The sequence below is a fragment of the Cannabis sativa genome, chromosome 8 (assembly GCF_029168945.1).
Source record: "Cannabis sativa cultivar Pink pepper isolate KNU-18-1 chromosome 8, ASM2916894v1, whole genome shotgun sequence".
Lineage (NCBI taxonomy): Eukaryota > Viridiplantae > Streptophyta > Magnoliopsida > Rosales > Cannabaceae > Cannabis > Cannabis sativa.
The window spans coordinates 20792897-20864985 of NC_083608.1; the positions used below are offsets into that span (position 1 = coordinate 20792897).

Sequence of the window (72089 nt, forward strand, 5' to 3'; positions counted from 1 at the left end):
TTGATATATATTGATTATAAATAAAAGTTAATTATTAATAATTAAAAATGTGATGAAAAAAATGAAAGGTTTATTAATAAAAAAATTATTAAATAAATGTGAAAATTTCATAAAATAAAGGATGAGAAATATTTAAAAATAAAGGTTTATTATTATTATTATTAAAAATATTATTATTAAAAGCGTTATATTTTTATTAACATTATATAAAAAATAACAAATAAAAAAAATAGGTAGCAAAAATTGAGAAATTAAAAAACGGGTAAGAAAATTCATACAACTTACCATCTCTCCATAGATTGTTTTGATTTGATTGTTATTATATAATATAAAGTGAAAAAAATTAGTTATATTTTAGTTACAAATTTTATATGTATAAACCACTAAAATTATCCTAACACATATATTAACGTCAAATAAAAGGTAAGAGTCTAAAGAATTAAAAGTCAAATTCAATAAACTATAAAACCTTTAAGTTATTACAATGGTTACAAAAAAAAATAATAATTAACTTATGGAAGAGTAAGAGTTTATTAATTAATTATCAAAATGATTTTCACAATAATTATATCAAAAGAAGAACTTAAAGCTCATTAAAGAAGAAAAATATAATAAAAACTAATTAAATAATATGAAATATTGAGAGAGCTAAGATTAGGAAAAAAAATCATATAGATTGCCACCTCAACTCCTTAATGCTTTCCTTTATATATATATATTGATAATTGAGCACGTAGTACGCACGTATATATATCGGACTATATAACTAATAACTTACCAACCAAAAAAATATGTCTCCCTTTTTTCTCGCAAACTTAAGCTAATACCCACCAATTTAAGTATACACACACGGCACAACCATCGATTTCCCTTTATTTGTTCACTTAATTCGCTTATTACAACCATTTTTTTTTTTCTTTTCTTTTAGTTTTTATCTTATTACAACGAATTTTTTATTGTTATTAAAAAAAGAAAATGAAGTTTTTATTGTTAGACCTAAATAAGTAAATATAGTTCTTTTTAGTATATTAATATTATAATCATAATAAATTTTTTCTTTAGAATAAAATCAAGTGACACATCAATTTGTGCGTCATTTACAATTTTCAATTGACAAGTCAAAAACAGACTTGTCTCGTTTAACAGACTAGCTAGCAAAGCGAGATTAGAATATTATAAATAGTCATTTTCCAAAAACGTGTCCAACATTTTCTACAAACCAAAATAATAATAATAATAATAATAATAATAATAAATATTATTTTGGAGTTTTTTTACTTTTACACCTCAAAAGAGGTTTTTTTTTTTTTTTTTAATTTTTACATAATTTTATATATAAATCTCTATTACAATTAGCAGAGCAATCTAAATCCCAACTAAAGAAACTAACCACTTTAGAACCTAAACAGTAAATTTGAAAAAAAAAAATTAAAAATAATATATGAAATAATTCTCCTATTATTTATAATTTATGTTTTACAAAAAACTATTAGTTATTAAATAATAAATTAAATTTATATTTTTCAAAATAATACAAAATAATAATGACTTTAATTTTCATCAATTATTCTTTTTTAATATAAATATCCTAAAACTAATTTTTAAAATCAATACATACAAAATATGTAATTAATTTAATCATAACTAATTTTTAATTATTTAAATTATTATTAAATTTTACTTTAACAAAAATTTAACATTACAATTAACATTCATAACTTGTTATGCCTATATAAATGACATAAATCACAAGACAAAAATCTCACAACCTCTTGGCTTATAGCAATTGATAAATTATCATATCTCAATCATGGCTCAAGCTCTCCAAACCACCATTATCATATCCGTAATAGCCTTGTCCCTGTTAAACCTCACCGTTAATGGTAGTAAGTACAAAAACCCTTTTCTCAAACACCTAGGGCTACTTAACAAGAAGGAACAGCTGACACATCTCCACTTTTACTTCCACGACATCGTCAGCGGTCCAAACCCTACAGCCCTCCAAGTGGCGTCGGCAAAAACATCGAACACGTCATCGACAGGCTTCGGCGTCGTGGTGGTCATCGACGATCCCTTGACCGAGGGCCCAGAGCCCAACTCCAAGGCAGTGGGAAGAGCACAGGGAATCTACGCCTCGGCCTCCCAATCCGATGTGGGATTACTTATGGTTTTGAATTATGTTTTCACGGAAGGTAAGTTTAACGGCAGCACACTCAGCATCTTGGGACGTAACGCCGTGTTCTCCGCCGTTAGAGAGATGCCCATCGTTGGTGGAACCGGGCTTTTCCGGTTTGCTAGAGGCTATGCTCAGGCCAAGACACATACATTTAATCTTACTTCTGGTGATGCTGTTGTTGAGTATAATGTATATGTTTTGCATTACTAGGTAATTAAGGTATATATAGCTAGGCCCCAGTTAATGTATTCGGTTCATCTTTTATTTTCTTTATTTTAATTATTGTAATATTAGAATATAAATTTATAATTTATGCCTTTATATATTAATAATAAGATTAATAATGATTTTTCATTGGTTTGTATATCCTTGTTCGATTTAGTTATGTTGTTATAATCTTTTAATTTGTGGGTACGGTACGGCGGCATAATATGATTTTGGAGCTTAATTTGAGATGATGATATTGACACAATAATAGTATATTAGAGAAGAATTTTCATTTGATAGGATTTAAAAAACAAAAATGACAAATGACAGGATTTAATTGTTTAACTTAATTAATTTCTTTTCATATATATGTATGTATATTTTGTTTAGAATTTCAAGGACATTTGTCTTTTTATATTGTGCAAGACCATCAACTTATTATTATAATTATTATTTTTCTTCTTCTTTTTTTTGTTTTTTCCTTCTATATAGATTTTTGCTCTGAGATATTTTGTTGCGTATGTGGTTCAAATTTGTCACTTATCATGAGCATTATTATCATATTCAGTAATTTATTATTTCATCATCATCTTTCCTTTCTTTTGCTACAAAATAATAATAATAATTTACTGAATATGGGAAGACTTCAATTAGAATCCTGGCTATTAATATTGGAACCAACCAATCAAAACTGGATTTGAATTAAATTTAACCATTATTTTTTTTTGGTTGTTTCGTTATCATGGGGCTAAAAGAAAAATCAATTAGTCATCACCTGAAATCAGCCGAAAGAGGTGCTATTGAGATTTGAGGAAAGATCCTCAAGAGTACACATATCATCAACTACATTAGCAAATTAATTTCTTATTTTCTTTATGCTTTTTCTTTTAGGCACGCAATTCCAAAATTGCAATTTAAGGTTTGCCCCCTCATGAACTTTTTTTTTTTTTCTTTCTAAACTGATTCGGATTGTAGAATCATTATATTTTGATTTATTTTATTTTATTTTCCTTTTATTCTGAACGGATTGTAATTTTATTTACTATCAAGGATTCATTACCCTTTATTTCTTGCTCTTATTGTTGCTTTATATAGTAGGCAACCAAATAAAATAATAATGATATATTTACATGCATAAGAAGATTTATTAATTTACTGTAACGTTAGAGGAAAATTTCAAATAAGTACGGATTGTTATATTTTTTAAATGAATACTACTGGAATTATAATTGCAAGTTTCTAAATTTAAGATACTTATCTTTTTTATAAGTTTTTTTAAATATAGCTAAGGATTGAATTACTCATAAATTTATATTGTAAATATCCATAAACAGCTAGCGTAAGAATCTCCTCAAAATAGAATAGTTTATGGTCTAATTGAATAATATATTTTGTGAAATCATAAACTTTTAAAGTAAACTAACAACATGAGACAAAATTGTCCCAAAAATTTAGACAATAAAATTATTACGTCTTCAAACAACACACCAAAAGAGTTAAGGCTTCAAATTGTAATACTAAAAATTACCTAAAAGGTCTCAAAACAAAAACAAGAAAATAAATTGTATTAGAATATGTACAAAAAAAAAAATACTAATGATAAATAAAATACTACATGTAAAACTTATACTAATGATAAATCTTAAAAATAATTAGCCAAAGGTGTTACCTTTTAGCTAGTAGCAACGACAATCACCCAACTAGCCCATAAAATAAAATATTTTCCTAAATAATCATTAAAGATTATACCATTTCTAAAAACTTATAAAGTTATTTTCTAAATTTTCTAATGTCTCTGAATTTGAAAAATACAAATCTAACTTAAAAACCCAATCTAAATTAAATTAAAAATTTGAAAACTTTAATAATTTTTATTTTAATTATGAACATATATTTTTGAAAATAGAAAATCTCCTACAACATATACTACAAACTACCTTAAAAATTAGGACAAGCTATAATTAGTGGCACAAAAGCCATTGAAGGCGTCAAAATCTTCAAACCATGGTGCATATAAATCCTCACTATGTATAACACTTCTCATCATGCATTTAATAGCCAAAAAAACAATATGTATATATTATTATAAAAAATATTATAATAAATATAAATGTAATGAATTTTAATTAATATATTTTTTTAATTTGATTAAGAAAATGCTGTGTTAAAATTTCATATGATACATAATAGTTAAAAATAATTAATAACAAATAAATCATTTTTATCGAAACTTAAACTCAAGACTAAAAACTAAATCATATAGCAAACTAAAAATAGGCCCAACTTAATGATAGGAAAAAGATAAATTATAAATGACCCCAAATTAGAGCACTATGTAAATAAATGTTCTCATTTCAAAACTTGTAGATAAATTACTATTTTACACTATGTATTATTTATATTGTCTTTTGCCACATAAAAAATTCAATAATTTTTTTTTCATATTTTTTTTAGAATTAGAAGCAAATTAATTAAAGATTATGGTATATCTATATTAGCTAGTTTTCTTTATTTATTTTTTTTATTTTAAAGTTATGTCAATTTTTTTTAAAAAAAAATTATGAGTTGTTGTGTATTGACCTCAAAAATTAGCCAACTAACAGCAGAGTCGTATTATCACTGATGCTTGCCACATGTTATAATTAGAACTAGAAAGTAAAAGAACTCAAGGATTTTTATAGAGGTTCGACCCCCTTAGCTAGCGTGTAATGACCTACTCCCCTTTTAGTTGTATTAATACCTAGAGATAATACTATTCATATCACTATATGTGGGAGCTGATATAGCTCTTTTAAGGTTACAATGTATGAATTAGTAGGCAGGTCTCTAATGAGAGAGAGATAGAGCCTTAGAGGCGTGTGAGGGAAAGGAAGAGAAAGCCCTTTGGGCGTGTATAAAAGAGAGAGAGAGAGAGAGAGAGAGAGAGAGAGAGAGAGAGAGAGAGAGAGAGAGAGAGAGAGAGAGAGAGAGAGAGAGAGAGAGAGAGGATTATGGTTTCAGACTTAGAGTTTTATGGCCTAAATGAGATTTAACATTTTAGGATTGAGTTAAGGCTCTTTATATAAGAGAGCTTAAATCCTAATTAGCAGATAAAATAAGAGATATTTACATATTAAATTAATAAAATACAAATGACTAAATTGCCCTTTAAAAATTAAGTTGCTAATATTTTCGTAGCATCTTTTTGGGCTGTCAAGGCCCAACTAGCAGCCTGGCTTTGTTGTCCACGGATGAAGGCTGGACATTAATATCCTACAAGGGAAAAGCTGGCCGACCATGCACCTGTAGGATGCAGGCTGGCCAGCCATACAAGGTTTTCAGGTTGAGGTCCGGCCGACCATGCTCCTGCTAGGGTCTGGCCGGCCATGTGCCTGCTAGGATCTTGTAGGTCATGTTCCTGCAGCTTTAACATGTGGAGGCCAGCTTTTAGATATGAAGGCCAACCTTTGTGCACCTTTTCCTTCCAGAGGTCATGCTCCCCTTGTCGAATGGAAGCTCCCTTGGTCTGAAAGTCACCTATTGGTCGGCCAGCTTATGCTCAGACCCTGGCTGACCATACAAGCTCATCCTTACCAGCCTATAGACTCCCCTTGGGCGCCCAGACATGTTGGTATAGCTACTTGACGGCTTGCTTAACTCCTTTCGCTTGTTGCTTGACGGTTTTTGTTAGAAATATTTTACCAGGATCTAAATTTACTACCAAGTATATTTTATTAACATCCTAAAATGAATTCTAAAACAATGAAATAAACACATATAAAGTTTAGGAAACCTTATATTGGGTGCAGCGGAATATAATGACTCATTCCATTAAGATCTCTAGCCCTAGATTCCTTTCTGTAGCAGAGCATAATCAAGATCTAAACCTGGATCTTTTTCTCTCCTTCCTTTGATGCTAATTCTCCTTCTTGTTGTTTGGATTCTTCTACAGTCTTACACACTATGATTGAGATACCACTTGATGTGTGTGGGCACTACTCATTCACTCAAGGATTTTGAAATTGAAGAGAGGAAAAGAGAGAGAGGGTGGCGCATGGCTTTTTCTGAAAGGAACAATATGCAAAGTCATGAGTTTCCTGAAGCCAACACTTTCTATTTATAGAATGCCATCTAGGTTTAGGTTAGCATTGTATGGTATTAAAATAATGGAAAAATAAAATGGTAAAAGCTTGCATAGTGCCCACCCCATATAAGGAAATTGGGTCTCACTTTGCAACTTTCTCATTTTGTTATTTTTCATTCCCATTTTCTCAAAAATGCCAATTTTCCAATTTAACCATTTAAATGCCAATTCTAATTATTTAATAACTTAAAAATAATTATTAAATAATATTGTCATTATATATATTTATTAATTAGACATATAAAGTCTCTTAATTAATAAATAAACCTAGAATCTCTTTTTTTTACAATTTCGCCCTTGCTTAATGAAAATTCATAAAGTGGACACAGTCTAACTTTAGAATTATAATTGATTAGTCAAAATCAATTAACTGAGTCTTACAAGCAGTATGGTCTCAACTTAGAACTTTGAATTGCACTCTCAGTCATATAGAATGCTCTATATGTTCCACAATATAGATACGTCATTAGTTATCCATTGTTATAATCCTAATTTGATCAATGACCCTCTAATAGATGATCTACATTGAATAGGCACTAAATTACTGTTACACCTTCAATGTATTTTATCCTGAAAACACTTAGCTTCGTATAAATGATATTTCAGCAAAGTGAAATGAGATCTCCACCATTTATCTGTGTTTAGCCAAGCTCGAAGGATATCATCATTTCACTTCTAAATTCCTATAGAAGTTATAGACTCCATATTTATGTTAGCGTTCCCACTCAACTATACTATCATATTCCCAAAATGTACGTATCACCCTGACCCAAAAGTAAGCTTAACTTGTTGGAAATATTTTACCAGGATCTAGATTTACTACCATGTATGTTTCATTAACATCCTAATATGAATTCTAAAACAATGAAATAAACACATATAAAGTTTAGGAAACCTTACATTGGGTGCAGCGGAATATAATGACTCCTTCCGTTCAGATCTCTATCCCTTGATTCCTTTCTGTAGCAGAGCATCACCAAGATCTGAACCTGGATCTCTTTCTCTCCTTCCTTTGATGCTGATTCTCCTTCATGTTGTTTGGAATCTCCTACAATCTTACACACTATGATTGAGATACCACTTGATGTGTGTGGGCACTACTCTATCACTAATGGCTGAAATTATTTAGTGTGAAGAAAGGCTTAGTGTTTCGAATTGAAGAAGAAAGAAGAAGGAAAATGTCTCATCTAGGTTTTTAGCTTTAGAGGCATTAGTTGGATAATGAGACCATAACCTTCCTTTTATACTATTCTTCAATAGGGTTAGGGTTGAATTAAATGGATTAAAAAAGAATAAAATATTGAGCTAAAATACCTCTTTGCCGTATACAATAAGTGGACCAATCTCTATTTATAATTTTGCCACTTTATTTCAACTAGACTTAGTGTGAAGAAAGGCTGAAATTATTTAGTGTGAAGAAAGGCTGAAATTATTTAGTGTGAAGAAAGGCTTAGTGTTTCGAATTGAAGAAGAAAGAAGAAGGAAAAGGTCTCATCTAGGTTTTTAGCTTTAGAGGCATTAGTTGGATAATGAGAGCATAACCTTCTTTTTATACTATTCTTCAATAGGGTTAGGGTTGAATTAAATGGATTAAAAAAGAATAAAATATTGGGCTAAAATACCTCTTGGCCGTATACAATAAGTGGACCAATCTCTATTTACAATTTTGCCACTTTATTTCAACCAATTATTCTTCTTTTCAATAATACCATATTTTTTAATTCAACCTTATAAATGCCAAACTATTTATTTAATAATTAAAATAACTATCAAATAAAATTGTCATTTATAACATTTATTAATTAGACTCCATAAAGTCTCTTAATTAACAAATAAACCCCAAAACACTATTTCTTCACAATCAAGCCATAACATAGTGAAGATTCATAAACTAGACATACTCTAATTTTAGAATTATAATTGATTAATCAAAATCAATTAACTGAGTCTTACAAGCAGTATGGTCTCAACTAGTATGGGGACCATGGGCCTATATTTCCGAGCTTCCAATAAGTCGAACTGAATTTACCAAATAAATTCCCTAACTTATTAATTCCTTGTTGAATCCACACTTAGAACTTGGAATTGCACTCTCAGTCATATAGAACGCTCTATATGTTCCACGATATAGATACGTCATTAGTTATCCATTGTTATAATCTTAATTTTATCAATGACCCTCTAATAGATGATCTACATTGAATAAGCACTAAGTTACCGATACACCTTCAATGTATTTTATTCTTAAAACACTTAGCTCCGTAAAAATGATATTTCAGTGAAGTGAAATGAGATCTCCACCATTTATCTCTGTTTAGCCAAGCTCGAAGGATACCATCGTTTCACTTCTAAATTCCTAGAGAAGTTATAGACTTCATATTTATGTTAGCGCTCCCACTCAATTATACTATCATGTTCCCAAAATGTACGTATCACCCTGACCCACAAGTAGGCTTAACTAACAAATCAAAGAACATGTATAATACTCTTGAGATCGAACCTAAACATATCAGGATTAAGATCATTTGATCTAGGATCAACGGGTGATATTGAATTGAATAGATATTACGGTAAATTTTAACAAATCTAATCAAAGTTCAATATCGGTCCCTTCCAATGTATACTCCATACATCCGATACTGGTAAACTTTGTCAATGCCCTGGAAAGGACATAACACTTATCCAAGGTGTAAGAATACCTATCGCTGATTATCATGTCAGTGTAAATCCAGTGAACAGACAAATTAGGGAATAAACTTTCGAACATATAATTAAGATTATATTCCACTGTGCTGACAACACTATAATCATTAACAAATTCATATGTTCTGGACTTAAATAGAATTCATACATTATATATATAATCATGAAATAAATCATGTGAACCATGCAACATAAAATGTTCTTTATGATCTTTATTAATAAGTAAATCTGATTATATTGAAATGAGTTTTATTTAGGGCATAAAACCCAACATAACTAACAAATCAAAGAACATGTATAATACTCTTGAGATCGAACCTAACCATATCAGGATTAAGATCATTTGATCTAGGATCAACGTGTGAAATTGAATTGAATAGATATTACGGTAAATTTTAATATATCTAATCAAAGTTCAAATCGGTCCCTTCTGATGTATACTCCATACATCCGATACTGGTAAACTTTGCCAATGTCCTGGAAAGGACATAACACTTATCCAAGGTGTAAGAATACCTATCGCTGATTATACCATGCCATTCTAAATCCAGCGTTCTGACAAATCAGGGAATAAACTTTCGAACATATAATTAAGATTATATTCCACTGCACTGACAACACTATAATCTTTAACAAATTAATATGTTCTGGACTTAAATAGAATTCATACATTATATATATAATCATAAAATAAATCATGTGAACCATGCAACATAAAATGTTATTTCTGATCTTTATTAATAAGTAAATCTGATTATATTGAAATGGGTTTTATTTAGGGCACAAAACCCAACAAACTCTCACTTGCACTAATATAAAACAAAATGTGCATTTCCAATAATCTCAACACCTTGATATACAAATCAAGTGTAGTAGTAAACTCCTCGTAATAGGATCTGACAAGTTGAATTAACCACAACCTTCTCTCCACCATTACTCTTCCTTAATCACAAAATCCTTTATAATGTGAAATTCCTCTCTCTATATGTCTACTCTCTTGGGATACTGGATTCTATACTTTTGGCAACTACTTTTGGTTAATCAAGAAATAACATTAGTAGTTAAGACAAGTTGGAACAGTGCCACAAATGTATAGAACTTTCCTTAGAGTGAATAAATACCTTTCCTGCAACTTTAACATTCAGTCTCTCTCTGGTAGACTAAGAGACTTCAGATAGGTTTTTACACTTCGCCAAAATCACTACTCCACCCCCAGAGTAATCACCATCTTATCAGCAGACTTTCTAGCACAAAGGCAAGTCTCGAAGTCTGATGTGGTGTAGTCTAAGAGTTTTAAACACACCCTTATCGACTAACATATAGTTCCTCTTCTTAATCTTAAGATTTACTTGAGTGTTTTCCAATGTTCCTCTCCTGGATTAATCTGATACCTACTCATTACTCCCACTCAACAGCAGGTGTCTAGTCTAAGGCATAGTAAAGCCTTTCTGAGACCTCTCACTGTTGATTTAAGAAATTCTTTCATGGCTTTATCTTTTCTGGAATAGTTGAGACTTTTCCTTAGATAAATAAAATCTGTGTTTAGAAGTTGGGAAGCTTCTATAGATTGCCATTAAAAAAGAAAATGCTTCAGCATCTTACTAAAGTAAGTTGCTTGCATTAGAGTAAGTAATTACCAGGTATACCATAAGCCATAGGTTTAGATAAACTCAAACCTATAATACTAGGAATAGGAAGTTTTGTTAAGTCCATTGAATAGACTTATTAACGAAAATTTCCTTTTATGTCCTTGTAATAGAAAACTTTAGGTTACTCCATGTGAATGGATCTAACCATAGTTCTATTGGCTTTTCTTCTTAGTTTCTTATCTTGACAATCCATTACTTGTTTAAACTCACAATGGATTTTAATCACTAGTGTCTTCCAAATCATAAGAAGGTGAGTTCCTAGAAACTCTCCCAATACGACAAGGTACCGTGAACTATGTCTAAGAAAACTAAATGGTATTAACCTCTTCGGTTGTGTCGAGACAACAGAGGCAGTGGGATCATATTGTATCAAATAAGATGATAGAACACTTATGGAATCAAAAAAAATATCTCCTTTATTTGTTACTTTGTTTTTCAGACTTAGTCATTTTCTTAGAAAAGTAGTATTTGTTTAAGCAAACACTTTCTTATTTATTGACTATGGGTTGTTCCACCCCTAATCACTTAGAATAGCTAACAAACATGCAAACCATGGTTAACAGTTCTAGCTTTTCTTAAGATTTCGATTAGGTCATCCATGAATCTAGTAATGATTTACATTAAGTATACAACCATTGCATCATTCTAAAATTGTATTACCATAGAAGGACTTAGGCAATGATTAGTAACTAATTATCAATATGCAACTCGAATTTCTGGGGAGGTAAGTTTGGATATAATTCAAAAATCAACTTAATGATATTTGAACTGTATATCTACTAACTATTTCTCCACCCCTATCAGTTCGCAAGATCTTTAACCACTTACCTTAATGGTTTTTCACCATTTTTAGAAATTCATGAAATTTTTCAAACATTTCAAATTTCTTGTATAAGGTAAAATCTAGAGTGATCGTTTTAAGAATACAACGAAAACTCATATCCACCCCTGAATGTACATCCATCTGCGAATGAGATGAACTTAATTTCAGTGGATATAGGCATATTAACTCTTTGCAGATAATGGTCTTGTCCAAATCACTATGAACAAGATACAAATGTCATAGATTTATAAAATATGGTTGTGTCTTTTGATGACTTGATTTAGTTACATCAAAGAGTTCTTAGAATAGTGCAAGTGGATCCTGGTCACAGAATACTAAACTCACATTCCATGTTAACATACAGTTTGAATCCATTGATAGAAGATGGTTAACACTTGTGAAAGTGTAACTGTATAATGAGTAATTCTTTCTTGGACCACCACTACTAATTTTAACTCTAAGTCTTATTTGCCCATACAAGTAGGAGATTTCTAAGATTGAGGATTTATATCATTTTGGGATAGAATTTCAGGAATATAATCATATGCTTCATTTAATTTCTTAAGAGAAAATATAGAATGACATGAAATGATTTATAGACCATTCATCCAATGATATGTTATTGAACTAATTCGAAATGAATAAGCTAAGAGGAATTAGGATAATTTCGTATTTAAATAAGAATCCAACGATGCTCCGATTAGCGAGAGTCAAAGTAATCTTATTTATACAATCTTCTTATTTCATATTGTAAATACTAGTCTAAGGTGTCATCAATTGATGAACAGCTAGATGTTGCATTTACAATATTTATCATTCAAGATCTAACACTATTATGTTTGTCTAATGGTGACAATCCATTAGGGATTTATCCCATTAGAAAAACAAACCAAGTTAGACCAACAATGAAGATTCGAAATTAAACTACAATTTAATAACAGAAAATAACATGGTTCAATATAAATTCATACACAATTCATAAATTATTAATCACATAGCAAGTAGGAATGACAAGTGAAAATACTAAAACATACAATCCTAAATAATTTCCAAGGTCTTCAACAAACTCATATCAGTGTCCCGTTTAGGCGAGAGTCAGTGATACCATCCATTGAATAGAGTTGTCAGCTCATCTAAAATGATAAACATTCTAGCAACCTTTTATTCGATCAAGATTGGAATCCAGCGTTGTCCCGTTTAGGCGAGAGTCAAGGCTATTCTATCTTATGAGCTTCCACCATTGTTTCATACTTTTGTAAGTTAAATACAGTCCCCACCATTAGGGTGATCAATACTATATAAAACACATACAAATAATATTATCTTTCGAGATTCTATGGCGTTAAATTACTAATGAACGTTCCTCCATTAGGGAGGATTACTCACTAAAACAAGAACTATGTAGAACCAACAATGGAGATCGAATTTCCTAATAATAAAGCTCATTATTTAAAGTGTATTTTCTTGTAATATTTATTTTAAATATATATTTATTTAATTAAAATTTCCAATTTAGAATGAAAAATTCTAAATATAAATTTTAATTTAATATTTATAAATTATACTTAGATGGATATAAAAATAACATGAATTATTTCCATCTTAGTAGTAATTTCAAATAAATATTTAGAAATATATTCAATTTAAGTTGTTTCAAAATTAATTTTCTATAAATATATATTGCATTTGGAAAATTGAAGTATATAAAAATACTCTTTTCGAAAATGCTTGTTAAAATGAAATAAAAATAAATCCTGAAAAAAAAATTATTCTAATTTTATATTGGCCCAAAATTAATTAATAAAATTAATTTACAACAAAAATGTAAATTTCCTATTTAATTAAATATTTAAGAAAAATTTCAAATATTTAAGTATCATGATGAATAATCAACTTAAATATTAATTTTCTATTTAATTAAATATCACTAGAAAAATACTTCAAGCAAAACAGATAATATCTATCTAGACTTTCATTGACTAATTAATTATTTTTCTAATTATAATATATTTTAGTTCATTTATTTTAATTAATCATTAAATGAAAAAAATCATTGATTTAAGTTGGTCCAAAATTAAAATAAATAATTTTCAACTTTAATCTATTTTTCAAATAAAATTCAAAATTTTTGCATTTAAGAAATGCAATTTCAAAATTGTGAGAAAAAGATTAATAAAATAAAATAAAATATATTTTGAAAATTATTCAAATTTAAGTTATTCTGAAATAAGATTCCAAACTTAAAATAATTTTCAATTTTTTAATTAAATAACATGAAAATAATAATATATAAGTATCATGATGAAAATCAACTTAGATATTTAAATTTTCAATTTAATTAAATGTATTAAATTCAAGGAATAAATAATTAAGTATAGAGGAGACTTAATTATTAATTCTAGTTTAATACTAGGAAAAATATTCTTAACTTAGATTGTACCAAAATTAATTATTAAACTATTAATTTCACAATCAATGACATTTTCCTATTTAATATTAGAAATAATAACTAGTATAGAAATAACTATCTAGAATATATATCATTAACTAAGTGTTTTTCTAAAATTAACTTTAAAATATTAAAATAAAAAATAAATTTCATATATTTTAAAAGTTAATTATGTTGCTAATTCAATTTTAATTAGGTTAGACTAATATAATTAACCTAATACAATTATTTAAATAAGACAAATGGGCCTTCACAATTGGGGTAGTTCATGTGAGGGGGAGTTGGGTTTAGTATGTCGTACCCACTTCTATTGGCCCCCAACTCTCACACAAGGCCCAAAAGAGAGGAATTTAACCTTTAAATAAACAATTGTTATTCATTGAATAAGCCCAAATCTAATTGGGCCTAAATAAAATTACTTATGTCAAATTTTATTTTAGCAACCTAGTCCATTTACTTAGTAAAATTTAAATGGGCTTCTTATATGCATCTAAGCCCAATAGCAAACATATAGGCTCACACAGGTCAAATGATTTGGATGGGCCCTATCATGTTACTAGGTTTACACAGATGAAAGAAGTACAAAATTTACCTGTTACAAATTATTCATAAGATCTATTGACAATTGGACTATGATTAAAATCAGATCATTGGATCTGTCAACAAGTTAATCATAGCAATTTAGATCAAATAAATAATAGGTTTGTTAAAAAAAAAAATTTGAATAAACAATATAAATAAATAAACAAACATTGTCTATGTAACAGATGTGAAATAAGATATTAATATAATTAAATTATTATTCTTAAACTAACCAACTAAATTTTTTAAGAATTTAGGGTTATTAATAACAATCTTTAAAAATCTCAAAAAAAAAAGAAACTAATTTTAAAATATCTAAGTTTATTTGAATTAATTTTATCAAATTAAATTAAATATCAAATAAGATCAATGATTTGAAAGAAAGAATCTTCAATATCACTTTCAGATCTTATAAGTTAATAAAAATAAAAATAATTAAATAAACCAATTTTAAAATATGTTTGGTTAGATAGTTATTATTTTAGGAATAAAATAATAAATAATAATTACTATAATTATATGTCAAAATATCTCAAATTAAGCATTATTCAAATATCTACAAAAATATCTAAGTTATTTAAATATTTAAAATGTAATTCATAAATTTCCAATAAGAAAAAAAATGATATATATAGAAAAATATCATTTTTAAACTTATAATTTATAAATAATTAAATATTTAACAAAATAACAAACTTTTGAATTTGAAAATATTATGGTAAATGTATCTATAAAAATATTTATGTTAATTTCAAAATTATTTAATTTGTCATATAAGATAATTTTAATATAATATTTTAAATAAAAAGACAAAGTTATCTTTTAATTTAAAATATGTTAAATATCAAAATATCTAATCTTATAATTAAATAATATATAAATATTAAAGAAGTTAACAAATTTTAAATCTTACCATAATTGGAAATATTTAAAAATGGAAATATTTCAAATTGGAAAAATTTAAAAATTAGAAAAATCGAATTTTGGGAAACAATCACATAAAAAATCGGATTTTTAGGGAAAAACCCAAAAAAATCGCAATTTGGGGCTGGCTGCCCAGGAGGCTGCACGTGCAGCCCAGGAAGGCTGCACGCAGCCTCGGGCGCGTGCGGAGCAAGGAGATTGCAGGGGGGATGAGCGGGTGAGCTTGGCGCTGGCAGGGTGCACACGAGCGTGTCACGCGCGCGGATAGGGGGCTTGTCCGAGGGTCTAGTGTGCATGAGCACCACCCTCGACACCATTGAACCCCGATTTTTCCAAAATTCATAACTCTTTCAATTTTTATCGGAATTAAGTTCTGTAAAAACCAAAATTGCTTAATTTTTCACAAGGAATCCAAATAAAATATTTTCAAAAATAGAAAAAAAATATTTTTAATGGAAAAATTTCGTACAACACATACATTCATCACATAAGCACATAAACCAACATGAAACCATCCAAATCAACACAAAACATCGTTTTAATTCATATTTCATGAAAGTAAATCATTACCATGGCTCTGGTGCCAGTTGTTAGAAATATTTTACCAGGATCTAGATTTACTACCAAGTATGTTTTATTAACATCCCAATATGAATTCTAAAACAATGAAATAAACACATATAAAGTTTAGGAAACCTTACATTGGGTGCAGTGGAATATAATGACTCCTTCCATTTAGATCTCTAGCCCTTGATTCCTTTCTGTAGCAGAGCACAATCAAGATCTGAACCTGGATCTTTTTCTCTCCTTCCTTTGATGCTAATTCTCCTTCTTGTTGTTTGGATTCTTCTACAGTCTTACACACTATGATTGAGATACCACTTGATGTGTGTGGGCACTACTCATTCACTCAAGGATTTCGAAATTGAAGAGAGGAAAAGAGAGAGAGGGTGGCGCATGGCTTTTTCTGAAAGGAACAATATGCAAAGTCATGAGTTTCCTGAAGCCAACACTTTCTATTTATAGAATGCCATCTAGGTTTAGGTTAGCATTGTATGGCATTAAAATAATAGAAAAATAAAATGGTAAAAGCTTGCATAGTGGCCGGCCCATATAAGGAAATTGGGCCTCACTTTGCAACTTTCCCATTTTGTTATTTTTCATTCCCATTTTCTCAAAAATGCCAATTTTCCAATTTAACCATTTAAATGCCAATTCTAATTATTTAATAACTTAAAAATAATTATTAAATAATATTGTCATTTAATATATTTATTAATTAGACATAAAAAATCTCTTAATTAATAAATAAACCTAGAATCTCTTTTCTTTACAATTTCGCCATTGCTCAGTGAAAATTCATAGAGTAGACATAGTCTAACTTTAGAATTATAATTGATTAATCAAAATCAATTAACTGAGTCTTACAAGCAGTATGGTCTCAACTAGTATGGGGACCATGGGCCTATATTTCCGAGCTTCTAATAAGTCGAACCGAATTTACCAAGTACATTCCCTAACTTATTAATTTCTTATTGAATCCACACTTAGAACTTGGAATTGTACTCTCAGTCATATAGAACGCTCTATATGTTCCACGATATAGATACGTCATTAGTTATCCATTGTTATAATCCTAATTTGATCAACGACCCTCTAATAGATGATCTACATTGAATAGGCACTAAATTACCGTTACACCTTCAATGTATTTTATCCTTAAAACACTTAGCTCCGTATAAATGATATTTCAACGAAGTGAAATGAGATCTCCATTTATCTCTATTTATCAAAGCTCGAAGGATATCATCGTTTCACTTCTAAATTCCTATAGAAGTTATAGACTCCATATTTATGTTAGCGCTCCCACTCAATTATACTATCATGTTCCCAAAATGTATGTATCACCCTGACCCAAAAGTAGGCTTAACTAACAAATCAAAAAACATGTATAATACTCTTGAGATCGAACCTAACCATATCAGGATTAAGATCATTTGATTTAGAATCAACAGGTGATATTGAATTGAATAGATATTACGGTAAATTTTAATATATCTAATCAAAGTTCAATATCGGTCCCTTTCGATGTATACTCCATACATTCGATACTGGTAAACTTTGCCAATGTCCTGGAAAGGACATAACACTTATCCAAGGTGTAAGAATACCTATCGCTGATTATAACATGCCAGTCTAAATCCAATGTTCTGAAAAATCAGGCAATAAACTTTCGAACATATAATTAAGATTATATTCCATTGTGCTGACAACACTATAATCTTTGACAAATTCATATGTTCTGGACTTAAATAGAATTCATACATTATATATATAATCATGAAATAAATCATGTGAACCATGCAACATAAAATGTTATTTCTGATCTTTATTAATAAGTAAATTTGATTATATTGAAATAGGTTTTATTTAGGGCACAAAACCCAACAGTTTTGCCATACCTTGTAAGGAGGCCTTGTTATGCTATTGGCAAGACTGTATTCCATATGTACTCTGTCTTGGCTTACGTGGACATGCCATGTCAGGTGAAAAAAATTTGGGATAACATTTTCCCCCCAAGTCCTTGTTTGAACATCTGGTCAGATAAGGACTTTCTAGCTATCGTCTTCTTTGTAGTAGTCTCTGTCGAGAAGCCTTGTCTAGCCAAGTGTTGGCTTTCTGCATGGCATACTTTTAGATCTTTGATCTTCTCTCTCTATATACGTCTCATCTTTTCTTCTTTTATATCTCTTATTTGTACCTGCCATTGATAAGTTTTGAGCTTTTTAATAAGCTTTTAGAAACTTTTTGATTCTCATGTTAGATTGTAATCTTTTTGGTATTTTGATTCACATGACCGTTTTAGAATGTATAATGTGTGACTTCTTGATCGAAAAGATTCAATTTTGGCTTTTATTGTGATTCTTGACTCTTTGAGTCATAAAAAACATGAGGCACATATTTGAGTTTTGTAAAAAAAAAACATACATTTAGATTCGAAACTAACCTTGGTCGGCCTTGGAGGTCTTGCTTGAGACCTACATGGTCCTATGACTTAATCATGGAAGTTGCCCAGTTTTAAGGTTTCACCCTATAAAGCTAGTCGGTTCATGCCTGGGTTTGGCGACCTTGGCTGGTTCTTGGGTGAGTCATGTGACCCTGGCCGACTCTCTCAAGGCTTAGGGACCCTGTCTGGCTTGGGCCTATGTTCCAAGCGAGTGGCCAGCTTTCTGTCCTCTTTTGACTTCGATAAGAATCCTCTCATGGCCCTGTAGGAATATACAACCTTAGTCACATACGTGATTTCCTTCGAAACAATATATGAAACTTAATGGTGAGTCTATTATAGTCGAATATTTAACTTAAGACTCAATATTTGTTCAAGTTGTTACACTTGAGACCTGTACTTCGCTGATACCCAGCCTTGTACAATGACATTGTCTGGCAAGTACCCTTGGATACGGGTTGCCTAGAGATTGTGATTTTTCTGTTTTCTGAAGGGATGTGTGTTAACCAATAAATTCTGTTATTGGTTATATGCGGAAGTTAGTTATCTGTCAGGGATTAGCTAGTTGGTTTTCTGTTATTTTCTGTTACTAATTCCTTTGTACTTCAGCATCTATAAATAAAGGAAAGGCTCCTTTAGTGAGTCAAGATTACATTGTCAATTTTCTCTGCTTCATTGTTTTGCTTTTGCTCTGTTCCTGGTGTTTACCACTTCTGGTTTTTACTATTCTACATGGTATCATATTATTGCCAATGGAGTCGTCTATACACACCTCCACCTTCGATCCTGCTGGTCTAAATGGCCGAAATTCTGCTGCGTCTCAAGGTTCTTACCCTACGGGTTGGAATCCATTTTCTAGTTCTCTTACCTCCTCCCTCACCCTCAAGCTCGATCGTCAAAACTTTCTAGCTTGGAAATCACAGGTGGTTCCTACTGTGATTGGTCATGAACTTGATGACATCTTGTTCAGCAATGTTTCCCCTCCATCGAATCTTGTTACTGGTGCTCCGAATCCAGCTTTTGCTTAATAGAAAAAGAGGGATCAATTACTACTTTCTTGGCTTCGTTCTTCTATGATAAAGGGGGTTCTTGCTTCTGTTGTAAATCACAATACATCGTTTGCTGTTTGGCGTGCGTTAGAGCAAAAGTTCCAATCTCAATCCGGTTAGATTTGTATATTTTTGTTTGTAAGCCTCGGTTTAATGTAACCAACACTAGTAGAAAAATAATTTCTAACTGACGTCCCTATTCAATACGGTCAGTTCCTAGCCGACATATATGATGTGAGAGTATGTATATATATATATCAATGGAATAAACGTTGATTTTCTAAACATATGCAGTTGGTTTAAATGTCGTGTTAGAACTGACCCTAATTTCCTTTACCATAGTAGTGCCCTCATCAATGGATTAGAAGTAGTAGTATGTTGGTAAGGAGAAGTTTATTGTTGGTGAAGGTAATAAGCTCTCCATTTCTTATCTTGGTAATGGAAGCCTACTTAATGAAACTTGACATCCCTTGTTATTGAATGAAATGTTGCTTGTTCATAAGATTACTAAGAATTTACTTATTGTTTTTAAACTTAACAGAATAACAATGTGCTAATAGCATTTTACTCTGACTATTGTGCTGTAAAGGAGAAGGATACAAGGAAAGTTCTTCTTCAAGGGATGTTTAAGAAAGGGCTCTATAAACTCAAAGCTCCACACACCAAGTTGGCCTTTCATTCTCACAATCAAACAAAGTCAGATAGATCTCCATTTGGTGTTACTGTGAAGTCCAAATCTCATGTAAATCAATCCAAAATTGATAGTTTTTCTATTTCAAAAGTTATGTTTGCCATACGAGATTAGGCCATTCAAATTTTCTTAATCGTGTTTTCATGTTAAATTGTTAAATAATGAAGCAAATTATCTACGTGATACTTACCAATATGGTAAATCATACCCATTGCCCTTAAATCTTCTACAAACAAAGCAGAACATATTTTAGATCTTGTGTATAGTGTCTTATGTATTGAAATTATTTTATTAAGATCTTATTTTATGGATTTTTTTTAAATAAAGTAAATAAATATGGAAAAAATGGTATAAGGCAACTAGTTATCCTAAACTCATATTTTCATACTTTTTAACATTTTCTTTTATTAGTTTTTCCCTAAAATAATTTTTTTGAAAAAGAAAATCATATTTTTGCAAACTTTACCCAAAAAAACATAAAAATGAAAATCAAAAGAAAAAGGTGTTATACGAAGCCCGGTCTAATTAGTCTATGTTGGGCTTTCAAATATTAGAAATGGGCCATGATGGTACGGTCCGAATTTTGAACCGGAACTAATGGGCCGGGCCGGACAGCTTATATTTACTGAAAACCCAATTGGCCTCGTCGTGGTCGTGTGATAGGGAATCAGACACAGTACACCAGTTGGCGACTGCGAGCGGGAGGAAGAATGGGGACGAGAGAGGTCTACGAGGAGAAGCTCAGAAGAGGAAATCTCCATCACGATCCCACCATTAATCCAGGTCTTGGTGCTCCTCGTTGCCCCCGATGTCTATCCACGCTGGTTCCTAGCCCTGTGAGAATCAAATTAATAGTTTTCTTTCTAATGCACTTGAATTCATCGATGAATTGCTATTTCAATGTGGAGGGTTTTGTTTATTGAATTTTCTGAATTTCGTTTGGGTATTGTTGTTATTGACCTGTTCAGGATAAAGGTGAGTGGGCCATTACTTCTGTTCTACACGATGCCACTGCTGTGGTGAGTCTCAATTTTTGTTTTTTCTAATTTATTTTTCAATTACTTGTTTGATTATAATTCGTTAGAGTAGGAACTTTCAATTTTTTCAAGGTAACATTTAATGGAGATTGTCTTTTTTTAGCGTGTTGAATTACAAGCTAGAACATGTACTTCGTTGGTCTTTAGTTCTTAGTCGTTACTGTGTTCATTAGTTCTAGGTGCTACTCTTAGGTAAGATGTTATTGATTTAAGATAGTTGTAAAATATTTCCGAAAATAGGACTAAAAATAATTGCAAATATGTAGAAAACAATTCCCAATTAAAAAGCTAGGTCACCTTGCAATCCACATAAAGTTCTTTAAATCCAGAATGAGTTTCATTCTGTGACAGGCTGCCAATATGTAGACAGTAACACTAATAAAGTCTAAAGATGGACCAACTTCAGTGATGTTGTTATTGGCTGTCAAACCTAAATAATTGCTGTAAATTGGGTCTCTTTGTGGAGTGAATCCCCATGTAAAAAGCTATGTTGACTGTATCAAGCGAGCACTAAATAGTTTATTGTATATTATTTGAAATAGGCTGGTTCAGGCATTGGCGGTATGCTTGGTGCAATCCATGGAATTAACACAGGTATTCTTAGTGTTCTTTAGTCTTCAAAAAGTATGTGTTTATTAGTAGAATTGCTAACTTGTCATGATTGCAGGGATTCCATACCTGCAGAATCGTGTGAAGGGACCAAAGTGGCTTCCTTTCTTAGTTGGGGTACCTTCAAGCTTTATCTCTTTGTCAATTTTTTATTTGAATTTGCGCTGCAATTTTTTTCCCTATAGTGTCTACTGTCTAGTCTATTATCTGGTTTTATTTAATTTTCTTGTTTGATGTTTAGCTACCTCCACTGCTAATGTTCTCGGGTGCAAGTGCTGCATTTGGAGGTATGCCCTTCTCTCTCTCTCTCTCTCTGCTGATTCACTGCTTTATATGGGTCTACACTAATATCAATAGTATATCATGTTGCTAGGTATTTTGTATTTATATGCGTTAAATATAGATTTGACATGTGTAGGGACATCTGACATATTTTATAGAGTAGTTATGTTGACTTCCATCTGACAAGGGTTGGTGTTCAACAGGCTTTTTTGCCTTGTAGAATCGATAATTTTCTTCCTTCATCAATGGCTTGATTTGCAATTATTTACTCTACCTCTCTAGGTGAAGCTGTGGCTGAACAAATGCCGCACATTATTATCATGTGCTCGAGTGTGTTCTTTTCCTTTTTTTTGGTTTCTATCTGATCTGTGAAAAAGCTTCGTAGATGTCCATATTGGTTGTGTGTAGGTTGTACACATTGATTTGCTTCACATAATTTTGCTGAGTAATATGTTTACTTGTAGGTTATGCTCTTCCTAGTTTTGCTCAACTCACTGTTACTTCCTACTATGCTGCCTCAAGTGCCTCACATTATGGGATTTCACTGCTTACACGATATGTTGAAGAGTTCCATACTTCTCGTGGTCAGCAAGAAAGTCGCTGATAATTTCTTGTACATGGACATATTATATAGGACCTACACTGCACTTTAACTTCCATTTTTGTAAGTAGTATTACATATGAGCAATATTTCAGACAATTCTAAATGGTTTTTTGTTTTGTTTTTTTAAATATATAAATTGAAATTAACTATTTAGATGACTGTTTGAATAGTCGGCGAAGTGAAAGGTCAATGACCATATTTATACTTTTTTTTGTCAAATGTTTTCATTGAAAAACAAAAAAAAAATGGGTAGATGTGAGTGTACCTTTTAATAGAGGGCCTCATGTCATCACTATTCACTGCTGTCATTTGAATAAGTTGTGCTTTAGTAATGGCACAATTTACTTGACAAGAAAAATAAAGGGGACAATAAATTAAAAAAAACAGAATATGAAATGGACAGTTCATGAAGACAAGCAAATGAGGTCAACTTCATTGGTGTTCACAATTTTTAAGCTTATATTAAATCACAAGTTATATTTAATAGCTCGTCAAGTAACTTAATGTATGTGTCTTTTTCTACTTTCTTGCTTTTCTCAAGTTCCTCTGATATATATGAGTATTCATCACCAAGCACTTGCAAATTTTGATTGAATATTTGATTTGATTACGTGGTAATATTATGTTAGATATATTGCTTAAAGAAAGTTGTCACGCCACCCAAAGTCACTCAGCTTTCACATACTTTATTCTCTCCCTCTTTTGTTATGAACATTGAAAGTTCCAACTTCATAGTAACACACAGTCCACATGAATCCATGCTCTGTTATTATTTTAGGGAAGGCCTGCAACTCAGCTAAAGTTGTTCAGTCATCTCTAGCATACTATTGTACTTTGCATGATTTGTCACTCAATTTCGAGTACAAGACAAGGCACTTGGAGATACAAACAATATAATAAAATAAATCACTTTGTAGAGTGTAGATATGTGAAACCTGATTTGTTTGTGGATTCAGATGAGTGACTATCTTTACTTGCTTTATGCTTTCTTAATTTCTCTCTCTTTTGCTCAGCAGTGGATGCAGAATTATGTATCTTTTGTTTTGCAGAATTAATGTTTAAATTTTATTTGATATACTCAACTGTTGTATAAACAAGTTATACAAGACAATGTTGAAACATATTGTTATAGGATATGAGAGAATTGTAAATGATTTATGTATAGGAGAGTAATAGAGACTACTGATGCATCTAAGTCATTAGTATAAAGTAGTACTAATAAGAAGTAATGAATAAGAGATTGATTGAGAGAGAGGATAGGCAGCCAAACAGAACCTACAGATCCGACCACATGGTCTATAACATCTGTTTAGCATTTATTACAAAATGCTAAGCTACTCCATACCATACCATACCAGGCCACCACTACGTACCACCTCCACTAGTCTTATATGGAAACAATAATAATAATATAACTATATAAAATGAAAAATCCAAAGTCACTCATTGTATTCTCTTATTTTTACTAAGTAACAGAAGTGTAATAATAATAATAATAATAATATATAATAGTAATATTATGGTGTGGGCCGATGTTTCATAAATTCCGCTGCCTCGTATTTCTCTTTGTGTTAATAAGCCATGTCTGTTGTCACAACTCACTACTGGGATGGATGAGAATGTGGTCCTCACCTCAACTCTCTCTCATGGGTTTTTTACTCTCTTTTTCTTCACTATCATTCCTTTTATCATATCTTCCTTCTCCTCCTCTTAGATTTTGCATTTACTTGTGGACCATCTTTATAGTTGGCTGACCTTAATTCACTCTTTCATACTAATAACGTCTATCAATGGGAGGAATGCATTGTTATTTTGCTTAATTAATGTTTAAAGTTAAAAATGTAATTTAATTAAATTGTCTGATCTTACTTTTTTTTTTTTTTGAAAAAATTGTCTCTTACTTTTAAACGTTCATGTAAGAATATATATATTATTGTGTAAATTTAACCTGAAACAAAAACAAACATATATGTATATATTTATAAAATTCGATATAAAAGCACCTCAGGGGGTCCAAGACATTATAAAACGATTAGTGTAAATCAATATATTATGCATCATATATTTAAGGCATTGCTATTGCTATTAAGCACTAGTAATCTTCATAAATACTTATTTTTTTTAAGTGATATTTAATAATAGTTATAAAATGTAATAATGTGAGACTGATCTATTATATATTGTACCAATATTAATAAGACATATTTGTACCGTGAGTTTCTAAACTATATAAATTTTGACAATTCTTAAACTTTATTGTTTGACAAATTAGTTCTCAAACTATATACGTTTTGACAAGTTTATCCTCAAATTTTATTTTTAATAAATTGGTCCACAAACTTTTATTTTATATATTAGCAACGTTAATTCCTCACTCTTAGATATTAATATTTTTATTAGTTTTTATTTATTTTGCTTACTTTAAATTTTTTTTTTTTGTGTTAAATTTAAATAATTTATTTTTTAAAAAATTTTAATAATAATTATATTAATATATTTATTTATCTATTTTTAATTTTTAAGTATTCATATAATATTTAATTATTTTACTAAAATATTTATTTTAAAATATGCTCTATTCATATATATTATTAATAAGAAAAAAAGACATAAACATTGGCCAACCCATATAAGAAATTTTAGTCCCCTCACATTTTTATATTTTAGAATTTATAATATATTTTATTATTGATTTATGAATATGTAGTATTATAATTTTTATTAATTTTTAATTGTATATATATTTATTAATTATTTAAATTTTATGTCAATGCTAGTAAAATTTCATTAGTTCGCTATTGAGTAGGTATAAGTTAAAAATATAATTTATAATATAATTTAAAGTTTATAAAAAATATTATTATTTTAATCACAAAATAATATATCACTAGATATAATTAAATAGATTTCTTATTAATTTCTTTTATAAATTTAAGAAATGATCATCCTCTAATCAGGAAAGTAATAAAAAACTTTTATTAACTTATATATAGTAGTTTTTTTTTCATTGTGCAACACGAATATTCGCTTGAAGTACAAAAGAATTATTTAATGGCAGAAATATTTCATGTGAGTGTTATTCATAAAAATATAAATTGTTAGTTCACATGTTTATATAGTTTTAATGTTCAAATTTAATTAAAAAAAATATAAAATAAATAAAATTATATATTTTTCTTCTTATTTCACTCGATTTGTTTTTTCTTCTTATTTTAGTATATTTAAAAAAAAAACATGTCTATATTTTTTTCTTTTTATTTTAACATATTTAAAAAAAAAATTATATTTTTTTAATTTAATAATGTATATTAATATAAAAATATTAAAAATTAATATAAAACTAAATAAATAAATAAAATACCAATGAGTGAGGACTTTATGTTTCAGAGAATATAAAACTTTTGGAACTAATTTACCAAAAATAAAATTTCAGGACTAACTTGCCAAAATTCAAATAGTTTGAAGACCAATTTGTCACAAAATAAAATTTAGTAACTAACTTGCCAAAACTTATATAATTTAAGAACTTAGGGTACAAATAAACCTATTAATAATAACAATGTTAGATGATAGTACCCTTGCGCAATTCGTTAGAATATTGCACTGTTCCTTCCGGAAATTTAATTTTATAAGTTCTACTTTTTACCTAAAATAATTGAATTGGAATAAAAATGGTCCTAACTCCTACGTTATGAAAGGTCCAAAAACATTAATTATACTCTTAAATTTAATTTTTGAAATTAATAATTCATTTTGACTAACATAAACAAATTTTTACCTGCCTTATATATATTTATATGAATATTATTACCTTCTATGGTAACATTATCATTACACAAATCACATTATAGTGTATAAGATCACCATACCATATTTTGTATTTATTATTCTAATAAATGTTTGCCTCGTTTTTATAACTCAAAGACATATTAGGTAGTGTTTTTTTTTTCACTGTTAATTAGTCCGGTATGTATAGAAATAATGTTTTCATTTATAATCTGATTTTGAATAATGTTATCTGGTTCATTAATTGTCCTTTTTTTCTTTTTAAATATTATTAGATAGGTACTTTTCGTCTATTTTTACATGGAGTCTAAGTTAACGACTTTTTTTTAATGTTCTATTCTGGTACAAAAAAAAGTATAAAAATAAATTAATATGTAAAGTTAGTTAAATGTTAGTTAATATCTCAAAAGGATGAAATTTTTCTTAGTATGCTAGCTGATTTTGATAAAGAAAACCATATTAAAAAAAAATAATTAAGAAAGAACTATTGTCTCACTAAAAATTAACTATGTAACATTTTTATTAATATCGGGTATATATATTAATTAGCTTTTTTGTTCTTAAGAACTATATAAGTAATGTATATATATGTGTGGTAATTTAATTGGATAATTTCTTAATTAGTTAATTATTCATGTATACATTGGTACACATAATATGCAGCATATTATCATGATTCTTGACAGAGAATATTATTGTAATAACCGGAGAAGGAACACTTGCATAAGCTTATATATATATATAAATATCAAAATAGTACTATATTGGCTCATCATATTATATATATGAGTGTTACATAGTTTGGAAATATTAATTATTTGTCGTATGTATATGTCTATATACATATTTATATTATGAAGCACGTACTATAGTACCTTCTGCAAAATAAAACTTCAATGAATGCAAGTTATTAAATTTCTTTACAGTAATTTAGATTTACAATAATTGATATAATCACTTCACGTTCGGTGACAAAATAAAGTTGGCCATATAAAGTTTTTTAATTGTTTTCTTTGAGATATATTTAGTTTTAGTTAATATTATATATATATATATATGCAGGTCAAAATGCTTTTATATATAGAAGATTAATTGAAAGCTATACAATTGTCTTGAGAATTTATCGATATAAGATGTTCATACATCTCCATTATTAGTAGAAATTGGAAATATTATATTAAATCTTACATATTTAAATTAAAATCAATAAATATGTAGGACCATTCTAATACTAATTACACTAATTAATATTGGCAATAATATATCATATTTATTATGAATTAATAAAAGTATATATTTATTTGGAGCTGATTAAGTGATCTAATTAATGATTGATTAACCTTAATATATTAATTAAGACAATATGCACTTTTAATTGAAGATTATATAAAGGCTAGAGAAAGCTCAAATCCCAAGAGCTCAGTAGGAAATTGAGTGATCACAAATTGGCATGCATATAGTACTATATATTATTATATAAGTAAGATTTTTTTGTAGTGAGTGTACGTTTTATTATGAATTGGGTAGTTTATTAAAGGGGTCTTTAATTATTAAGTAGCTTCCATTATCAAAGCTATTGACCAGTGAATTCAGTGCAGCCCGGCCCACAAGAGACTTATATATAATTATATATTTGATCATCATATATATGCAATAAATAGTAAAAGAGAGATCTATCAATACTTTACTCTTGAATTATTGCTGAAATTAAGTGATTAAAGATCCTACATCTACTACTGGTGTATATACTATTACAGTATTATTACACTATATATATATTGCTCTTACTGAAAATTTCTTCACCTAATTAAAAACCACATTAACCTACCTAACTTGGACCCTTGGATCTCTCTCTCCATAACAAGCATAAAAGCAATATTATGGTACAAAAAGACGGGAGAAAAAATAAAAATATGGCAGTGTCAGTCTAACTACCATGTTCATATGTTCCTTCAAGTCTCTTTAGAGGCCAAGAAGGACACATCCTTTTCCGAGGGGTCTTTACACACATATATATATAAATACATATATATATATATATATATTGCATAATGTTTGAAAAGCGTTGAAAATCGCTGGTACCATTTTTCTCTCCGAATAAAGAGTAAGATCAAGTGTGTTCATTCATAAACAAAAAACAGAAACCGGACAACTGATCAATGTATCAATGTATATATATATAAATACCAAACTGAAACTATCATTGTGTTCGTACACGTAGTGAATTTCTAGGGTTATATATAAAACCCTCATCGATATTAATTATTAATAAGTCTAGAGAAGTACGGACTGTGACACTACAAGTAGTCTACTACTTTAATATGTATTTTGTATATAGCCAAAATTCAGCTCCAGAAATCTATACACATGTTGGTTTTTCTTATCAATAGATTAGTTAATTAATTAATTTAAGTACTAAATAATTAAGTAACTCACCTAATATATCTACACCTTTATTAATTAATCAATCGAACATACTAGTGTACTTCTTCGAATTAAAGAAACACACAATTTCCCATTGACCTACAAACATATCTAGTCTGTACTATATACACACATCTTTGATTTTATGATCACACATATATATATACTGTAGATCATAACTACTTTCTCTGTGTGAAATTGCACTATAATTCGATCACTGTTCACTGATGAGTAATACATATAAGAGAAGAGAAGAAATACATATCATTAATATATAGTTTATGTTTACACATATAAATATATATTTAATTATATAAATACCTGCGAAAATGCCATGGAATCTCACCACTTTCTTTTCTGCCCGCTTTTAAGGGAGAGAGATCACTCATTCTCATCTCTGATCTAAACCATTAATCTCTCTAGCTGTTGGGTTTAAGAAAAATTTAAATTGACCGCATAAATATGTATGTCTGATGAACAAGTTGGACTACCCCATGTCACACACATATACATATATGTACATATATATACGTATGAGTGTATTATATATATAAATGGACAAAATGTTTGGAAACCCAACTGATAAATACTATATTCCTGATCACACGTGTCGAAATGACCCCATAACGGAACCAAGGGAATACTAGCAAGAGAATAATTACTATATTGTTTGTATATATGTAGTGGAGTTGAGATTGTGTAGTAGTCAGTTTCTTCAATTTTAGCAGCAACCACATCCATTAATTAATATTACAACTACTGAGATAGAGAGAAAAGAGAAGAGAAGAGGCTATGTAAAATTGGTTAATTAACATGTAAAACAATACATAATATAATGAATAGTTTTCTTTTTCGATCATTTACAAACTAATTATTAAATCGAACTAAACATAAGTTTTTTTTTTTTTTCTCCTAACAAAAAAGGAAAAAATCATGAACATAACATATAGAATTGCCTCATCATATGCTAAGCGTTAGCTCCGCCTAGATTGAAATCTTAAATATTTATCATCCCCTAAAAAAGATTAATTAATTAATTAATATTTATTTATTATCACAGATGAAGATCCAAACTCACATGCTCTTGTACACTAGACGATTTGGAGTCATGATAATTAACATACCGGCTCTGATGAGAACCAATAACATGACCACTACTACTTGACCCACCAACAACTAAACCCGACGACGACGTCGTTTTCATTTCTTCACCTGCGAATAACGGCATTACAGGCCCATGGATCGACCGGCTTATAGTCGGCCCACTTTGGACACCCGCCGGAATCCTCCACAAGCCCAATGGGCTCCCATTTATGGGGGTCGCCAACGGAGCCTGACCATACGAGCTGTGGCCACCATAATACCTAGAACCGCTATTTACGGTTGTTGTAGTAGAATTGGCGTTCCAAGAAGGATAAGCCGGAGCAGCGGCTGCTGAGTGGCCGAGGCGGTAGTTGATTAGTCCGTAGACGTGAGCATCAGTAAGGCCGCCGTGAACCATGGCGGACTGGAGGTGAGCTCGCTTGGCGTGTTGTCTTTCTCTCTTGTGCGCGTTTTGGTGGCCTCCAAGGGCTTGAGATGTTGGGAAGTTTCGACAGCAGTAATGGCACTCGAAACGGCGGCTACTCTCTCCCCCGTTGTTGTTGTTATCATTGTTGTTATGATTATCTTTGGATGAGTCGTCGCCGCATGAGTTTATAGTCTCTGCTGACTCCGACCCATCCATGGCGGTGGTGGCTTTGGAATCAGTACCTCCGCCGCCGCCACCGCCTCCAAATTCCTTCCCAAAGAGTCTAATTCCGCCCTTCTCTTTAAGTGGGGCGGCTACTGGACGTATGAAAGGTAGCTGAGAGAATGACTCCACGTTCATGAAATCATGAGTCTCTCTTTCGGACTTGTCCATGAAAATTATACAAAAATATATTAATGTAATATTTTATAAAAGAATGAAGATTGGTTTCTTTTTAGGGTTATTAAGAAGAAGTGAAAGAAAGAAAGAAAGAGAGAGTTTTAAGGTTTATGTGTGTGGTTTTTGTTTAGAGGATAGTTGAGTATGAATGAATTGAATGGGTTTGGGTAGTGAAAGAAAAGAAGGTTTTTTTGTGTGGGACCTATAAAAGAGAGGGGTGTTGTGTAGGGATGAGTGTGATCCGACGACAATTGGGGCTGACCCATCTGAGAGTAAAGCCTGACAACGCCAAGTTTGAGAGTGGCTTCCCTAGCTTCTCTAACTCAAAGTACTATCATCTATCTTAATTGCATCTTTGCTAATATCCTTTCACTTTTTTCTTTGTTTTTTCTAAATTGTTTCATAATCGAAAGTGATCTCTCCTATACATATATACTGTGTGAACTCAATGGGATCCCAGTTTTCATGTCTTATTCATTAATTCATTAGTTTTCAAAAATATATATGTATGTATATATAGTGTTAACATTAAATTCAAGAGAAACAAAGAATAATTTGTGGTTGAAAATTTATCGCTATTATATTAATTGAATTTCACATTTCAATATATATAGCTAGTACTATATTGTTCAAATTTAAAATATAATTATGTTAATAATAATATAAATATTGATAATATTTTGTTGGTCTCTATAAGACTTCACTGTATGTTCTTTAGTTTTGGTTTAATTTTTGATAGATTTAATCACAAATTTTGCTTTAATTAAAGATGTGATATGGCTACAACAATATAACATTTATATGCCTACTTCAAACCTAGCTACAAAATATATATTAGGCACAATGTTAAAGAGAATTTATTATTAGATAAAGAGTTGCGTTCCCCTTTGGCAAAAAAAAAAATATATATAAATATTATGCTTATATAGATTTTCATTTTTTTTTTTGTACAAAAGAGCTAACAAATTAGAAAATTTTACATATTTTTTTTTTAGAAATAAATACATAAAAAAAAAATACAAAATTACTCTGTCAATTGTATAGTAAGCAAAATTAAAAAAGATGTCGAATATAGATTGCTTCTTATCAAGGATAGGAATGGCTCCAAAGTGGGATTAGATTTACTTAAGCGGTTGATTGTAATTAAGTGAGGGTGAAGTCTCCTTGTGAGAACCTTGAGGGTGTATTCCTTGTGTTGGTATGATTAATGAAGCTTTCTTCTTCTTAATAAAAAAAAAAAAAAAATACAAAAACCAACTTTTATTACAAATATACTTCACAAAACTAGATAAACTTTTGTACCTTTTATAATGTTTTATTTACCAAAATACATTTTACACATATCATGCATGTATTGATGATGTCATTAATCTACAATGACACTCGGCTTTTTTTTTTTCCCTCTGTTTGCTATATTTTTTTTTTGGATTTTCTTTCTAGTTTTTATTTTGCTTTATTTCAGCACGATTAAAACAAAGATTTTTGCCCATAAATTGCTCCCCCACGATCTCCAATTGCCACTGAAGCTCCGTTCTACAATTTTATTGGCTATCACCCTTTGCACGTCTTCTCCATCTCCTTCTATGAAAAAATCTAGTGTTTCTAAACTTGCAGCAATGGGTATGAAATCGTTGGGCAAAAAAACAAAAATGAACGGGTTATTGTTAGGGGTACTATGCATAAATCGATCCAATCCAATAAGAACCGACCTATCCAATTACAACTGGCCGTCAAACATTTGATATCCAATAATGATTGGATCAGATTGGATGTTATTTTTAAATATCCAATTGGATCGGATCGGATGGTGGATGAGATGTCCAAAAATCCAATACATCCAACATCCAATTGAACTAATTAGTATTTTTATTTAGTTTGAATGAGTAATTAGATTTTATATTGTTATACCTAAAATCTATATGTATATATGAAATTTAACATTAAAATTTTAATTTTTTTTCTTGGATTGGATGGATCCAGTCCAATCCGATACATACTGGATCTAAAATATTGGATGAATCCTATCCGATTTAAAAAATACTAGTCTAAAATATTAGATAAACCTAAAATATTAGATAATAAATATGTAATAACCAAAATATTTGATTATTATTTTCTATTACGTTAGTCTAGATGACTCGATGTGGAAATAGTGGTTAAATAAAATATGTTATTAACTTATTAAAAAAAAAATAGTATTCTTTAAAATTTGTAAGAGTAATTATGTCATTTTTCTAATTTAGACTTATCTAATTGATTATGGGCTTAAAGATTTAGTCCATGTTTAGACTTATAAAGCTAGGATGTGATATATTATTATTGTTACTATTATTATTATTATAAAGTTGCTAGAATTGTTTATGATGTACCATTCTTGATATAATAAATATGTAATAGTACGTAATAATATCTATAGAATTTATATGAGAGATAAGTCTTATTAGTGATAGTAATAATAGGTGGCAAGGCTTTGACTTAGTCTTGGTCATTATGAGAGACATGTATATAGTTTTAGTTGAGAGATAATGGAGCTAAAATTTTGCTAATTAAGTTTTAGTCTTTGCATGAAATGTGTATCTCAAATTCAAAATTTATCATTAGCTAGAATATATAATTGTTCACGTGGGGCCATGGAAGTTGAGAATCACTCACATATATTATGCACTTAACACAATTCAAAACCTAAGCTAACTAGTCTACACGTGGGAGCCAAGGAGAATGGAGTGGAGGAGGTTGATAATGAATTCAAATTTGAAAGCATTCTATATACCCGACTAATATGAGATTGATTCACTTGACCGAGTGTGGTGGGAAGTTAGGAGGTTTAGTTATTTATTAATTCATTTTAAATCTTAACTTAGGTTAGCTAGAGACCTATATATAGAGCTTTGGGTATTCATTCTTCACTCATTACTTAAGCTATCACCTATCAAAGATTACCCTCTCTTTCTCATCTCTTGCTACTACTCCCTATTTCGTCTTTTATGCCATAATATTCATTGCTTATTACCTCACCCACCATCAATACCATCATCCTTCATCATTTTCTTTATCATCATTTTTACAACTTCCTTTTTATCATTTCACCATCCTCTCAAACACTATTCCCAACCAATTATCTCATCTCCATCATTCTTGTCATACTCACACATCACCACCACCATTATTTTCCTACCAGATTTCCTTTTTAATCTAAGGTATCATTCTATAATTTTAGATCTGTAGATTCAATGTTAAGGTCTCGTATATATATATATATATTTATATATACCTTTGTAATATGTTCTAATTAATAAATATGGAATTTAGGTTTTTCATAAGATAATTTTTGGTTCTCAAGGATCACTTTTGCAATCAAGCTAGGATCTCCACATTCGAGGTAAGGAAATTAAGTAGAAAAACATAAGTTTTCTGTATGTAATAACATTCATAGGAAGAGTGGGAATAGTAAAAGGGAAGTTAACTAAGGTCTTCTGCCTGACTCTTTATTGTTTGTTATTTATTGTACTGTATAATATATAATTAAATAATATGTTTATAAGATTCATGTTATTTATGTATGTTTACAGTATTAGAGCATGGCCATTGCTAAGGTATATATTTAAATAATATGTTTATAAGATTCATGTTATTTAAGTATGTATGTGAATAGTGTGTTTATAAGATTCACATTATTTAATTATGATTTTATGTTATTTAAATAATGTATAGTAGTTTGCCATTATTTAAATTAGATAGATTATAGTTTATGTGACATGGTTTGACCGAGAAGATAATGGTTAAATACTTGACTGTTGGGTCTATATGGTAGATAGGGGGCCATTTAGTAGTGGGTACGATTTTACTGAACCCAGCCCTCCGCCATTTAGTCCAATAGCTCGAGTTTATTTGCCAAAATTGGACTCGGGCGTAATCATTATTATGTGATTTAGCCTAGAACCTAGTTATTAGTGACTAGTTATATGATTAAGTTTATGTTTTGCTATCTTCCTAAATATTTGCATGTGCATTTTAATTAAGTTTTGTTTTTATTTATGTGACTACCTGACACACATTTCCTTACTGAGTTTAGTAGCTCACCCTTATCAAATTACCATGTGCAGACCAAGGTAACTGAAAGTTTAGAAAGCCGGTGGCGAGTGGAACTTTGGATGCTTGTGTGTGTGAACTCGCTGAGGGCCATATAACTGCGGGCGGTCTAGGGCGCTCTATTTATTTATTTACGTTATTAAACTTATGTCGCAATTATTTTAGTTATTAATTATTATGTCTTTTGTACGAAAACTGGCCAGTTGTGAACATTTTCAAGTATTAAATAAAAATGCGACATTATAATTTTCCGCATTTAACGCTTGTAAATAAAATTAGTATTTTTATAAAAGTACGGGCGTTACAGTTTGGTATCAGAGCCACAGTTATATCGGTCCCGAACGTTCTCACGAGTTACACACATCAGCCAAAAAGTTTCCGCTTGCCACCAAGTAAGTCCATTATATATGCTTGCATTTTATGTGTATTTTTTTTTTGTAATTTCTAAACTGGCATTTTACTTAAAAAAAAAAAAAAAAAAAACCTTAGTACCAATATCCAAGTTTAGGTACTACCCATATGAAATATTTTTTTAATACATATAAATATATTTCAAGTTAGTTTAAAATAAAATTTTTGGGTGAAATTTTAGAACTTGATGTTAGATAGCACCATATGACTCTTGGAAAAAAAAAAAATCATAGAAATTTTTCTTTATGTAACCATATAAAAAAAAATGTGTGTCTTATTATTTTATGTGATTATTTATTTTATCTTTGAATAAATAGAAATTATTTGTGAACTAGTTATGTAAGTATGGGCATTTTTGAAAATAGTGATATCTTATTTAAGTTTATCTTCTTTTAGAGATTCTTAGAAACAAACAAGGAACATTAGGAAATGATGTCTCCAAGAAGATCAGTTCGAATCAACGGTAATAGAAACATCCACGTGGATGCAACTCCAGCACCCGCAAGGGGCGGAGGCCGAGGTGATGGTCGACGCGGAGGCCGACGTGGAGGCCAAAGCGGTAGGGGAGGTAGACAAGGAGCATCGGTAGCACCGGTAGATGAAGTAGCACTCGAACAACAACAAGCACCTCCCAATGCTCAAGCTGAGATACTCCGAGAAAACGCTCGTATACGTGAGGAGCTAACTCAAGAAATTGCAAGGCTACGAGCTCAGAATGAGGAGTTACGCCGGAATCAAAATCCACCTGTTAGACACCTAGCTCTTCAACCAGCTGCAGTGAATCCAGAACCAATACAACGTTTTGAACCTGTGTACGAGCGATTCAGGAAACAACAACCACCAATATTCAATGGGAGCTCGGACTCACTTGAAGCTGAGGAATGGTTGCGCTCAGTGGAGTCCATATTGGAATATATGGACCTCAATGATAGGGAAAGAGTATCCTGTGCTGCCAGCCTACTTAAAAAGGATGCACGGATCTGGTGGGAAGTAGTAAGACAGAGTCGCAACATAGCAACTATGACCTGGTTGGACTTTGTTGATGTGTTCAACAGGAAGTACTACAGTGCCGCCATACTGGCTGCAAAAGAAGATGAGTTTATGAATCTGAGGCAGAACAATCTCACTGTCACGGAGTATGCTAGGCAATTCGACCGTCTGGCAAAGTTTGCACAAGAGATCGTACCAACCGAGGCCCTTCGGGTCAAAAGGTTCTTGAAGGGGATGAACCCCATGATAAAAAAAGATGTGAAAATCATGGTGGGGACCAACACAGTTTATGCTGAGGTGTTAGAAAAAGCTCTCGAAGCTGAGTTGCTCGAAAATGATATAAAGAAGGAGAATGCTGCTAAGTGGGAAGCCCGAAGAAACAATGGAGGAAATCAAGAGAATAAGAGAAAACACGAGGGAAATCACGGTAATGATCGTGATAAAAAGGGGAAAGCAGTGGTTCAAAATAACAACAATGGGGTGAAAAGGTCCTATGTAGAATTCCCAATTTGCCCCACATGCAATAGAAAACATCTTGGGGAGTGTAAGATGAAGTCAGGGGTGTGCTACAATTGCGGGCAGCCAGGCCATCTGAAGAAAAATTGCCCAAAGGGACAAAAGAAGGAGAACCAAGCCGCTCCTGCTCGAGTGTTTGCTCTCACCAGAGGAGAAGCGGCCACAAGCAACACTGTTGTCTCAGGTCAGGTTTCTATTTACGGATTGCCATGTAATGTTCTCTTTGATTCTGGAGCTACTCATTCTTATATAGCTACTAGGTTGATTGATAGTATAGATAAGCCATGTGACCTACTTAGATGTGGTATTGTGACGGAATTACCCTCGGGAGAAACCATGCTATCAACAAGAAGAATGCGAGATGTACCTATCATAATCGAAAGCAAAGAACTCATGGGCGACCTAATAGAGCTGGGAATAAAGGAATATGATGTTATACTTGGGATGGATTGGCTATCTAGTCACGGTGCGACAATCAATTGCCGAAAGAAACTGATCGTTTTTGAGACAAAGACTGGGGATCGGTTTATATTCAAGGGCGACAAGCTGGCCCTTAGGACTCCAGTAATCTCTTCCCTAAAAGCTAGTCAGCTAATGAAGGCGGGGTGTCTGGCATTCTTGGTCAATGTAGTGGATCGAGCAATAGAGACGCAACTAAATGTGGAGAATGTGCACATAGTCTGTGAATTTCCAGAGGTCTTTCCAGAAGATCTACCGGGACTACCTCCAGATAGAGAGGTGGAGTTCGTCATTGAATTAGCCCCTGGGACTAATCCAATTTCAAAGGCTCCATACAGAATGGCACCTAATGAGTTAAAAGAGCTTAAAATGCAACTACAGGAGCTCTTAGACAAAGGGTTCATTAGACCGAGTTACTCACCTTGGGGTGTACCGGTACTCTTCGTCAAGAAGAAAGATGGAAGTATGAGGATGTGCGTGGACTACCGTGAGCTCAACAAGGTGACCATCAAGAATAAGTACCCTCTGCCAAGGATTGACGATCTCTTTGATCAATTACAAGGCTCAGCTGTGTTCTCAAAGATAGATTTAAGATCTGGGTATCACCAGCTGAAGGTCCGGAAGGAAGATATACCCAAGACAGCATTCAGAACACGGTATGGACACTATGAGTTCTTAGTAATGTCTTTCGGACTAACTAACGCCCCAGCAGCCTTCATGGATATGATGAATAGGGTATTCAAGGAGTACCTAGATAAGTTTGTTGTTGTATTCATTGATGACATTCTTATCTACTCCAAAACTGTGGAGGAACATGAGGAACACCTGAGGATGACTCTAAGCCGACTTAAGGAGAACCAACTATATGCCAAATTCAAGAAATGTGAATTCTGGTTAGAGAAGGTGGCATTCCTAGGCCATATAGTTTCCAAAGAAGGAGTCGAGGTGGATCCTACAAAGATCGAAGCGGTCAAGAGCTGGCCAACACCTAAGACTGCAAGTGAAGTAAGAAGCTTCTTGGGTCTAGCTGGTTATTATAGACGCTTCGTTGAAGGATTTTCTAAGATCGCAACTCCTCTAACCAACTTGACTCGAAAGACGCAAAAGTTTGTTTGGTCAGAAAAGTGTGAGGGTAGCTTCCAAACACTTAAGGATAAACTAATAACAGCCCCTGTATTATGTGTTCCCAATAACAAGGATAAGTTTGTGGTGTACTGCGATGCATCAAAACAAGGGCTGGGATGCGTGCTGATGCAAAATGACAAAGTAGTAGCGTATGCCTCAAGACAACTTAAGGAGTATGAACAGAGGTACCCAACACACGATCTGGAGTTGGCAGCAGTAGTTTTTGCGCTAAAAATATGGAGGCACTATCTCTACGGGGAGAAATGTGAAATTTATACCGACCACAAGAGCTTGAAGTACTTCTTTACGCAAAAGGAACTCAACATGAGGCAGAGGCGATGGCTAGAGCTTGTTAAGGACTATGATTGTGAAATCCACTACCATCCAGGGAAGGCCAACGTAGTAGCAGACGCGCTAAGTAGACGCAGTTATGCCAGCTTGGCAATACTGGCACAAATGGAAATGCCACTACAACAAGAACTCCAAAGAAGTGGTATAGAGATCATTACACAAAAGCTAGCTAACCTAATTATTGTCTCGACGCTGCTACAAGAACTTAAAGATGCACAGATTTTTGATGAGTTCTTACAGAAGAAGAGAGCAGGCTTGCCAGAGAAGGAGGCAAAGGACTTCTCTGAAGGTACAGACAGCATGCTGAGGTATAAGGGAAGAGTGTGTGTAGCCAATGACGTAGAGCTTAAGAGAAAGATCATGATGGAAGCACACACTACACCCTACTCAATGCATCCAGGGTCAACCAAAATGTACAATGACTTAAAAACTTTGTATTGGTGGCCAGGGATGAAGAAGGATGTAGCTGAATTTGTAGCTAGATGCCTCACATGTCAACAAGTTAAGGCTGAACATCAGAGACCAGCAGGGATGTTGCAACCCCTGGAAATCCCTAAATGGAAGTGGGAAGATATAGCCATGGATTTTGTGACAGGACTACCCCGAACAACCAAGCAACACGACTCAATTTGGGTAATTATAGATAGACTCACAAAGTCAGCACACTTTGTTCCAGTAAAGTCTACTTACAACGCAGAGCAGTACGCTGACTTGTACGTACAGGAAATATTGAGGTTGCATGGAGTTCCAAAGACGATAGTCTCTGATAGAGGTTCAGTATTCACGTCCAAATTCTGGGAGAGTCTACATAAGGCAATGGGGACGCGATTGGAATTAAGTACAGCATTTCATCCCCAAACAGATGGACAATCTGAACGCACCATCCAAATACTCGAGGATATGCTTCGAGCGTGTGTGCTAGACTTCACTGGCTCGTGGAGCAAGTATTTACCCCTAATAGAGTTCTCCTATAATAATAGTTATCAAGCCACAATCGGAATGGCACCATATGAGATGTTGTATGGACGAAAATGCAGGTCACCGCTTCACTGGGATGAAGTTGGAGAAAGACGCTACTTAGGTCCAGAAGCAGTTAGAGAAGCTTCAGAAGCAGTTGAAAAGATACGACAAAGGATGCTCACCGCCCAAAGTAGACAGAAAAGTTATGCAGATTTGAAAAGACGGGAGGTTGAGTTTTCTACAGGGGACTTAGTGTTCTTGAAGGTATCACCTATGAAGGGGATTATGCGTTTCGGAAAAAGGGGAAAGTTAAGCCCAAGATTTATAGGTCCTTTTGAGATACTGGACAGAGTTGGTCAGGTAGCTTACCGTTTGGCCCTACCGCCAACATTAGCAGAAACACATAATGTTTTCCACATTTCCATGTTACGTAAGTATGTACCTGATCCGACACATGTGCTTAAATACGAGAACTTGAACTTGCAGCAGGACATGAGTTATATGGCACGCCCTGTGCGCGTGATAGAAAAAGGAACAAAAGTCTTACGGAATAAGACTATACCCTTAGTTAAAATCATGTGGAGTGATAGTTCTGATAGAGAAGCGACATGGGAGTTGGAGAAGGACACGCGGAATCAGTACCCCGAGTTATTCTCAAGTAAGTAAATTTCGAGGACGAAATTCCTTTAAGGAGGGTAGATTGTAATAACCAAAATATTAAGTTATTATTTTCTATTACGTTAGTCTAGATGACTCGATGTGGAAATAGTGGTTAAATAAAATATGTTATTAACTCATTAAAAAAAATAGTATTCTTTAAAATTTGTAAGAGTAATTATGTCATTTTTCTAATTTAGACTTATCTAATTGATTATGGGCTTAAAGATTTAGTCCATGTTTAGACTTATAAAGCTAGGATGTGATATATTATTATTGTTACTATTATTATTATTATAAAGTTGCTAGAATTGTTTATGATGTACCATTCTTGATATAATAAATATGTAATAGTACGTAATAATATCTATAGAATTTATATGAGAGATAAGTCTTATTAGTGATAGTAATAATAGGTGGCAAGGCTTTGACTTAGTCTTGGTCATTATGAGAGACATGTATATAGTTTTAGTTGAGAGATAATGGAGCTAAAATTTTGCTAATTAAGTTTTAGTCTTTGCATGAAATGTGTATCTCAAATTCAAAATTTATCATTAGCTAGAATATATAATTGTTCACGTGGGGCCATGGAAGTTGAGAATCACTCACATATATTATGCACTTAACACAATTCAAAACCTAAGCTAACTAGTCTACACGTGGGAGCCAAGGAGAATGGAGTGGAGGAGGTTGATAATGAATTCAAATTTGAAAGCATTCTATATACCCGACTAATATGAGATTGATTCACTTGACCGAGTGTGGTGGGAAGTTAGGAGGTTTAGTTATTTATTAATTCATTTTAAATCTTAACTTAGGTTAGCTAGAGACCTATATATAGAGCTTTGGGTATTCATTCTTCACTCATTACTTAAGCTATCACCTATCAAAGATTACCCTCTCTTTCTCATCTCTTGCTACTACTCCCTATTTCGTCTTTTATGCCATAATATTCATTGCTTATTACCTCACCCACCATCAATACCATCATCCTTCATCATTTTCTTTATCATCATTTTTACAACTTCCTTTTTATCATTTCACCATCCTCTCAAACACTATTCCCAACCAATTATCTCATCTCCATCATTCTTGTCATACTCACACATCACCACCACCATTATTTTCCTACCAGATTTCCTTTTTAATCTAAGGTATCATTCTATAATTTTAGATCTGTAGATTCAATGTTAAGGTCTCGTATATATATATATATATATTTATATATACCTTTGTAATATGTTCTAATTAATAAATATGGAATTTAGGTTTTTCATAAGATAATTTTTGGTTCTCAAGGATCACTTTTGCAATCAAGCTAGGATCTCCACATTCGAGGTAAGGAAATTAAGTAGAAAAACATAAGTTTTCTGTATGTAATAACATTCATAGGAAGAGTGGGAATAGTAAAAGGGAAGTTAACTAAGGTCTTCTGCCTGACTCTTTATTGTTTGTTATTTATTGTACTGTATAATATATAATTAAATAATATGTTTATAAGATTCATGTTATTTATGTATGTTTACAGTATTAGAGCATGGCCATTGCTAAGGTATATATTTAAATAATATGTTTATAAGATTCATGTTATTTAAGTATGTATGTGAATAGTGTGTTTATAAGATTCACATTATTTAATTATGATTTTATGTTATTTAAATAATGTATAGTAGTTTGCCATTATTTAAATTAGATAGATTATAGTTTATGTGACATGGTTTGACCGAGAAGATAATGGTTAAATACTTGACTGTTGGGTCTATATGGTAGATAGGGGGCCATTTAGTAGTGGGTACGATTTTACTGAACCCAGCCCTCCGCCATTTAGTCCAATAGCTCGAGTTTATTTGCCAAAATTGGACTCGGGCGTAATCATTATTATGTGATTTAGCCTAGAACCTAGTTATTAGTGACTAGTTATATGATTAAGTTTATGTTTTGCTATCTTCCTAAATATTTGCATGTGCATTTTAATTAAGTTTTGTTTTTATTTATGTGACTACCTGACACACATTTCCTTACTGAGTTTAGTAGCTCACCCTTATCAAATTACCATGTGCAGACCAAGGTAACTGAAAGTTTAGAAAGCCGGTGGCGAGTGGAACTTTGGATGCTTGTGTGTGTGAACTCGCTGAGGGCCATATAACTGCAGGCGGTCTAGGGCGCTCTATTTATTTATTTACGTTATTAAACTTATGTCGCAATTATTTTAGTTATTAATTATTATGTCTTTTGTACGAAAACTGGCCAGTTGTGAACATTTTCAAGTATTAAATAAAAATGCGACATTATAATTTTCCGCATTTAACGCTTGTAAATAAAATTAGTATTTTTATAAAAGTGCGGGCGTTACAAAATATATATGAGATACATCCATTGGATAGAACCGATCCAATCCAACATCCAATGGTTGTTGTATCGATTGGATGACTAAAATTAATTGGATCAGATCTAATGGTAAAATCTAACATCCAATATAATTGGATCGGATGTGCATAGGCCAAAAAATATTGGATGTGATCTAATGAACACCCCTAGTTATTGTGGAAAGAGGGCTCTGAAGAAGATTTTATTTGAACTAGTAACAAAACATGAAGGTCTTCATTTGAAAAAGAAGTTGAAGAGGAGTGAACGTGATAAGAGTTCTATACCAAAAATTAAGAAGGGGATTAAGAAGAATGTCGATGAAATACCTAAGGTTTCATTTTAGTTTCTTTTCTATTTTGCCCTAATTTAGAAATTTTGCCTCTGTTCTTTTTAGTATTTTTACATGTGAGTTTGATTCTAGGGTTTCATATATTTTATTTATTTTGTTGTTATACTAGTGGTAAGTTTACTAATTTAGAATATTGTTAGATTTAGGTTTTTTTTTAGTTTTTTTGACATAAATAATTGTATTTTTTTCTATTTATTTTAAACTTTATTTTGTAATGAGTATTCGTATTATTTTAAGTTTAAGTTTGGCCATGGAGTTGTTTATTAACATTTTGCCAATAGTTATATTAATGTAGTTTTTTTTCTTTATAGTGTGTTTATTAATTGCTTTCATTTTGATAATGTTATTGTTTGATTTCATGAATGAAAATACAAGTGCGCTAAATCTGATCACTATATAAATTTAAAGTGGCCTGCACTTCAACTTAAAGTGTCATTGAGAATCTTAATGTCATTCTATCAGGAAATGTCAAGGATTTATTTTGTGCTACTCAATTTAGTAAACATGTAGATATTCTTTCGTATAAATTCTACCCTCAAGTGGTTCATGGTATTCTTTTAAGAGAGGTGCAACGGTCCAATGCGAAGAAATTTTGGGCGAACATTCTTAGTCGCTACATTCGTTTCAGAGTTGTCACTTTGATTATCAGTTTGGATTGTATGGGGATAGTAATAAAATAAATTTGACTCAAGATTCAAACCAAACTATTGACACTTATGTTTTGCGGTGTTAAACAGATCACTCAAAAATTTATATTATGCGAATTTTACTATATTTGTTTGAGACAATGTATTATATGATATTTTTAATTTTTACTTATGCTTTTATACATATTGTTGGAATTATAACAAAATCTGCAACTTTAATTCCAAAACAACTTCAAAGACACAAAATTAATACAATAGTGCAAAAGTGATATTTTTCAAATTCTATTATTTTATGCATCCACAAAATAATATGGTATATTATTAAAAGCTCACACAAGTGTAAACTTACTTTCAGCCCAACCAACAAGAGTTACAAACTCTTTCTATTCTTTTTAAAGGTTCAACCCAACAAGCAAAACCAACCCAAGAAGAACAACAATACAAACCCTAATTCTATACCTAGTATATAATGGCAAGTATCAGGTATTATTCTCAAACCCTAAATATCTCTTCCTACCACAGTTGCCTTCTTCTTTTCTAAAAAAAATCATATTTTCTTCTTCTCACAAAAACAACTGCACAAATAGAAAAAATTAGGGTTAGGGTTTTGGATTTCTTTCTCTTCTTCTTCTTACAGTCACAGTAGGATTTCGGGTTCTAATAGATTCTTGGGTTTTCTAAGTTTCTACTCTTGTTCTCTTTTAAATGGCAGCTGAGGTTCTTACAGGTTTTGATTTCTTCAAACTTTTTCTCCTCTTGTTCTACCCGAAATAATAAACCCAGAAAAACCAAAATTCTCAACTTGATACACAAAGAATCAAACCCAGAAAACCCTCACGCCTCTCAGCCAGAGACTCACCACACCAAACTCAAAAAAACCAAGAACAAAAAAACCCACACAAATACAAATATCAGAAAATTAAGAGGGAGATTAGAGAATACAAACAGTGATGAAAGTAACAAGAAAATGCTAGAACCTTGATCTCGGAGTTCACCCAATGTTACCGGCTACTTCTCCGTCAAGCTACCTCAGAGCTGACTCCATTCATCAACAACAGATTACAAAAGTTTGATCTTTTACAACTTTGATTTTTATCCTCTTATTTTCTCTCTTTGAAACTAACAGATCTCTCTCTTTTATTTTTCTTTACATGAACATACAAATATGCAAAGCTCTCTAGGAGGAACTCTCTCAACTGAAACACTCTTTCAAAATGGCTATCTATGTTACCAAATTAAAGGAAAAAAGTATTTTTTAAATAGACTAGGTTCTGTGAAAAAATACTGATCTAGGGCAGAGCCCTAGTGACTTATGTTGTAACTCAATTTGTTGTAACTGTCTATTCTATGATCTTGATCTTGTGTTTCTATTGTAAGTTGTAGTTGCAAGTAGTGGGTAAAGTTGTAATTTTGGAACCCAATGAATAGTAATCCGAAGCTTAGGGTGTATAAGGGAAACTATTCCAACCAATTCCCCCCAAATTTCCTTATGTACTCAAGGATAGTTGATGATGCTCTAAGGGCTTGAATGACCACTAGGGTCAGCTCCATTTGTTTATCCCTAACAAGTTTAACTTGCTAGGGTTACCACCTTGGACCTCATCCTCATGTCTGTAGGGTTAATCTTTTCCACTATGACATCTCCTTGTGTCACCATGTCTCTCTCCCCTACATAGACCAAGTCACGAAACCCTTCCACTAAAGTTTGGTTTTGTGACTTTCTAAACACAAGTTTAACATCCGTTGTCCTCTTTAAATACCTCAAAAAGTATTTTATAGCTAACCAATGTATCTTGTCAGTCATTACCATATACTAACTAACAACAACTATAGTATATGTAGTATCTGGTATGATGCTCATTGTAGGATACATCATCGAAACAACTCTATTAGAGTGGGTAATCTGGCTCATATCCTCTTTCTCCTTCTCTATCTTAGGGCATCTTTCTTTCTGTCTAAAGGGCCACATATATTTCACAGCACTCTTTCCCTTGGGTCTTGGAACACAAACCCAAGTCTTATTCTTCCTCAAAGAGTTTGTCTCTTCATCCATTGCATTGGTCCACTTCTTTGCATCCTTGCACTTTATAGCTTCTTCACAACTTTCTAGTTTTATCCTCTGTCCTTTCAAAGCATTTAACAGTGCATAGGCAATGTCCACATACCAAATGTTAAAGCTGTACTTGGGATTCTTTCTATGTGCTCTTTTAGCTCAATAGTCAACTGGTAGTCATTTAAGTCTTCTACTTGATTTTCCCTCAGGTTTCCTTGCTGTCACATAAACAATATTCTCTCCTTGTTCCACCTGAATAGTATTTCTCCTTGTTCCACCTAAACAATATTTTCTCCTTGTTCATCACTTGGAGCAGTAGGCTTTAGATCAAAATTGATAGAGTTACCTGCATGGTTAGTACAAGGGCAAGAGCCTAAAACATTTGGGTTAGTAGCAATGCATGGAAAAATATTCTCATAAAATATTACATCTATACTATTGATAGTTTTAAAACCTTTTTCTCTTACCCAAAGCCTATACCCTTCCTTTGTTCCTTCTGGATATCCCAAAATACACACTTGAGAGCTATAGGCTCTAACTTTCCAATATTGTGATGTGCATATGCTGCACACCCAAAAATATTTAAGTGGGGTAAATCTGGTGGTTTACCAGTCCACCTTTCTTCTGGGGTTTTTTAACTGCGCGACACTTAATTGATGGACTCTTATTTATCAAATAAGCTACTGTGAGAACTGCCTCCCCCCAACATCCAGTAGCTAAACTTGCTTGCAATAGCATGCACCTAGCCTTATTTAAAATAGTCATATTCATCCTCTCAGCTACTCCATTTTGCTGTGGGGTAAGTCTTATAGTCCAATGCCTTTGAATGCCATTTTTCCTGCAATACATGTTAAATAAATCATTGTAGAACTTTGACCGTTATCGGTCCTAAGAGTCTTAACTCTTTTATTAGTCAAGTTGTCTATTAAAATTTTCCATTCTTGAAATTTTGCAAAGGCATCATTTTTATGTTTCAAAAGAAAAATCCAAACTTTTCTAGAGTAGTCATCTACTATGGATAGAAAATAACTACTCCCTGTAGCTATTTTTTTGGACCCCATAAATCAGCATGTATGTATTCTAAAATTTCCTTAGAATTATGTGCCCCAATTTTAAATTTAAGTCTATGATGCTTACCCAATATGCAATGTTCACAAAAATTAACTTTACTTACTTTATCATTGCATAAAAGATTTTGTTCACTCATGATTTGCAAACATTTCTCACTTATGTGCCCAAGCCTTCTATGCCATAAGATTGCCTTAGAATCTTTAAGAGTTTCTGTTGTTCTGTTGTGACAATATGAAAATGGTTCTCCCTTTAGGTAGTATAGACCCTCTTCCTTGTAGCCTTTCATTATGGTCATTGAGCCTTTGCTTAGTTTCATGGTAAGTTAGAAATTAAATTTCTTGCTAAGTTAGAAAAAAATCTTACCTGTGTATTTCTTACAATACCATCATACATCTTAAAGCTCACAATACCTAAGCCTTCAATATGGCATGTTTAGTTGTTGCCTAGCTAAGATGACCTTTCCCTCCTTTGGAGATATTTCGCTGCAACAAATGTAATGTTTTCTTAAACCCTTATGTGTTTATTTTTATTGTTTTAGAGATATTCATATTTAGGATGTTAATCAACATACTTGTTAGTAAATTTAGATCGTGGTAAAATATTCCCAACACGGTAAATTTGTCCCTACGCGATGTAAATCATCTATAGAGAATATTTGATTATTTGGATTAAAATAATAGATATTTAATAGCGTATCTATATTTGGAACATATAGAGTGTTCTGTATAATTAAGTGTGCAAATCTGAATCTGTCACAACCCGAGCCCTGGGCCGTGGCAGATATGTAATATCCATAACTTGGGTGGTCAAAGGTCACACTTTGACCCTTGTTGAAAGATAAAGCTTATAAATGATCCTTTAATTTATATTACAAAATACTAACTTAAAAGTAATGGATTAACTCCTATATTAATAGGAAAATATTAGTAACAAAATCAGGACCACTCATCAATATAAAAGAAAAATAATATCCCCACAAATATGTAATCACCAAATAGATAGATTTAATAAGTCAATAAAATACCAAAATAATACCTAGCATCCGACATTCCTCATTTCTAACTAGTACATAGCTAATTTAAGTCTTCCAGACCATCCATTTCAGCTTAAATACAAAATCAGTCTCATTAGAAGATGAAAGAGTAAAATAAGACTAAACTAGTAACCACTTTCTTCCCCAACGGTACCATCCTCATCCACTAGCATCAAACTGAGTTCCTGGAATGGGAGAAAATAGGGGGTGAGCTTATAAAGCCCAGTAGGAAAACAACTAATATTAAAGGACCCTTGGTTTAATAAAATTCCTGCATTTAGCTTTGTAAAAATAAAGTATCTCATCACCAGTATCAAAATGTATGAATAAAGTAGAGAGACCATAAAGAATCACAAAATCAAGCATCAAATGCATATCACACCGTCCACTAGACCCCTAGCTCTCAATACCAATCATAGAAAATGACATTTAAAACCGGGTAGTCGCATCTGATATCCACCATAAATACCGGGGCTCAAATTTAACTCACTCCCTGTATAGATTCTAGGTCTTTCACCTACAGGTGAGTGCACACCAAATCTACCTAAGATGACACAGAGACTAGGTCGTGAAACAACAATATGCACCGAACATGATCAACATGGCTCTCATCATTATAACCAAGGCAGACAAATAAGAAGCATAACAAAGAACATATTCCTTTTTATCTTGTAGAAAATTCGGCAGCATTAATGCTGTATTTTGAATAAATCCAAAAATTATAACCTGCATAAATATTTGCACACAAAAATATATTTGGCACTAAAGAACAGTCCAGAAAAATATGCAGATTAAGTTTTCAATTTTTCAAACAGTTTGTAAATCATAAAAATTGGAATATGTCCAATGTTATACAACACATATAAAAAATCAAGTTCAATAATCAAGTTGAGTCCCTACCTCTCCCAAGTCGTTAAACTTTTCCAAAAGACGATCTTAAGCTCTTAAGTCCCGCGCTCCAATTGCTTAGTCTAATCTTACATATTACACTCACCTATACCACCAAATGGTTAAATAATAATCATTATCACATTCTACATTCAAAACCGAGTCTAACGACATATAATATGACTATTTAAAATTTGGGGTTCTGAAACCTCACATAAGCGGTGCACATTAACAATCGGTGGCGGTAAAAATTGGTGTACCGAAAACGTCGCCGAAAATAGGAGTAGTGTATATCAAAACGACCACCTCGACGAGTAGATCACACCCATGCCAACCGTTTGTCAAAACGGTACACGATATCACCGAAAAGTCGCTAGAAAGGGGCGGAGCTACAAAAATGTCACCGGAAAAAGTAGCGAATTGAAAGAAATGGTTAGTGTAGATTGTTCTCCTTGACGAGCTGAGTTTAGTGTGAAAACCTCTCGTCAAACGGACGCCGGAGGTGACCGAAAAATTCGTTCAAAGTTTTAAACCCCAAACTTTGACTTGCGATCCTAAGCTAACGGCGGCGAGAGAAGCGACACCGCTTGGGGGGTGAGGTCGCCGACACTTGGGCTTCTAATTTGTCTGGTGCATGGGACCCAGCGGTGGTCGGAGGTGGATCGCCAGAGTGGTGGTGATGGTGGGTTTTCTTTGAAACTTGAAGAGAGAGAGGCACGATAGGGTACTCTTGTGTGTATATATAAATTTTTTTATATACATATATATTATATTATATTTATTTATTTAATTATATATATACTCAGTTTGACTGGGTCAAACCGAGTCTTCACCTAATCTATAGTAGAGTTAGGAGGAATTAATAAGTTAGGAAATTTACTTAGTAAATTCTAAATCTACTTATTGGAAGCTTGATTATATAGGCTCATGGTCCTCACACTAGTTGAGATAATATTGGCTTGTAGACTCGGTTAATTGGTTTAAATTAACCAATTAAAATTCTAAATTAGACTACATCTTATTTATAAATTTTCACTAAACAAGGGTTTAATTGAGAAGAAAAGAGGTTTTAGGGTTTATTTGTTAATTAAGAGACTTTGTAAGGTCAAATTAATAAATAAGTTAAATGACAATTTTATTTGATAATTAATTATTAATGTAAAGACCTAAAATCAAAATATGGTATTTGTAAGAGAAAAGATAAGTTGTTAAAATAAAATGACAAAATTGAAACTAGTGGGGCCCATTATATGGCCAGCCACTTAAGGAGTTTTTTAGCTATTTTTATCTTTTTTAATTCCATATAATTTAAATCCTAACCCTAGAAGAAATCCTACAAATAGAATATGAGAGCCTCATAACCTGACACAACTCCTCATTATTCTATTCTGTCAAAAAATTGAAAAGAGAAGCTTCTCTCTCTCTCTCTCTCACTCTCTCTCTCTCTCTCTCTCTCTCTCTCTCTCTCTCTCTCTCTCTCTCTCTCTCTCTCTCTCTCTCTCTCTCTCTCTCTCTCTCTCTCTCTCTCTCTCTCTCTTTAAATTTTGAAGTTCTTATAGTGTTAGAGTACCTTGTCAAAGAATTCCAACACCTAAAGGAGATATAGGTTCAAATTTTGTTATTACTCTGTGACAGAAAGGAACAAGAGTTAAAGATCTGAACGGAAGATCCATAATATTCTGTTTTTATCGATGTAAGGTTTTTTAGAACTTTATATGTGTTTAATTCATTATTTTAGGGAATTCATATTTAGGATGTATTAGATTATAAAATATAATCAAACATATATGTTGGTAAATCTAGATCATGATAAAACAACTTCCAACAGGTCCATAGTTCCCAAATTGCCACCTTGAAACACTGTCCAGGGTAGGGATAAAGAGTTGTATAAAGAATTTGAAGAAAATCTATTTTGAATTGGCAAAATAGTAATTATTTATTTTTTGTAATCAGTAAATAATTTTTTAAATTAATTAAATAGGGAAAAAGATAATAGTTGTTGAGACAAAATTTGTTGAGACTAGATTTATTAGGACAAAAGTTGTCAAAATAAAAGATACAAACCTTGTTCTAAAGACATCGTAGGCGCCTAGGCTTAGTCTTGTCCCTTATTGATTTATCTTTTTGTGTTAATTAATTTGAAAAGTGGTTAAAGATATTTCAAGGTTGTTGAGATATTCTCTCATAAATATTAGTAACCGAATTCGATTATAGATAGTTATTTATTCAAATAATTATATAATGATTTAATTTAAGGATTTTAACTTATAACGTCCTCACTTCAAGCCTCCATTAGGCCCTTACACCCATGGATTAATGGCTCTTATACACGAGTACGTCACTCTGGCTGGTTCCTGGACTAACAAATGACACCTACAGACCAAGACGAGTGTTTCCAGCATGTTTTTTCCTCACTCACACACTTCTCAAGAAAACTTCCTAGGAGGTCACCCATCCTAAAATTGCTTCAGGCCAAGCACGCTTAATCGTGGAGTTCTTTCGTGATGGGCTACCGAAAAACAAGATGCACCTTGTTGATATAGGTAGTACCAATCAATCCATTTAAGCTCTCTTCAACTGTGTAGTCCCATACCTACACAGTCTCAAAATCATCCCACTTGACTTTCCCTAGGCGATGTGGGATTGCACAACTTACTCGGTGTTTCCCCTTACGAATCATGGGACTACTGATTGTCACAATCACCCCCCCTTATGGGGTCCGACGTCCTCGTCAACCACACTTTCAGCTGGGTTAAGGCTCTTATACCATTTTGTAACGTCCCCGCTTCAAGCATCCATTGGGCCCTTACACCCACAAAATAATGGCTTCAGTAGGTCACTCTGGCTGCTTCCTGGACTGACGACTGACCCTACAGACCAACACTAGTATTTCCAGCGTGCTTTGTCCTCACTCGCACATTTCTCGAGAAAACTTCCTGGGAGGTCATCCTTCATAAAATTTCTCTCGACCAAGCACGTTTAACCGTGGAGTTCTTTCGTGATGGGCTACCGAAAAACAAGATGCACCTTGTTGATATAGGTAGTACCAATCAATCCATTTAAGCTCTCTTCAGCTGTGTAGTCCCATACCTACACAGTCTCAGAGTCATTCCACTTGACCTTCCCCAAGTGATGTGATATTGTACAACTTACTCGGTGTTTCCCCTTACGGATCACGAGATTACTGACTGTCACATAACTACTACAAATAGTAGCTTGATTTGAGAAATCACACAATCCTTTTACACTGCTAATTTTGAATTCAATGGAGAGAAAAGAGACTTTATTTTTCCTCTCTATTGTTCTTGCTCATGTGCTGAGAACTCAACAAGAACAAGGTTATACAATTTATCCTAATAGCCCACACTATTCTTTGTGTGTGGTGGATCAATTTGGAAGACACTAGTGTGAGTCCAAATTGCATATTTCTCATCAACTAGATTAAGGGATACAACTTACAAGAAGTTGTAAAGATACCCTAATAGGCTTCAAGAGGCATACTCTAAGCTTACTATTTTGTTGTTTTGGTTTAATGTACACACATATGGAGATCCTGTGTGGCTATGGTACGATGATTATCAGATAATACGAAATTCTTCTGCTGCGTACCTAATTTAGTACCATAAGACCAATAGATTGGATTCTAGTTTTATTGTAGCTACTTCTTCTTCTTCACTTTTATCTTCACTTTTGACAATAGGCTCAATTTGGGAATATGATCATTCTTTTGCACATTGGTCCATAAAATGAGGGGTACGCCATCTTCACTAGTATCTGAATGTTGAGACTCTTCACTAGTATTTGAATCATGGGACCAACTTTCAAAAGTCTCTTGGTCAGAGGAAGATGACTGATTTCCTTCATTTTTGAGTTCTTCATCTGTTTGATGGATTATGACAGAAATAGGATTAGTCACAGTTCGTTGGACCATACATTGTTTAGGCTCTTTCTCCAATAGAGAGGATGGTTGTGGAGGAGAATTAATTATCTAAGTTTTCTTTTTTCTTTCCCTTCATGGTTTTATTGTTGTTGTTGATTTTCATCAAGCATTTGTCTAAGTCGAAGAAGTGAGTCTTCTTATGAAGAGACCAATCGGAGAAGTCTTTGGCATTGTTAAGAACTGTTGTATTTCCTCCAAAAAGTGTTGATTGAGACCTTGTAGAATATGGTTCTCTTTAAAAAAATTGCTTTTTCAGAGATTCATACTGGGGTTTTAGGGTTTTCATTTCAAATTATTTTGCCAAGAATAATGACGTTGGAACAAAATTTGATTTTATGATGGTCATGAATTCGTCATGCGTTTGTTGAATCTTGTTTGTCAACTTTTCAGTGATCGTGTCCTAAAGTTGCTGTTTGACCATTGTCTCTGTGCGAGTGATTCGTTTTTCTATTTGTTTTAAGATGTGGTTTTGGGAAATCATATTTTATGTTTTCCAATTCAATACTTCTTCTGCTGCGAAGACCTTTTGTAGAGTTCCATCGGTATTTCTAGTAGAAGGATTTTAAATCTTTGGCTGGTGGGAAGTGGCACGTTGCTCTTCAATTATTCTGAACCTCTTGAGAGGAGGGAAATGTATATAATAATCAATGGATGTACTAGGAGTTATCATATTTGCGTCAGGAAGTGATCAAATTGATGGGTGAATAGTTGGTGCTGGAAATTTTTCTCCATGCTTCTTCATCCATTTTGCTTGTTTTTTGTAACTAGGCAAAACTAGTTGTGGCTGTGAAGCTATTCAAGAATCATTTGAATCTCATTTGGTGGGTTCTGGTGTAGGTTTTTTGTAGCTCTTTGGTGCAAAGTATTTGACTATATAGTTAAATTTTCTAGATGTTTGGCCTAATGGATCGATGTTTATGTCACTCTTTTTCTAGTTTTTGCTTTAGTCAGTTTCCTCGAGTGGGATATCGTGAGGGCTCATCATTGTCTAGACAACTTTTGTAGTTACAAATATCCCGATATTTATGGCCATTTAAGGATGCAAAAACATAATTTGGCTTTCCTTAAGAATTCAAGTACATGATATTTTCATGTGTTGGCTGGATAGGTGTGATGAAGTATTAGGAGCAAAAATAGCTAGGTTGTTTTATTTGACTTATTATGTCAAAAATAATTTCAATAGATCCATCTTCTTTTGTAGTAGGAAGGCTCAATTGTGGTTTGAACTACGGGTTGTTGCTCATGAAGCTTTTCATAGTTGGTGACACACGGGTAAAAGCTTTGTGAGTTCTTCAGTGGTCATTTGCTTTAAGACATGTGTACAGGTCAGTATTTGCTTACAATCAACTGAGATGAGTAAAGCGCCTTGTGTTTAAGGGATGTTAAGATCAAGAGCATGGTCTTGGAGTTGATATGCCATCTGATATTAGAGTGTGGCACCCATTGTCTACACTTCTACTTTGAAAGCATCAGTGAGCTGATTATCTCTAAGAGATATGTTGAAATTAGGAAATAGAGTACGATCAATGTTCTTGCATTTAAAGTAGTTTCAATAGTAGCTATACTTGCATGTTGATATTTTTTCATTCGAGTATTAAGAATAGCAATACAGACGCTAATTAGAAGTCTCTTCCTGCTATTATAATTTAGAGTAATGTGAATAGTACAAAAGTGCATGTGGGTGTAACCCTGTGCCATCCATTGTGGAGGGAGTTCAGGGGTATTTCAAGAGTCACAAATTGGACTTCTGATGTTGGTGCAAGTTGGCACTGGTTGAATTCTGAGGCTTGAATGTATTCTTTTGGAGCCTTGAAGGATGGTATAATAAGTGCTTTAAATGGTTCTAGTAAAAGATGAAGCAGATCTTAGTGAAAACTTGATATGGATTTAAGAGAGGAGGAGAATCTGAGATAATTTTATTTTCAACAGGAACATAAGAAAGGTCATAAAAAAAGTCTAATTTTATTTGAAGTCAATTTTCTAGATGTAGGAGATGGTGTAAGTGCAAGAGGGGCTGAAAGAGGAGCAGTGAGTGAGCTTGAGGATTCGTCGATAATATTAGCCATAGTGTAAAATAGAGACTCGTCTATAAGATAGTATGAGTTATGGCTCTGATACCCTAGAGACTTTCTTTGTTGGCAACCCTTTTTCCTCACACTATCATTTTCTCGTTGGAAAAAAATACTTTTGTCCGCCAAACTACGTCCATGGATTTTAGTAGCGCATATGGCTATGTTTTACTATCCCACAAAAGCATTGATCGAAGTGTCAATATTTTTTGTAGTGCAACACAATCTTATTTCTAATGTGTAACTAAAATACTTCTGTAGATTTGTGGGAGTTTATTTGAAAACTTGTGGATAATTTACTATATATAACTACAATAAATACTATAATGATAATAATAGAAAAATTAAAATTATAATAGGGTAAGTCTATAATACATTTTAAAAGGGACACTTCTTATCTTGTTTGATATCTTTGACAGATTTTTATTTTTATTTTTTCTAATCGTGTATGTTGTAGTTATTTAGGATCACCTACAAATTTTTAAAAAATTCTGAATCGTTTACAATGTTAAAAATAAATTAAATAATTACTTAATGTGCAAAAAAAAAAAATAATACCCACAATAAAATATTGAGTATTATTTATAATTATTAAGATTTTTTAAAAAAATTTAATGATTATAATTACAATGTACACAATTCATAAATGGACTAAGAACTGGATGCTAACAAATTAAGGTGGCGTTGGGTTGGAAAAAATGAAAACATAGGAATAAAAATGAGAACGAGAATAGAAATAGGAATGTGATAGAATTAAATTTAAAATGTATAAAAAAATTATTAAATTTTTCTCATCATGCATTGGAATAGTCTTTCTTTCCATTTTAAAATGGAATAATTATTTCACCAAAATGGTAGAAAGACTATTCTATTATTGAAATGACATTTCAATACTTTAATATGCAACCAAACAAAAGAATAAAATGAAGATTATTTCCTTTCCTTTTCATTCCATTTTATTACCTCCAACCTACCTAAAGATTTATCAAATTCCGATTTGGAGAGTGTAATATAAATTTTTGGTAACTCATACACATTCCAAAAGTATACATTCATATAATTATGTCTACTGTACCAAATACATCCATACATATACCTTAATATTGTATTTGTGGGAATACTTACAAAAGAAAAAGTTTTGAACATACTTTTATCTACTTTGGAGAATGGTAGATTTTAGAGAGCATGTAATAAGGCAACAAAGTTTCACCACTGACTTTTTCCACTGCAAATCTGTCTGTTCCTCTTATTCTCTCTAATAATGGTATACATCATATGTACGTGTACATATCTATCAGTCACTACCTCCTTTGTATTATTATTACTTTCCTTTTTTCTTGTTCCCTTTCGTTAAAAGATTAAAATAAATAAATAAATGTGTATGTGGAAAGAAAGAAAAATGTCCCTACTTGTTAATTGGTAACTCTTTCTCTCTCCAGGACCAAGGTACTATTAGTTGGTTGGTTTTGATCCTTTATAGCTTTGTTGGCTGTTTTATATCTGTTGCAGGATTTTGCAGAAGTGGTCCTATTAATAATTATAATTATTATAAAGTTTCCCTTTTTTTAAATAATAATAATAATAATAATTTTCACTATTAGAATTATTATTATTATTATTCTCTATTTTAAAAAATAAAATAAAAATTAATAAAATGAAGGATCGATGCATATGTATATACAGAAAAGAGCAAGAGAAGAGTGTCATGTATATATAATCTTCAAATAACCAGAGAAACTCTCTTGCCTTATTTCAAAAGATAGAAGTATTATATTGGACTTTTCGTGGTCCACTCACTACTATAACCTACGTTCATATCCAATATTTGAATATATCTACCAACTTATTAATTTTGTTTTTGGCAATTATTACTTGTATAGTGTATAGTGATCCCCACATCTCTATCTCTCTCCTTCTAACTTTACCTCACGAGTTCCATTATTTTTAATAAAGTTAATTGTTGCTCTTATCGAATCAAATTATAAAGAGAGATGCAATATTAGGTCATAATCTTAATTAATTCATTGAAAAATTACATTTTCATGCCTTTTTTAGGAAAAGAAAGTTACCTTAAAAATAATTAATTACAAATATACTGTATTCAATTTTCGTAAAATACTATTTGCAATTATTTATAAATTTGAAAAAGTTTTTTTTTTTTTCCTTAAATTTATGTTGTAAGGTACATTTGTAAAAGTTGTTTACACACTACTAAAGACCCTATCTCGATGGGCCTCCCCAAAATTGATTTATCCTAACAGTTAATGCTCGCCGAAAATTAGGTTGTTGAGATTAAAAAATGTACTAATCTCAGCAATTTATGTTTGTTGAGATTGCTAATCCTGTCTCAATGGTATTTTGAAGCCCATCGAGATTGATAAAATTATGACACATTTATGACCATATGTTGATGCCTTTTCACCACTGAAATTAAGTCCAATCTCGATGAGCACCAATAGACCGATGAAATTGGTGGCTTTAGTGGTCAATTTGGAAACTTTTAGGTACTGGAACTGAGAATGACCTTTTTTAGCGATCCGCATGACCACCAGACCTGTTGAGACTGGTAAAAATAGGAAGTCTTTATATTTTTATTTGTTAAAATTCTCTAACTTTCCAACTCCAAATCACAAAAGTAACATCAAGACGCATTTAGGTCTTAGAAATGGTAAAACTCAAAAGAAATTCATGCGTCCACAAATTCTTTGAACAACAACCCAATTACTCAGCCCAACCTAAATTAATCAGCACCCTCAAACCCTAGTATACATCAAAAAGAACCTTCAAGATACACTCACACACACATTCACAGTGGAAAACTTAGGGCTTCTAGATCAAATTCACACACATAGATCACGATAACAATCAAACAGAGAAATTAGAGAGATTAGGGTAAGAGTAATTGTGGTGTTTTAATCACCTCAAAAATAATCAAGAACACAAAATTACTATTAGTGCAATAACATGAACTAACAAATTAAGAGATTAATGAAAATAGAAATGTAAAACAGAAATCAAATCACACTAATTTAACGAGTTTCAATCAGTTGCTTGGTAGTGGCAACTGTCTACTTCCCGAATGGAACAACCTTTGGCTTTAATCTTTAATGATTCACACTTGATATTGCTACAATGGTGATAATCACCAACAGGTATGAACTCGCAAGAGGATCAAGTTCATATCTTTATTTATGTACATAGAGAATTTAGAAGAGGAGGATGAAGAAGTTTTGAAAAGGGGGTTGTCTCTGACTGCAGAAGAGGTTGGTATTTAAAGGCAATGTCTAAGAGTGTTGAAGAGACAGTAACTAAATACTAATTGGACATAACTAACTTTAACTAACACCACAAATCCACCTTTAGTTGAAGTTAGTGAAATCAGTATTGAATAGACTATTCCAACAGCCTCTAAGGGTACTAGCTGCTAGTGTCTATACTTAGCAGCTTTAGGCAATGCCTAAGCTTGCTAATAGAGACCCCTTTGGTGAGCATGTCAGCTGGATTGTTCTTAGTATTCACTTTGCTTACTTGCACTTCATTTCTGCTAATGATGTCTTGAATGAAATGCATTTTGATGTCAATGTATTTTGACCTCTCATGAAATAAGGGATTTTTCATCAAATGTAGGACACTTTTATTATCACATTATTACACTGTGATATTTTCTTAATTGAAGCCAGTTCCCTAGTTAAGCCTTTCACCCATATGTCTTCTTTGATTGATTTAGTAGAATACATAGCTACTATCTTTTGTAGGGTTAATTTCCAACTTATGCATCCACTTTGAGCTGTGAAAACATAAATTGTAAGTGATCTCCTAATGTTTATGTACCAAGCATAATCACTATCCACATACCCTGCAACTTCCCCTTTTGGATTGCAACTAGCATAATAATCTAAATAAGTGTCAATGGTTCCTTTAACATATCTCATTATCCATTTTAGAGCTTCCCAATTGTATTCTCCAAGGTCAGATATAAACATGCTTGTGATGCTCATGGCATGTGCTAGATCTGGACTTGTACAAACAACGGTATACACTAGGCTTCCCACTGCACTTGCATATGGCACACTATCTAGGAACTTTCTTTCCTCCTCTGTTTGAGGTGACTGATCTTATGAGAGTTTGAAGTGAGCAGCCAAAGGAATGGTGGCTGGTTAGGCACTGCTCATGTTGAATTCGCTCATAACCTTTTTTAAATAAGTCTTTCGTGATAGACAGATCTTCCCAAGCCTTTTTCTTGTGATTTTTATACCAAGTATCTTCTTCGCATCACCCAAATCATTCATCCATCTCTAATTCATTGCTCAGGAGACCCTTTATAACCTCTATTTCAGTTATGCTTTTCCCAACCATATGTCATCTACATACAATAGAAGAAACAACTTATTATTTGATTAGACACAAGGATCAAAGCTACTTGAATCTAATTCTTGTCATGAATTCATTAAATCTGATGTTCCATTTTCTAGGTGCTTGTTTAAGGCCATAGAGAGACTTTTGCAATAGGCAAACTTCATATAGATCACCACTTTCAAAAACCTCAGGTTGCCTCATATAGATTTTCTCTTCATGGTTGCCATGTAGGAAAGCTGTTCTAACATCTATATGTTGAATTTCATAGTCACACTTTGAGTAAACCCATTAACATCAAGTCTTGCCTTGAATCTTTTATCCTCAACCCCTAGAATACCTTCCTTCACTTTCATTATCCACTTGCAATCTACAAACTTCTATCCAAGTGGTCTCTTGACTAAGGTCTAAGTTTTGTTCTTGATCAGTGATGATATTTCCTCCTGAATGGCTAGAAGCCACTTTGTACCATCTCTGTTATTTATGGCCTCCTTATAGGATGTAGGCTCTATAGTGTCAATCACATCTGCAACAGACAATGTAAACCATGTGAAGTCTACAAGTTCAGTAAATCCTAATTTTTCTGGTGGGTGTATATCTCTTCTTTCTCTATATCTAGTAAGTTAGTAACTCCCAAGTCCACCTTGAGATGTTGAAGCCTCATTAGATGTAGATTCATCGAACCTCTCTTCTGATGCAGCTATATCATTGGTAAGTTGAACCTGAGTGCTTTTGTTGTTGTTGTACCTTGTAGTTCACTTTGCTTTTCCTACTTCAAGGGAATTTCCTTCTCATTGAAGATGACATCCCTGCTGATGATGTATATTTTGAAACCTGGTTAAAGACACGAGTTTGTAACTTTTTACCCCATCAGGGTAGCCAAGAAATAGGCATTTGATTGCCCTTAATTGTAACTTTTCTTGTCTGGTGTGAGCATGGGCAGAGCACCCAAACACCTCAGGTGATCACAGTTAGGAACCCTACTAGTACACTTTTCATGAGGTATCTTGAAATCAATTGCCATAGAGGGACATCTGTGATCACTAAGTAGCATGTTGTCTTGAAAGCTTCTCCCCAAAACTGTCTTTCCAAATCAGCTCCAGTTATCATGCATTTAAAGAGAGAAGCTCTGACCTTGTGGGTAGTTTTCTAAGTTTGAAGGAAATGCCCTTGAAGCAGCAGAAGCAAATAGTTGTTAAGTAATTATAAGAGAGACGCAATAAATTCATAATAGTTCACTCCCTGTATTGCGACAGTAATGGAGCTACGTCTCATTCAATTTTTTATTCCTCATGAGATGGTATTATAAAAAAAGGCTAAGTGTCAGAAACTCCAATTTATAAAGAGAAACTAGAGAGAGAAGCTCTGGCCTTGTGGGTAGTTTTCTAAATGTGAAAAATGAGCTAAGGGAGTTCTCCTTTTATAGGTGAAGGAGGCCCACAAAAATAGGGGAAAATAAAATTAGATGTTTTTCATCATGGATGATGACCCAACGATGAAAATTATCTTTTGATGGTGATAGTTATTTTTCGGAGTCCGATAGGACCCATCGTGGATAACCTAGAGCTTCTTTTTTGTAACTCTCTTGGGGTGAAATTTGAGATCAATAGCTTCAGAATTGCGATTGAAGTATGATACATTACTTGATATAGCATTAGAATAGCTTCGAAATGCAAGTTCAATCACATCAATCATATCAATATTGAGTGAGTTATTGTTGTTTTACTGAAGGCAGTTCATGACCCAGCACCCAAGTTGACATCCAGCGCCCAAGATGACATCCCAGCTCCCAAGTTGACATATGACGTCAACTTGGACGCTTGGTAAATGTAAAAACGTCCAAGGGAAGTACTTTCAGATGCCTATGTGGTATTTTGACATCACTTAATCTGTTTTAGTGGTCTGGCAAAGCTGGTCACCAATTCTCAAAGATGTTATTGCTCTGCGGAAATAAAAGACTCGAAACTCTTTATTTTCGAGTGAGTTTCCCATGTTGGAAATCAGAAATGCAAAATTGTGAATTTGAGTTCTCTAACTTCATGGATCCTAGTTATTATGAAAAACTAGACAGGCAGTCGAAACGGATAAATCACAATCGGATAAGTAGAACTCAGCACACCAAGCCATATACTAAAAATCCCACTAAAAATAGGTTACTAATAATGGGCGAAAAGATGCCATTTCCTTCACTAATTAAGAAATCTATACTCATAGCGGTAAAATTGTCTAAAAACATAACCCCAAACAAAACCTGACATTTCAAATGTCTAACTATCTTGCTCTTCTAAATCTAAGATACTACATTGTATCTAAGTGACTCTAATGGCCAAATCATCGTATTCTACTATTAGCAGGCATAATAGCAAAAACATGAAATCGCATATATAACATAAATAATATTCTTAAAATTTAAATATATCTCCATAATTACAATAATAATATTTAAAGTCTATTTCTAACACTACTACAAAACTACTATTCCCAACGATCCTAAAAATGCTTTTTTTGGGGGTCGTCGCTAAAAAAATTGTGTTTAAAACATCAGGAAAAATTTGGTATTCCCGACAGTTTTAAACACTCATGATGTATTCCCGAAGGTTTTTAAACGTGTCTTAAAAATTGTAATTTTTTTAAAGGGGAATTATTGGCAGTTTCAAACAGTAGCCTATACTATAGGTCACTTTTTAAAACAGATGTCTACAGTGTTATAATGAGACTTCGAGAAAAATACCCCAAAAAATAGCATATCGTTTCTTAAAAAGGGCAGATTGTTTTTCTTGGGTCTCTGCCTGCTAAAAATGGTATTAGAAAAACAATCTGTTGTTTCTCACCTAAAACCAACCCAAAATTTGTACAAAGCTCCAGATCACCTATTTAAGCCATAAATAACATCATCCAACATAAAAATCCACCATCAAGCACCAAAAATGAAAATCCTTGTCAAAGAGCTAAATTTAAGCTTTGAAAGCTCAAACCTAGTTCAATCTTGCTACAACTCACCAATAGTCCTAAATCATGTAAAACAAACCTAACTCTGCCAGAACTACTCAGCTCTAACAACCTCAAAACCCAACAGTAACTAGAATTCGAAATGACATGATGAAACCTAACTTTTCTTTTAAAATGAGAAAGGAATATGAAGGGAAGATCTTACCTTGATTTTTCCTCTACTAACTATGTTGGAAACTAACAACAACACCATAAAATTGGGTTTGAAATTGAAGAGAAAACCTCGGTTTCTCTTGGTCGAACCCTAAGGAGAAAGAGAGAGAATTGATTTTTTTTTATTTTTTAGTGAATTAATCAACTAATAATAAACTTATCTATTATTATCTAACAGTGAAACATATACTAGAAATCCCACTAAATTTAAGTTACTACAAATGGGCTAAAAGATGCCATTTCTTCCACTAATTAAGCAATCTACACTCATAGCGGTAAGATTATCCAAAATTATAACCCCAAACAAAACCTGACATTCTAAATGTCTAACTATCTTGCCCTGCTAATTCTAAAATACTACATCATATCTAAGTGACTCTAACGGCCGAATCATCATATTCTACTGTTACCAAGTATATTATGAAAAACATGAAATCTCATGTATAACATAAATAATATACTTAGAATATAAATATATCTCCATAATTATAAGAAAGAATTATTTAAAGTTTAGTTTTAACACTACTACAAAACCATTATTCTTGATTCTCCTAAAAATACTTTTTTTGGGGGGTCATCGCTAAAAAAATTAAGCGAGCATTCAAAAATGTTGGAAAAACTTGGGTATTCCCGAAAATTTTAAACACTCGTGATGTATTCTCGATAGTTTTTAAGTGTGCCTTAAAAAATACGAATTTTTTTAAAGGAGAATTCTCGACAGTTTCAAATAGTGGCCTATAGTATAGGCCACAGTTTAAAACTGTCATCTATAGTGTTATTCCCGATAGTTTTTAAGCGTGCCTTAAAAATTGTGAATTTTTTTGAAAAGACAATTGCTGACAGTTTAAAACCATCGCCTATAGTGTTATTCCTGATGGTTTTAAAGCGTGCCTTAAAAATTGGGATTTTCTTATAGGGGAATTGCTGACGGATAAAAATTGTGGCATATACTATAGGCCACGGTTTAAAATTGTCACGGTTTAAAAACCGTAGCCTATATAGTGTTATAGGCCACGATTTTTAACCGTCGACTATTTGTTCAAATCTAAAAATTTCTAAATAATGTATTTTCCCTTGCTCCAATATAACACGTTTTAGATCTAAAAATTTCAAATCTATACATTTTTAAAATGTCAGACTCTCTCTGTCTCTAGAGTTCTCCCTCTTTGTTTCTCATAGAGGGCGGTCCACGAGCTCCATCACTCGTCTCTCGCTCTCTCTTTCTTGATTTCCCCTTCACGAGCTCCACCATAGACGAAAGCCCGTTCAAGCTCCACCATGGTCGACCATGACCACGAGCTCCACGACGAGAACCATCAGTTAGTCTTCTCTTTCTCGTCCACTCTTTCTCATAATTTCTTTATTATTATTTTTATTTTGGGATTTATGTATTTTTGAGATTTTCATATTTCACAGATCGTCGGAGATCTTGACTATTCCGGGATCTTAAGGCCAAACAAAACTCCCATCTTAGTTTCGAGGAGGATGAAGCCGATGATCTTTTTAAGAAAATCTACTATAGCGACGGTTTAAAACTATCGGCTATACTATAGGCCACAATTTAAAATTGTTACCTATAGTATAGGTGGCGATTTTAAACAGTGGCCTATAGTCTCAACTATAGCCGACATTTTTAAACTGTTCGGAATTATTTTACATCAACATTTTTTTACTGTCGTCTATTCTACCTAGTATTCGTGATGCTCATTTAGGCGGTGGTTTTATAGACCGTTAGGAATTCTTTACCCGACAGTGTAAAACTATCGAGAATTCAGAGTTTTTTTAGTAGTGTGACGATAAGCCCTAATTATTTATTGATTCTAACTCGTCATTACATAATCTGTCTTCATGAGAAAAGAACTTGTAGTACACATAGCTCCATTACCATCGTCACAGGGGGAGTGAACTATTATAAAGTTTTGGACTCTCTCTTATTTAGTTAATTTCCTAAATTTGTTTTCTCACTAATCTAGCGAGACAATGTTGGCCAGATCTCTGAGTCAACACAAGTCATTACAAAACTGTAGGCCATTATTTGTCCTTAAAGTCTTTATTCTTGAGTTACACATTTAAAGATTTGTAAAACCATCATTTTTTATGATGTAATAGAAATACCTAATTTTTTCTAGAATAGTCATCAACTATAGATAGAAAGTAGTTACACCCACCATGAGTAAGAGTTTTTTTAGGACCGCATAACTCAAAAGTTATATATATATTCTATAATGTCTTTAGACTTGAGAGTAATTATTTACCCGAAAACTGTCTCTAATAACGTGGACATGATCATTTTTAATACATGGCAAGAAGGAAAATATTCCTAGAGTCATACATCTCTTGTCATAACAGTTAACCTCAAGATGGGTCCCTAGCCCAGCGCCCAAGTTGACATAGGGGACTCCTGAGTGGGTATTTGGATCCCACCAAGTTGTTTCCAAATCACCATTTCAATAATGTGAGCCAACATCAAGAATGCTCTGAGTCGTAGACTTGGAAGCTAAGGATGTCATTTTGACATCTCGGATGCCAATCTGGCGTCTAGGGTCTCACCCAGCGCCCAGATTAATATATGTGCCCTATGGTGTCAATTTGATCCTCCTCTTTGTTTAAACTACTCAATATTTGAACTTGAACGCGTGAAAGATCTACCATAAGCATGCCAGAGGCCCCAGAATTAACTTTGAAGCACTTCTTATTTAGAGCATCTAGGCACCCAGTGCCCAAGTTAACATCACGTGGTGCCCAACTTCCAAGTTGACATATTATCAACCGAGGGAGATTCCAAAGAATTTTTTGAAGATTTTTCCAAGGCATTTTCTCTGCCTTAACCAAAATAGATATACAAGTCCATTTAGGGAATAAACGGATCCTCCTGGTGGACCAGACACTAACCCAGCTCCTAGGTTGACTTGGGCTTGGTGTACAATGCCCAAGTTGACACATTGTCAACTTGGGGTGCTTCCAACTACTTTGTGTGAGTTGTCTTCTAGAAATTTTCTCCATTTTCATTAATCATAAAGATACATATGCTTTAAGGAAGCAAACTAGACCAACTGGAGGCCAGAAACCCTAGCCAGTGCTCAGGTTGACCTGGGCACCAGCTTCAACGCCTAGATTGACATTCAACCTCATGTGTATAGTTTCGTCACTCAAATGCCAATTCTATTCTGGGAATAATTTTTATTTTAGTCACAAATGGGGGAGGAGCCCTCGTACCTAGATAAATATATGATCTAAGTACCTGAAAAGCCTAGTGACAAGCACCTATCGCTCAGGTTGATACTTAACTTGGTGTGTTGGGTTCTGCTTGTCTGTTTTAAGTTTCCTCTCGAGCATCTGGATATGTTTCCATCACAAATGAGATCTACAACTTGTGGCAAGCCAGATTCATACTTTGAGATTTTTTACCTTTTCGGCAAAGTGGAATATCGGCAAATTATCTGCAAAACTGGTAGTCCTGAGTCACTTGATTTCGTAAAAGAACAAAACCTTCTAAAAATGTCACTTTTACCAGTATAATTTTAAAAAACACCTGACCAAAATCTCATTTCGTATAAGTGTCTATCAATATATTTAACATATAGATAAATTATAACAAAGTAAATTAGGAGATGATAATGTTTAATAATTACAATATAAAATTATTCAACCACAACAACTTTAACAAGGTATTAATTAGTGGTGAATAAACTGGTAGCAAAATAAAAGAGAAACGATATTACTGAATGAAAAAATTATGGGTTGAGTCACGGATTAGGTCGCTCTCTTTAAGACGTTCGCGAGTGTGCAAGCAGTCGGAATTCGTCGGTCGTCCCCAAGATATAACAGCCCAATCACATTGTATCGGAACCTTTCCAACAATTAGTATGGATGTACTTAATGTTCATGACAACAATCTATAATATATTATTATTAGTACAATCTAAGTATCCTACATATTTTATTTTAATAAATATTAATACGAGTCACACTTGTATAGATATATTATATCTTATTTTGCTTAAGGTGTTGTTACATGGTTTTTGTTATCAATGAACTTAACTCTTTGAGCTTCCAAGAAAATATATATTACGAGAAATCATTAACAAATAATGGAGTGTTAGAGTTATTGAGCACCTACAACTGTCAAATAATAATGCTTTCTTTTCTTTTCTTTTTTTTTAAGGCCATTGCCGTGAAAAATTGTTGGTAAATATCCATGCTCTACTCACCTTTTTAACTTTCTATAAGATCCATGTTAATTAGGTTTTTCTTCTATCACTTTCTTTTCCACATATAATAAATTTTGTTTGCTGGGGAAATAAGGGTACGAAAATGTTATTTCTTATATGTGTTCAATATTCGTACTATTTTTGTCGAACACTATAAGTACTATCAGTTAATTATTCTATATATATTGAAATATTAGAAACTTAATTGATCAGTGTTGCAATTAATTTAAGAATTACTACAGCTCTTGTATTAAAATAAATCATGTTTTAAGATTAACGATTGCCTTTACTGAAAATTGAAACGTAAATTAAAACCAATGAAGAACATAAAAGGAGTGCCAGATTGACATAAAATACAATGACAGGGAGCGGCCTAATAAGCATTTTTTGCAGTACTAAAATCTCATATATAAATATATATATATATATATAATGAAACTTTGTTTGTACATCCTTACTATATAAATATATATGTATAGCGTGGTCCTTAAGAAAATAAAATAGGAGCACATGGAGAGCTACCAAACAAGAGCTTCTAAATCATGGCAGTTAGAATAGTAAGTTCTCATTCCATTTTCTTGTAAAACTTAAGAAATGGATAAACTAGAATGTGCTTGTTAACAAATTATTGTAGTATAAATATATACATATAATTAATTCATATATAACTACAATTTTAATAATAGGATTTCTCTTGATATAAATAAAAACAAAGAATATAATGAAACCTTTGTCATAGGTAAAATAAGGAAAGAAATGACATCTCTCTCAGTTTATATATATATATAAATATATTGTTTCCCTGTATTGTTTTGATATGACAACTCAACCTCCAATATATATTCTAAATTAACCACCAAAAAAGAAAGAAAGAAAAAAAGCTTCTGCCCCTTTTTTGCAGGACTATAGTCTATTTTTCTCTTTTTGATAAAGATATGTTGATGAGTTTAGATAGAAGTTGGTATAATGGGGATTTTTTGGGTACTAAATATATAAATTTGTCAGTATATTTAGCGTGAGTGTTATCAGAAATAGGAAGTTAATGATAAATTTGGGGTGTTTTCTGCTAAAACAACAGTCTGCCTCATTCGTGCATGCTTGACTCGTTTTGCAATTATTCCCAACCCAACTGCCTCTGATCACTTCTTTCATTATAACTCCTTATTACCTTTCTTTACCATCCCAAGACAAGTCGCCATCTCTCTTTTTTGAGTCATTAATTAATTAGCAAAATAATACTTTTTTTTCTTTTCTTCTGATACATACAATGTATATATATACATATAGACCATGTATATATAGATTATCAACTTGGTCTGACTGACATATTTAAAAGAAAAAATCATGGTGTTAATTATACTCTTTCATTAATTAATTCCTTGTTCTTGTATATATGGTTCAAAAAAGTGGACCCCTCTTCAAGAAATCCCACAATAATCTGTTCAGCCTAATAATAAAACCCTAACAAGCAACAACAACAGCAACCCTTCACACACACAGTAAGTAGGGCTTCTTTTGCCACTAAAGTAGTCACAGTCATGTAATATATATATAAATATATATATATATATATGTATATGGGACTTTTCTAGGAAGGGGACCATATTATATACACACCATTACTATTATTGCCAGCTCTATATAAATTTATATATATACATACATATTATTCATATACATATATATATGCATATTATATACACATGCACATAAATAAAAAGTAGACATATTGTTATCATATCTGATGTTAACATAATAATAATATGCACTATTTCTCTTCTTTCATTTTCTTGATCATCATCATCATCATGTGGCAACATCTTATGCGACGTTTCATAACTCTTCTTTTAATTATTGCATTATACAAGACATTGTAATAACGATATATTTGTACTTTCTTTAAGCCATATATATTAACTCTCAATTATCATGTGCAATTAAGATAATCAAAATTATATATTCTATAAATGGTTATCAATTTTCTAAAATTATTATTAAAATTAGATAAGTAATATGTGATATTAAATTAGACGATGTTGAATAAATTCCACTTATAACCAGTCTTGTATACTTACAGATATCCACATCAGCAAAGTGAAAACAGAAACAAGCAAACAGACACAGTCCTAGGGTGGCTTCGCCTCTAGTGGATCAAGACTTAGTAGTTAGTTACAACTGAAATTGTAACTAACTCCTAAGCCTTTGATCAACCGACTCTACAACAATATAAATACATGAATCAAAGCAAATATCCTAAGATCTAAGCCAGAAAAACAGATCAGAGAAAGAAAGAGAGAGAGAGAAGAAATAAACCCTAGATTTAGTCTTCTGCTCCAAGATCCAAACATGAGAAACCAGTTCTCATGGTGAGAAGCTCGAAGGAGGAAGTACATGCACAAGAAAAACAAAGTAGAGAGTTAGATCGAGAACAAATCTAAAGAAAACAACAAAAACATAAACTGTAAAGAGAGGAATCGAGTTTACCTGGTCGATTTCTGTGACAGGAAGCTCCAAAGTTTGTAAATCAACCTTGTGATAGTGGATATCAAGCTTCTATCTCTGAGAAGAGCTTGACAGAGACGTAGCCCAGATTTGGGTGAACTCTGAAACAAATTCTGGTGTTTTCTCTCCTTATTTTTCGTTTTTCACTCATCTAATCTAATCTGTGTTTGTGTGTGGGTGTGGATCTGGGTTTCAGGGCTAGAATCGAGCAAGTTCTCAAAGAGAACTTGCTCTGCTAGGGTTTCGAGTTTGTGAGGCTGTGTGTGAGTTGTGTCTGAGTGTTTAGGGTTCTAGACTCTTCTACTGAGTCTTTGAACCAAAGGTTCAATACGACATCAAGTTTGGTGTCGTGGGGATAAAACGGTGCCGTATTAGTCTAAGGTTTATTTAGACTAGAAAAGGTCATTTCTGACCTTGATACTGATATTTAATCTTTTGTTGGTGTAGGGTTAAAGTAGTAAAATCCTACAGACGAGTATAGTGATATAATACTTTTATAACTACTAAATTTAATATATAAATTAACATGCTATTACTTTTCATTTAATTTATAATTTTATACTAATTAATTATAAAATAAGTAAACAATAATCATCGCAGATGAACATAACCTTTACCTTTAAATAAAATCAGATCATAATTATGGTGTATTAATTCTCTATATGAACAAAGCTAACAAAATTGTTTGTTGCTCCCATTCGAAAAAAAAATTGTTTGTTACCCTGAACTTTGGAGAAATTTAGATGTGTTTGGCCATATCATATTTTTTAAAAATGAAATTTTGAAAGGTGAGTTTGAAGAATAATAAATTAGAAAACATCAAAAATATTCTTTCCTATTTCAATAACAATTTTTATTATTGCGTGTAATATATATTTTTTTTCTCAAACATAATTTTTTCCTAATTAAGGTCAAATCTAGGGCCGAGGCCAGGGTTTAGGGTCCAAGGGCTAAGGACATGGTCTAGGGTTTGTGCCATGAAACCAAAATCTAGGCCAGGGGCGTAATTTTTTTTTTTTTTTTGGTAAGTGAGGAGCGTAATTTTTTTTTTTTTTGGTAAGTGAAGGGAGTAAAAAAGTAAACTTAAAAAGAGAAAAAAATGCATTTAATGATATTAGAACCCTTATTTTTTAAGATATATACTAAGTAGCTTAACCATTACCCCAAAATTAATATTATGCTTGTAAATATCATCTTTTATTACATATATATTGTAATTAATTAAATTGCATATATATTTTCTTCCCGATTTTTTTTCAGGGGGGCGACTGCCCCGCCTCAGTTATATGTGGGTCCGCCCCTCACAAGTGACTTTTTGTTGTGATTAAAATTCATATTTAGTCACAAAAAATTTATGTTATGATTAAAAAGTTGTCATTAAAAGTAGCATGGTGATTGTATACTTTTGTCTTTTGCATACGTGTTATATTTTGATTGAACTCTTCTCTTTTATATGTGTAGTTATATAGTTTAGAGTGAGGAGAATAAATGAAAAATCAACTAGAGTTGGGCTAGACATATATAGGGCATACGAATAGACTAAACATTGCACATTTATAAACAGGTGTGACCATAAATTAAGGAAGGTTCAGAGGAAAGCTTTAATAATTTAGGTTTGGCTTGTGTGTGTGTGTTACGGACTGAAACGTCTTGATATTGATCAAATAATGTGTGTACGCATGCCACATTATATATTTTGATAACGAAATGTCCTCTATTCAACCTTAATTTAGTTTCTTCACAATATCTACATATATATATATATGATTCTTTTTCATTTCACCAATTAAATTGAATTACGTTTTCATAAAAAATATGATATAAATATATATACATATATACAAAAGTGATCCATTATTACTCATGAAACCTTTGAATTTCCATACATCACCAATATATGCTTTACTTTAAAGTGCTAAAATCTAACTCTATTTACGAAGCTAGCCAAACCATTAAGTATAAAAAAACAAAAAAGTTCTTTAGCAATATATGACTTTTAAGTATAGCAAAACAAATATAATTGAACTAATGCTGATCTACCTAGCTAGCTACGTATATGCATTTAATCCAATATTCAAAAGCAAAATACTTTTTGTTTTGTTTTAATTTAATGTATTAACTTTATTTTTTTACTCAACTCTTTCATATAATAATATTTTTGGGACTAATATACATGTCAATTACTGATGATATATACAGTATTTGAGAGATCTAGATACGCGCGCAGTGTGCACTTTTTAACTTGTTTTTAAGATTTTTAGCCTTATTTTTGACATGTATCAAATTATATTCTTGAATTTTTCTGGTCGTTAAAAAAAAATTTTTAAATTATTGAGATTGTTAGATTTAAAATTTTTTGTCTAATTTCATTTAATTTTACTATTTCAATGATTATTTATGTAGTAAACCATGTTCTCCAGACTTTGGTATCTACCAAATCATGCACCTCGAACAATTTAACTTGTACTAAATCATGCTCCATGAACTTTCATCCATGTTAGACTTTTTTTCATTAAAATTGGATAAAAATTCTTAAATTCAACAATCTCAATAGTTCAGGGGATTAAAACATTTTGAGTAATTTGCGGCAAACCCCTCCAACTATCAATTTACTTGCAAAAAACCATCCAACTTCATATATTGGTGGGAAAACGCTCCAAAGTATTGTTCCGTTTACATTTTTAAGGTGTCGTCTGTCTAGCCTCATTAAGTCCTAATTTTGCCTAAGTGGCAATGACAAGTCACTAAAAAATTATCCTACGTGGCCATATTTTACAAAATAAAAATAAAACTTTAAGAGTAATTTGCGGCAAAACTCCTCCAACTATCAATTTACTTGCAAAAAACCATCC

General features: G+C 32.2%; 3 protein-coding genes across 3 annotated transcripts; 2 read left to right on the forward strand and 1 right to left on the reverse strand.

The window, feature by feature from the left end:
- Nucleotides 1-1751: 1751 nt before the first annotated feature.
- LOC115699230 (dirigent protein 21) lies at nt 1752-2540 on the forward strand. The gene has a single exon (XM_030626528.2). The coding sequence runs from the start codon at nt 1811-1813 to the stop codon at nt 2384-2386; it is 576 nt and encodes a 191-aa protein (XP_030482388.2). The 5' UTR covers nt 1752-1810; the 3' UTR covers nt 2387-2540.
- Nucleotides 2541-21018: 18478 nt separating this feature from the next.
- LOC115699232 (uncharacterized) lies at nt 21019-23074 on the forward strand. Its single transcript, XM_030626530.2, has 6 exons — nt 21019-21219; nt 21352-21402; nt 21963-22014; nt 22088-22146; nt 22271-22316; nt 22776-23074. The coding sequence occupies exons 1-6, from the start codon at nt 21094-21096 to the stop codon at nt 22913-22915; spliced, it is 474 nt and encodes a 157-aa protein (XP_030482390.1). The 5' UTR covers nt 21019-21093; the 3' UTR covers nt 22916-23074.
- Nucleotides 23075-29913: 6839 nt separating this feature from the next.
- Nucleotides 29914-31434, reverse strand: LOC115699224 (zinc finger protein 8). The gene has a single exon (XM_030626520.2). It carries the CDS (start codon nt 31026-31028, stop codon nt 30180-30182), a length of 849 nt encoding a protein of 282 aa, XP_030482380.2. The 5' UTR covers nt 31029-31434; the 3' UTR covers nt 29914-30179.
- Nucleotides 31435-72089: the final 40655 nt, after the last annotated feature.

Bases quoted from the DNA above. Each gene is read 5' to 3' on its own strand.
- LOC115699230 (XM_030626528.2), top strand. From the start codon at position 1,811: ATGGCTCAAGCTCTCCAAACCACCATTATCATATCCGTAATAGCCTTG.
- LOC115699232 (XM_030626530.2), top strand. From the start codon at position 21,094: ATGGGGACGAGAGAGGTCTACGAGGAGAAGCTCAGAAGAGGAAATCTC. The intron at 22,147-22,270 runs GTACCTTCAAGC...TTTGATGTTTAG, and splicing joins GGCTTCCTTTCTTAGTTGGG to CTACCTCCACTGCTAATGTT. The intron at 22,317-22,775 runs GTATGCCCTTCT...GTTTACTTGTAG, and splicing joins TGCAAGTGCTGCATTTGGAG to GTTATGCTCTTCCTAGTTTT.
- LOC115699224 (XM_030626520.2), bottom strand. From the start codon at position 31,028: ATGGACAAGTCCGAAAGAGAGACTCATGATTTCATGAACGTGGAGTCA.